The sequence below is a fragment of the Phodopus roborovskii genome, unplaced genomic scaffold (genome assembly GCF_943737965.1).
Source record: "Phodopus roborovskii unplaced genomic scaffold, PHOROB, whole genome shotgun sequence".
Classification (NCBI taxonomy): Eukaryota; Metazoa; Chordata; class Mammalia; order Rodentia; family Cricetidae; genus Phodopus; species Phodopus roborovskii.
This window is the reverse complement of record NW_026126460.1, coordinates 18733860-18793548: the sequence shown is the minus strand read 5'-3', so window position 1 is coordinate 18793548 and position 59689 is coordinate 18733860. Positions and strand designations below refer to the sequence as shown.

The 59689-nt window shown below is 44.1% G+C and overlaps 2 protein-coding genes across 2 annotated transcripts; both read right to left on the bottom strand.

The window, feature by feature from the left end:
• Nucleotides 1–1579: 1579 nt before the first annotated feature.
• Rpl37a (ribosomal protein L37a) lies at nucleotides 1580–4205 on the bottom strand. Its single transcript, XM_051190177.1, has 4 exons — nucleotides 4047–4205; nucleotides 3573–3701; nucleotides 3092–3174; nucleotides 1580–1691 (listed from the first exon to the last, which is right to left on the bottom strand). Exons 1-4 carry the CDS (start codon nucleotides 4047–4049, stop codon nucleotides 1628–1630), a joined length of 279 nt encoding a protein of 92 aa, XP_051046134.1. The 5' UTR covers nucleotides 4050–4205; the 3' UTR covers nucleotides 1580–1627.
• A 9233-nt stretch (nucleotides 4206–13438) lies between these two features.
• Smarcal1 (SWI/SNF related, matrix associated, actin dependent regulator of chromatin, subfamily a like 1) lies at nucleotides 13439–55035 on the bottom strand. Its single transcript, XM_051190439.1, has 17 exons — nucleotides 54903–55035; nucleotides 52595–53430; nucleotides 51875–51925; nucleotides 48700–48912; nucleotides 48129–48179; nucleotides 42689–42875; nucleotides 40913–41063; nucleotides 39509–39667; nucleotides 37160–37225; nucleotides 31264–31404; nucleotides 28609–28824; nucleotides 25078–25148; nucleotides 22386–22488; nucleotides 18405–18587; nucleotides 17440–17540; nucleotides 16105–16201; nucleotides 13439–13761 (listed from the first exon to the last, which is right to left on the bottom strand). Exons 2-17 carry the CDS (start codon nucleotides 53370–53372, stop codon nucleotides 13522–13524), a joined length of 2808 nt encoding a protein of 935 aa, XP_051046396.1. The 5' UTR covers nucleotides 53373–53430; nucleotides 54903–55035; the 3' UTR covers nucleotides 13439–13521.
• Between the last annotated feature and the right edge of the window lie 4654 nt (nucleotides 55036–59689).

The window sequence follows — 59689 nt, the reverse complement described above, 5'->3', positions numbered from 1 at the left end:
CAAGGTAAAAGGCAACCTAACATAATTTAGTAAGCAGAAACCTAACTTCCAGCTTTACCTCTACCACTTGCTAACTTGTGGCTTCTATTTCCTTAGCTACCAAACACTATGCTTTCAACCCTTAATTGGTTTCACTAGCAGTTTGGCCAACTGTCACAAAAGCAATACAAAATATGGGGCCAAGACCCAAATTCAAACCCAGCTTCCTCACTTACAAATTACATAGAATTTTGAGGGCTGGAGAAATGGCTCAACAGTTAAGAACATTGGGCATTCTTCCAGAGGATCCAGGTTTGATTCCCTGCACCCACATAGCAGCACACTTGTTGCAGAAAATCTGGTGTCCTCTTCAGGAACCAGGCACACAGTGGTGGCAGATACACATGCACAGAAATAAAAAATAAGTCTTAACAACCATATAATTTCTCATGCATACACATACATATTCACATAAGAGAATGTGTCAAAGTTGAACTTTTTAGGCTTAATGAAAAAAAATCATTCATTACTTCAGCAGAGATAATTAAGCTAACTGGGGATACTCTGGTGAGTAGAAAAACTTGAAATTTGAAGCTATTATTGCTATAGGTCTAGTAAGAGCTGAACCCACCTAAAAATTGATGAGGCTATACTTAGGCAGTACTGGAGTACAGGTAGCAGGAGACTATATAAACCACAGTGGTTCTCAAGCTTCTTGATGCTACAACCCTTTATTATAGTTTCTCGCATTATAGTGACCCGCAAACATAATATTTTGTTGCTACCTTATAAGTAATTCCACAGTTATGACCTGATCTGCAAACCCAAAGAACTGTCTTAGGTTAAGAAAACCAGGAGACAAGAGTACATGCTATAGAAGACAGGAGTGAGCCCCCCCAAGGCCAGTCTTCACCTTAAGGAAAATCACATCAGCAACTTTAGAATCACGGTTCAGGGTTAGGAATGTGAAAGATCAAAAGCAGTTTGGAGGCCAAGAGCCTAGAGAAGTTTAAAGATGGCTGATAAAAGCAACCAGCAAATTCAGCAGTAACCATAAAAATGATCCTAAGTAAATTCCTAAATTTGTCAGGATCCTCATTTTTGTATTTACCTATGTACTATCATTTGTTTCCTCTAAGTATGTGCAATACATTCAATCTTATGAATCCTTGTGCACAAATTGAAAATTTGCCAAATTGTAGTTGTTTCAGTTTGCTGATGTGTAGTTAAACACCCAAAGGAGCGAGCTTTGTACAAAATTGTCTAGTATGTTTTACAACTTTAGCAACATCTTGAGCAAAATGTAATAGCATATACACTCGCATGTAGGAGATGGGAGGAAGACCAGGCATTCAAAGCCAGCCTGACGGTGTTGGGAGCACACAATCCCAGCACTCAGGAGGCAGGCAGACCTCTTATGAGTTCAAGGCCAGCCTCCAGGACTACAGAGAAACCCTGTCTCAAAAAACCAAGAGAAAAGAACCCACAAAGCAGAGTCACACAGAATATCCCCTAACAGCAAAAATCTTTTTAAACTGGAAAAGCTGTAGCATATGCCAAAATGTTATAATTAACCACAAACAAGGAAAAGAGAGTTACGTAAATTAACCCATTTATTAGAGGCTGGGGGTCTCAAGCAATAGCATTTCTACTGGTCTTTCAGTTCCTTCAGTCTTCTGATGGCAGACTTCACTGTGACGGCAGAAGTAGTGCTGTTAAGAAAAAGTTCCCAACACAAACGTGTTAAAACATAAACATAAGTAAATCTGCCTCTCATGGTTCCCCTGCAATCCTGGAACGAATTATACTGTCTCCTTCAGCAATACCATGCTGCAAAGTATCTATCCTAAGACCTAAACTAATGCTCTGGAGTCTCACTGGCATGATGGCATCCCTTAAAAAAAAAAAAAAAAAAAAAAAAACACGACTCCATGCTCTAAGCTTCTTATACATGATTTCTAACACTTAAAAAGAAAGAAGCTGACCCAAACTCCACGAGACGGATAAATAAAAATATCTTAAGGTACTTTCCTTTGAAGGTAGGATAGCAAAGGCAGATGGCAAAGTTTCAGGATGCACACCCCAAAGTCAAGCAGCTAAACCAGATTATATGCACGAACATCACTTGTCAGGAGAGCCTCTCTTCTTTTTGCTATCCTAAAACTCAAAGTGCTTAAACACATCTGCACTGTCATTTCAGTAAAAACTGTAACCTTACATGCCATTTCTCAGCAACTAGTCACGCATCACAGGACCACACTACTCAGACTCTAAGGACCTCAGGGCCAGCAAAAACAGCTACAGGTCCTCAAGATGCCTTTGATTCTCAGATGCTAAGTTCTAAGGGCAAAGCAAACAGACAGGTTTCTTTCACTTCACCAACACCATGTGGCCCTGTCATGGTCATTGCACTAATTATGTCCAAAGCTTGTTTAAAATGACAACGTGTGGCAGCCCAAATAGTCACGGATTTTTCTGTACAACCCCAACTAACCTCATTTAAAAATTATTTTATAGAAATAATTTGTCCAGGTGTTGGTGGCACACCCCTTTAATCCCAATACCCGGGAGGCAGAGGCAGGTGGATCTCTGAGTTCCAGGCCTGCCTGGTCTACAGAGTGAGTCCCAAGGACAGGTTCCAAAACAATACAGAGAAACCCTGTCTCGAAGGAATACATTGTCAGTCAATATAGAGCATACACTCAGATGCCAATAATGGACCCAGAGAGACCATAATTTTCAGAAGATCCCATGACTGTACAATGCAGAGCAATACAATTCAAATCCCAACTTTTCCCCAGCACCTGGGAGACAAGAGACAGACGGACCTCTGTAGGTTCTAGGCCACCTTGGTCTACAGAGCTAGTTCCAAAACAGCCAGAGCTGTTACACAGAGAAACCCCATTTAAAAAAAAAAAAAAAAGCCAATGTTTATTTCAAAGAGTTTTCTCTTCCAATTTTAACCAAAAGAAAACCCTAGTTTTTAAGAAGCCCTAAAGCATATTTACTTTTCCAGCCATAAATATGAAAACTAGCCCAGTACATGCCAGACCTAGAAACATGGGCTGCGTGGTCCATGCACTTCCCCGCAGTAGTAGAGGCAAGCACTCACTTGTACGTCCAGGCCCCACCTGCCACGGTCTTCATGCAGGAACCACAGTGCCAGATGCCAACTGCTCGTCTCTTCATCTTGGTCTGTAAGTAGTATTTTTGTTTTTTTTTTTTAAAGTCTTGATGTGAAATATGTGAAAACATAAACTTGTAGAGTTTACAGAGTCTAAACTACGTTTTAAAAAGCCAGTGTATCTATCTGCTAAGAAGTCAAAGTCTAGTAATCCAAGCAGGACATTAGACCAAGACTAGACTGCACAGTATATACAGTAGCATGAGCAATCATTTCCCACAGAGTCGTTCGGGATTCCACCTTTTCCCTCTCCAAAACCAGTTATGCTTCATTTCCTCAGCTACTCCATCATATAAGGAAGGAATGCTTCCCCAAGATTAATCCCAAATCCTTCTTATCTAATACTGTCCCGCCGCTTACAAACCACCTTAGGTCAGAAGCCATCCTCCCAGACCCGAGGCCAACTTACCTTGCCACAGAAGGAGCAAGTGTACTTGGCGTGCTGGCTGATTTCAATTTTCTTCACCATTTTCCGGAGGGAGGCACCATAGCGGGTCCCGTATTTCCCAACGATCCCGACCTTCTTGGTGCGTTTAGCCTGTGGACAGAGTAAGTGACAGCGACATTTAGCGATGGGGAAGAAGCTCGTGCACGCAGCACACACACACCGCTGAGCATAAACTCAGCTGGGGCCGAGTTTCCCCCAAGCTCAACCCGCAAGACCAGCGTGCACTGGGCGAGCAGGGCTCCGCGGCGGCGGTTAACGCCGAGCGGGCCCAAGTCCCGCCGAGCCGCCTCCGGGGCTGCAAATGCGGCGAGGACCCCGACAACAGACAAGAAACGGGGCAGCACAGGCTGCTCGAGGCGGGTGAGGCAGGAAAACCAGACAGAACGGCAGATGCAGACGGATAGCGACTTCCAAAGCAGTAACGCCGACACTCACCATGTCGCCGGAACCTAAGCCCAAGCCCGGAGAGGAAGAGACGCAGTGCGCAGGCGCGGTTTTAGACAACCAGCGGAAGTGACGTCTGGCCGCTCTAGGATCTGAACTCGGTGTTCTAGAGGTTTACTTGCTGTCCCCTGGCGGTGCCTTGGGGAATGTTTAGGTGGGCTGGCGTTTTTTGTTCCCAAGCTGGAAGCACACCCTTCTTAACTTACACATCCCCGTGTGATAGACAAAACTCGTGTGATTTCTCTTCCGTTCTGATCGCGAAAAAGAAGGTGTTAGGTGACTTGCTTTTAAGTGTTTCAATCATAACGCTGTGACTGAGTCTCATTGCTTTCCCGGCTGTGTTATACTTTGGAAAATCCTCAGATGCTGACCACAGTAAGCTGACAATCCACTCCCAGGCCAAGCTGCAGTTCAGCTGGGAGACAGTCATATTCGTCACAATTAGGAGTTATGAAAGGTTGCTGATCAGAGCACTGGGGGTCAGGTAAGAAAGAGAGTACACCTCAACCCAAGACCTTAGAGCAGGGGTTCTCAACTTGTGGGTCAAGATCCCTTTGGATCTAATGATCCTTTCGTGAGAGTTGCCTAAGACCATTGGAAAACAGATATTTACGATTCAGAACAGTAGCAAAATTAGAGTTATGAAACAGCAACGAAAGTAATTTAAGGCTGGGGGGGGGGGTCACCACAATACTAGGACTGCCCTAGAGCCTGGAATTCTCCCAAGAAAAATGTGGCTGGGTTGGAGTCATGGCTCAGCGGTTAAGGAGCACGGGCTGCACTTCCAGAACATTATGGTTGGATTCTCAACCCCACATGGCAGTTCACCACTACTTGTACAGTTCAGACCCTCCAACGCCCTCTTGGGGCCTCTGGGCACCAGACACAGATGTGGTGCACACAGTTGTTACATGCAGGGAGAGCATTACACATAAAAATTGGTTAAAAGGAAGACGCCAAGCATTGGTGGTGCACGCCATTACTCCCAGCTCTCGGGAGGCAGAAGCAGGTGGATCTCTCAATTCGAAGCCGGCCTGGTCTACAGAGTGAGTTCCAGGACAGCCATGGCAGTTACACAGAGAAACCAAGTCTTGCTAAGCTATTTAAAAAAAAAAGGGGGGGTAGGGGAGTGGGTTGCTTAAAAGGAAGAAAAGTAACTGCTACGTTGGGACGAGTTAACAGTCACAGTCACTCCAATTTTGCCTACCGTTTGGACCCTCAGTTCCTGGCTGGGACTTTCTTCCCATTCGTTTCAGAAACCACTCCTCTGGCACCACAGGCATGTTCTTAGCCCAAGCCTAAAACCCTAAATCTCACTATCTTACTGTGATCTCCTTCTATCATCTTCCTCCCAGGTTCTTCCAAGGGTTGTGAGTACAGGTCTGCTCTCCCATTCAGACAGGAAGGAAGTAAACAGTATTGCTTCTTCATGTAGAACACACTTTAAAATTTTTGCTGCCTTTTTTGTAGGCATGGCCAGAATAAATAAAGCCTGAAAGAGAATCCTTGAGAACGCTTCTAGGCATTGTAGCATTACCTGACCATTTTACCAGTCAGAACTCTGGCAATAAATAGCTACACTTCACACAACTAAATATTAACTATCTCAAATGATTTCTTGTGTGTTTCTGTTTCTTCACAACAGCCTGCAGGCAAGCAGGCATTTCATATCTTCACTTTCTCAGGATCTAAGAACTGTGCTGGGATGGTCACAGGAACTCAAGAATAGCAGATACAGCAATAATGATGCCATTGTGATAATTTACAGTTGGAACCATTTTAATCTGCATTATTAAGATAAATTTCCCAGCACTCGGAAGGCAGAGGCAAGCTTGGTCTAGAGAGCTAGCTCCAGGACACCTAGGGCTGTTTAGAGAGAAACACTGTCCCAAAAAACAAAAACGATAACAAATTTCAGCCTGGGCTGTGGCGACACACACCTAGCACTTGGGAGGCAGAGGCAGGTAGATCTCTGACTCTGAGGCCAGCCTGGTCTACAGAGTGAGTTCCAGGACAGCCAAAGCAACACAGAGAAACCCTGTCTAGCTGTCTCAAAAAACAAAACAAAACTTTCCATGTGTTAGGAACACAGACTCTGTAATTGGGAAATCAGGACTTTTCTACTTACTAGTTACAATGCTTTTGACAAGTTCTTTCCTCTTTCTATATGTTGGTTTCTCAACTATGAAATCTGTATAACACCTACTTCATAAAGTTATAAAAAGTCAATGAGCTGAATGCATACAAAGTGCCTGGAACATAGCAAACACCATTCAGCTGTAAGTTATCAGTGTCTGGATGAAGAATCGAAGGCCCTATGGCTCACAGCAGTGTAGTGGTAGAACTCAAATGTAGTCTTGGGCTGATGTCAAAGTCATTTCTCTAAAATGTTAGCAGACACTAGCCCACATCATAATAACACTGAGAAAACGAAACATAAATCAGGCAAGGTACAGGCCAGATCCTGTAACTACCTCATGGTAGGACTTCAGGTTAGTCTCAGTCCCTTGTATAAAGTAGCACCTCCCAACCTCCCAGAAGTGAGGGCCTGGGCCAGATAACTGCTGAGGTCCCATCTTCGCCCTATCTTTTTGGTTCCAGGGAGTTTCCAGACTTTGAGTGCTGTGGGGACAATGGCTGACTGTCGTCATTGCTTTATAAAGTTTTATTTAACAAAAGCAGTTCTGTTTTTACCCTCTCCATGCATTACTTGAGCTCTGGTTGTATAAATTCAAGGAAAAGAAAGAGTCTACTTTTAGGGTAGTGGGTTGTAAATGGATTTTTTGGTATGTACATTTAATTTTTTTAACAAGAGCATGCATTTCTTTGATAATCTGAAGAAATTACTACTTAAAAATCATCCCAACAAAAGTGGATATGGTGGCACATACCTGCAACCCCAGCACTTGAGAAGTAGAGGCAGGAGAATCAGTAGTTCAAGGTCATCTTCAGCTATGTAGTGGGTTCAAGACCAGCCTGGGTTACTTCAGACCCTGTCTCAACTTTTTAAAGTTAACTCCAACAACCCCAATGGCAATAAGGACACCAACCACTCAGATCTTGGTTTCTGATATCATCCCCCAGTAGGAAAAAACAAAAAGCAAGCTAGAGTTCCCTATAGGAACAACTGACTCTAGCACTGTGGCAGAAAACATGCAAGATGAGCCTGGAGCCAGGAAATAAGGAAATGTCTTCAAACCCAGAAAATCCTGTAATGATGGAGGAAAATCAGAGACACAGGAACTAACCAAAAGAGCTTCCAGTAGACAGGGATAGAAAATTCTTAAGAAAACATAAAATAGTATTGATTTACAATCCAAAGAATAAAATTAATATCCATGAATGCATAGAAATAATTGGGTAAGTATGTGATAAAAAGAGAAAACTTCCTCTAGAGCAGTTTTAAGTAGTTTATGTGGACACTCCGCCTCCCATTAATCAGGAGCATAACTGCCAGTCTTCAAGTATGAGGTGTGCAGAACTTTTCAAAGAAGATGGCAAATCCAGAGAAAGGACTTTTCAGTAGAGAGGCCCCACAAGCACCATCTTGACCAGATGGTCTTGGTTCAAGATTAACAGTGATGTCATATTGGTGGTATTGTGATTACCATGTCTAAGTACAGCCTGCTTCTGGAAACCTGACCTTGATGACAAGAGAATAGAGAAAGGACAAACACACATATGGAAAAGCTGGGATCAAGTAAGCCACGCTTACTCTGATAGAGCAGAACCAATTACACAACAACCTGCAACCTCAGTGCACTGCGTACAGATAGGGAAGGACAGGAAAGCTAGCCAGTGTCAGGGGTCTCTGTAGGAAAGCAGTCTCAGGCTGCAAACATCCTGGAGGGGGATGCAGTGGTAGATACATTCTTTATGCTTTGCCAATATTCCCACATAGACCAGAGGAAGGCTTTGCCAGTTCTCTGATCCTGACCCAAGGAAGGTTTTGTAGGTTCCCATGGGTCTGGGGCAATGGTTCTGGTCAATAATACACATCCACTCAGGACTTGTCCACTCGTGATACATTCACTCAAGGCTTCCTCTGCTCGACATCACATATGTGATGTGTATGTGTATATATGCATGTTCACACATGAACATGCAAGTGAAAGCCTCAAGGACAGAAATCTTTCTTGATCCTTTTCTACTTTATTCATTAGGGCAGGATCCCTCTGTTGACCACAAAACTTGTTAACCCAGATATTCTGGTAACCGGTTTATCTCAGGGATCCTTTGTCTTCACCTTCCTAGCTCTGGAATTACAGGTTGTCTACCATGTCCACCCTGCATTTATGTGGGTTCTGTAGACCCCAACTCATGTCAGACTTGAATGGCAAATGCATTATCGTCTGAGTGATCCGTACAGCCCAATAGCTCTGTTCTAACCATGAGAAAAACATAAGACATTCTAATAGAGAGTCTCCTAAAAATGTTTTCCTGGTACTTTCTCAAAATTGTCAAGATCATCAGAAATCTTGAGAATCTGCCGATGCCAGGAAAAGCCTGAGGTAACATAATAAATAAATGTGTCATAGAACCATGGAACTGAACAAAGGACATTGTGAAAACCAAGATTTGAGTAAACCATGGAATTAAATTAATTAAACTATCAATATAGGTTCATTAATTGGGTGAAAAGATATACAAAAAACAGGCTGGGCGGTGCTGGGATTAAAGGCTGGTAGATTTCTATGAGTTTGAGGCTAGTCTACAGAGTGAGTTCCAGGACAGAATCCAAATGCTACACAGATACACAGAAAAGTCATGTCTCAGGAAAAAAAAAAAAAAGATATACAAAAATATCTGCACTGCTTCATCAGTTTTGTATAAATCCCAAACTGTTCTAGACATGAAGTCAAGGGCATGGTAACGAATGAGGTCATAGCTATGTTGATCTTTGCATCTCCGTGCACTAACACAAAGCCTTGCCATGCCAGGGTAAAAATATTTGCTGGTTGGGATTTGTTCTTTCACATCTCATGTGTTAGGTTTATGAAGAGTTTTTGCAAGTTTGGATTTCCTGGCCTTCCAAGGTTCAGAGAGATCACATGATTTGCCTGAAGTTACACAGCCAGTAATTGAATTCTAGACTTCCTACTGTATTTGAAAATTCAAGTCATTGGGTTTGTGTCCTCTGACATATAGACATCACACTCTGTAGAAGGGGGAAAATAAACAGTGTCCAGTAGCCATTAGCTCTCTGTGGTGGTGGTGATTACATTATGGAGAGGCTGCTGCCTGGTTCTTAGATCTCTCAATACCTTTCAATCTCATCTTCTCTCTGCCTTGTTTTTGGATCTGCCTTCTTTTCTGAAGTTCTCCTCACTTTCTTCTTCTTCTCCTTCATCTTCTCCTCCTTCTTCTCCCTCCTTCTCCTCTTCCTCCTCCTCCTCCTCCTTTTTTTAAATTTGGTTTTGGCTTTACTTTTTTGAGACAGGGATTCTCTTTAGCTTTGGTGCCTGTCCTGGAGCTTGCCCTGTGGACCAGGCTGGCCTTGAACTCACAGGGATCCTCCTGTCTCTGCCTCCCAAGTACTGGGATAAAAGGCATGCGCCACCACTACCCCGCCCTCCTTAATTTCTTTAGCCTGGCCACAAAGGCAACCCCAGTCACAGAAACTGTATCTGAGGCCTGTACAGGAGTAGGAACGTGCTTAAAGCATCTCTGTTCGCTGCCAGGCTCAGCATCCCTTTTGTCCCCTTAGAGTAGAAGAACAGCAGAGGCCACAGGAGCAGACACTTCTTTCCACAAGGGGACCAGAGTAACACTGGAAAACTCTTCGTGTAAACTGGTAAACTGGCTGCTTGCAGAAACTGCACAACAAAACTTATTTGTGTTAACGCAAACCAACGGGATCTGAAGGCGAGGAATTATAATCTGTTCACCAAACCCAAGATGAATGATAAATAGGTATTTATTGGGAATGGATTTAACACAGGAAACAGGTAACTGTCGCAGCGTTTCTGCTCTAAGGATGCAGACCCTGCCTCTCTGCCGCTCTCCAGGACCCAAGGGGCTTTTGTTCCCTGCTCCTCAACCTTAAACGGGTCAAGTCCGTACCTGTAACCGCGCCCAAAGGGCGTGGCCACTGTTATGGGTTCGCAGGCAAGTTGCTGCTACAGGGATCGATGTTTGGTGGCTGCAATGTGTAGTAACAAGTATTTGTGGTGACCTTCCTGACCAGTCTGGGCTTCCCAACTAGGCGTAACTGGTGCCCAGTGGTGGCTTGATGGGCATGTACTGAGGCAGTCTAGGTCATACTGAGCGACCTCTTTATCTTGGCTCTAGCCTAATCTCGATCACCATTCAGCAAAGTCACTGCCTCCCCTGGCACAGCCTCAGGCCTGCTGGAGTCAGGGAGGGGATGAGAAAAGACAGCATGAGTAAGACTACAAAAGGAGACACTTCACAATAGGAGGAAATTGTTCATGCTCAGAGTGATTTCATCTAACTGAACAATTCTCTCTAAATAGCAAGCTGGAGGATAGACATACAAATAGCTGTCATAAAATCAGCTCTAAGTGACTGTAGAAAATTGTGCCTCTCATAAAGTCTCAATTCGTCTTATTTATAGGCGAATTCCCATCCCATTAGAGGACCATGGGTTATAGATGCTCACCACATCGTGCTCCCATACAAGTCTCAATAATCTTGTCTGAATCAATCCCATTATTCTTCGGAAGCACTCCAAGTGTGCCTTTCACCTCTAAAATAATTAACTTCTTGCTTCTAGAGAGGGCTCCTCTTAGCTGCTGAGCCAACCGCTTCTGGGGCCTATGCAACAGTTTATTCTTTAAGAAATTTGAAACACAGGTTCATCTTATGAAAGAGGGCTTATCCCAGAGTCATGGGACTGTCCAGAGTCCTATAAGGGTTCCATAGCTAGTTCTGGACACTGAGAATCAACAAGTCCAAAGTAGATTCACACACATACACTCTTTCCTTCCTTTTGTACTTCTTGAATTCATTTAAAAATCACCCAGTTTTTGTTAAAGGGCCAAGACCAAGGCATCTGGCAGGATCACAGGCTACTTTTAAAGAGAGAGAGGGTACACCAACCTCAAACAGTGGACAAATGCATCATATGAAACAGACCATTTTGGTAGGACAAATTTGGCACAATTTTATTTAAAAAAAATCAAGTTTTAGTTATATAGGGAATAAATTATAAATGCCACCATCTCAAATTATATTAGTTATAAACTCTTAGTAGTAGCATAGGGGTGAATGGGGGAATATAGGACTTTCATTTTTTCATTTTTCATGTACATTTCTAGATTAATTTTATATCAGATATGTAGTAGTGAATAAATGTCCCCAGAGTCACAGCTGCAAGGACAGTCTTTTAGTATGTGGTGCTGAGAAAAACTGCATCATCATCATCATCTGTGAAAGATTAGCCTTTACCTATCTCACCCCAGGTGGATAAATCTAAACATTAAAGGCAAAGTTACTGCTTCTAGATAGTCTAACACTGGGCTTTTCTCTGTTAAGCTGCATATTGTCTTAAGAACTTTTTGTATATTTCACCCTCAGAATGAGCCGGTTGAAAAGTGACTGATGATAAAGTCCATTGGACGTAAGGAAGGAAACATGGACAGAGAAAGCTGCAAAATCAAGCAACTGCCAGCTGCCACAGTGGCCCAGAGACCGACTCACAGGCTTCGTTGTGCCATTCGCCGAGGTTAGTTCCCTCACTGAGACTGAGATTTGAAAACAAAATGGAATCAGGCATTTTAGACTGTTCCAATTAGCTCTTCCGAAGCCACTTATGGTGATATTCCTGGACTGACTTGGGGGTAAGTGGAAGGAAGGGTAAATGTATGATCAGACTTGATGTATCCATTTTGCAAAATAAGGAGTTTTCCTGTGCCCTGGAGACAGCCTCAGGTCATGGGGCACTGATCCCTCAGGTATCTTAAAGCATATGACATCAAACACACACAGCACAGACTGAAAATGAATATAGGAAGTGCATGACAAAGAAATGGTTCCTTTCCCAGTTTTCTCAAAACAAAACAAAAAGCCCCCCCCAAAAAAACCTTAACTCATTCCAAAGACTTTCCCTAACAGTGATTGCTGTCTCCATTAATGAGCTGGGTGGGTAAAGAAAGGGCCCACTACCAGCAACAGAGGTAAAAACAGGAGGGTCAGAAAGTTCAAGGTCATAGTTGGCTAAATAGGAAGTTTGAGACAGGCTTGGGATACATGAAACCCTGTCTCAAAAATGGAAAAATATGGTTTATTTTGCTTCTAAAGCTAAATCTGTTAGAAAAGTTAAAGTCACAGTATGTGACTGGCAAACTATAAACCATGCGCAGTATCCACCCGCTGCCCATTTCTGTTATATTAGTGACCTCGGAATGTCTTTCACAATTACGATGGTTTAAAAAATCAAAACAAGTTTATGATAGGAAAATCAAAGTTTGCACTTAAGTGTCTATAAATAGAACGTATTAGGAAAGATGACTGCTTCTCCTGTCCAGTAAACCCCACAAAGGCATGTGCTTTTTCTTAGGTTTAGCAGGTTACTAACTTGGACAGTGCCTGGCGCTATGAGGTGCTTAATATTTGTAGTTGTTGAAATGTTTATGTATTTATATTTTATGTTCAGGTGCTCTGCATGTACATATACAAGACAGAAGAAAGCAGCAGATCCTATTATAGGTGGTTGTGAGCCACCATGTGGTTGCTGGGAATTGAACTCAGGACCTCTGGAAAAGCAGCCAGTGCTCTTAACCCCCGAGCCATCTTTCCAGCCCAAGCTGTTGGAATTCTTAACAAGGTAAAGGGGGTTGTAATAAGAAGCACCTCATTATTTAAGAATGTAAACTATGACTACTATTGTAACAGGGCCAAGACCTTAGTAGGCCATCAGACCTTAGCACAGTTGACTCCATGATGGAAACGCCATACAGACTGTAAAACAAAGCACATAGACAACACCACCTGCCAAAACTAAAAGCCTAATCCATCCATCCATGTAGTTCTGGGAAAGTCTCCAAATGTACTAACCTTGGTTTTTATCTTCTATAGTTCCACTTATGGCTTACTGTTCTTGCTAACTGAAGTTTATCAACCCAGAATATGGATTTTGTGCTTAAAAAATCTCATCCCCAGAAAGGCTCAGGGCCACACTGGGAGCACCCAGTGTCATTGCTGGCTGGCAATAAGGACTTCCTATTGGCCACGTTCAAGCAGTCTTCTCTGGTGAATACCCCACAACACTATAAGCCACGGTCTCCTTTTTTGATTCAGAATTAATTAAGGCAATTAAAGAAACTAAGCCTCCAAGAAGGCCTGTCTAGGAATATAGAAAGGCAAATGCTGGTATCTACTGGCTTTGGACTCTTCTACCGCACGACAAAAGAAATACAGGCTTTTAAACAAAATACTTTATTTCAATGAGTCTCATGATTTTTGAATGCTTCCTTTCCTTTTTTTTTTCTTCCCCTTGACCTTTTTAAAAGGGAAAAGTAAAGCTGTCCCAATTATCAAAAAATTCAAATCTCCTTTTCTGTGGAGGACTGTCTGTCAAAGTGTTATCATCCAAGAGGTCTCCCAGATCCTGGGAACTACTTCCAGAGGTTCCTGAAGTACTTCCTGGGTCAAAGGACTCTGCTGCTTCCAGGAATTCCATATCATTTCCGTCTTCTTCAAAGGACTGCTGGACTAGGTCATAGATTGTCTTCTGCTTTGGGTCCTTTATTAGAAAAAGAGCAGAAAATGTAAAAGGAAGAAGCCAGTCCTAGTGTTGACCCTTATGGCCACACTGAGCTGGTGCATTTTATTTAACCAGGGAACTACAGGTGCTCATCAGTAAACCAACAACCTGAAGAGAGGCCCACCTTCCCCATGTCTTCTCTGCTGCTCACTGGCTGGAGACAAACAGAAAAGGCGGGTGCAGGAAAGAGGCTGTTCTCACAGTAAGATTTATGTTGGGAATGTTTTTCCTTTCCTTTCTAATTTTCCATATCCACACTTCAATATTACAGTAGCTCCAGTACTCTGACTTCTTCTTTCTAAATGAAAGTTAAACTATAATTTATCTTTCATGATGTATTATTCCTCATTTTCAGAGAGGAGACTGGCCCTGGTGTCTGACGTTAAAGCTACAGATGATCAGCCAGGTGCTGGTGGCACACACCTTTGATTGCAGCACTCGGGAGGCAGAGGCAGGTGAATCTTTGTGAGTTCAAAGCCAGCCTGGTCTACAGAGCTAGTTCCAGGACAGGCTCCAAAGCAACAGAGAAACCCTGTCTCAAAAAAACAAAACAAAATGAAAAACAAAAAACAAACAACAACAACAACAAAAAAAACCCAAACAAACTAAAGCTACAGATGAACAGATGATCAAAATGCATGCCAACTATATCTGTCCATTGTTGGCAATGCTGAATGTTGAGGCCAGGCCCAGACATGTAACAGGCTGATCATCTCCCTTTACTCAGCTCTCCTGAGTCTAAACTCTTAATTCTGACCATCTCAGGATCCGGGAGTACATTTCTAACACTATCATGTAAATCCACAGATCCATAAAACTATTTAAAATCAAATGCTGAGCCAGGGAGATAGAAGGCTCCATGTGTAAAAATGCTTGTAAAAAGGCCTGTTATGTGGAAACTATACATGATGGAAGGCGAGATCCAATTCCTGTGATTTGTTCTCTGATGTCAACAGGTGTGCCATGGCCCATGCACATGGATGGGGACAGACAGACACAGTGACGAATAAATGTAACAATATATGCTCAGCTTATTCCTATATCCCCAATATAGCCTCTCACCCCACTTTACAAATCTACCAGTATTTTCATAATCTCTGCTTGAAAGTGCCAGAGTGCCTGTCTTTAGCTCAACAGGTTTATACCTGCCATCACTTTTTCTTAGCTGGAGTTATAAGCAGTTGTGAGATATTCAGTGTAATGCTGGGAACTGAACTCTGGTCTTCTGGAAGAGCAGTAAGCCGTCTTAATCACTGAGCTGTCTCTCCAGCCCTTCAAGTTACTCATAACTTGAGCCACAGCACAGCTCTTGGTATATTTGAAGACTTCAACAGCTCAACTGCATTTCTGTCTCAACCTGAGTTTTATTCCCAGGATTCCTTCAACAATTCCCTTTGTTATGTCATGAGCTCTCCCAAGCCCACCTCAAGTCTAATGTTGCTTTCCTGGCTTTCTAGCTCTCTGCAATTAGGTTTCAACCTAACTAGTACTTACAAACAACGACCACTGGGTGCAAAAACTAACAGCTGCAGCTCCCTCCTTCAGGCTCAGTGTAGTCTGGGACTGTTCCTCACATAAGCCTTCTGCCGATACTAGCTAACCCTCTTCTCACGATGTGTACAATACACACCATGAGGTTCTGCCTTGTTTTGTAGCAGGTACTGCTTCTGGTGGAGTGAGCACGACCCACCTGACCCAGCTTTTCTGTATGTGGTCTATGTATCTGTCCTTTCTCCATTCCCTAGTCACCCCAGTTAAGATTTTCCAGGACCAAGCCATGAGACCACAGCAAGGCATGATGGTTCCATCTTCTCCAGGGCCAAGAAGCCTCCTTTTGGCACCTTTGATAGAGTCATGGGAGGATGTTCTCTGGTCTCTAGCCAGCTTTTTACGAGAGCTGATGCTGCAGAAGGAATAGTGGGTTGAGGTGGAAAGACTTCTATATCATGGGCTGACTTCACATGCCCTAAGACTATGCTCGGACAGTTCTGTGGTGACCCTGTTGTATGGCTGGTATTGCTATCATACTTACGGAAACAACTTAGCAGTTGCCATGAGTTTTCCCTTTTTCTCATGGCCTGATGAAAGAGATGGCAGCTCGGCCTTGGACTTGGAGAAGCAGCAGGGGTTACTACCAGCACTTCCTCATAAGGGACAGACGCAGATGAACAGAATGACTAAAGGCCTGCCCTTCCTTTCCAGCTCCAGGGCTGAAGGACACCCCAGAAGTGTCTGACACCTCCCCCTTGTGAACCCAAGAGCTCAGCAGCCAGCTCACTGCCTCGTTGTATATAGTGATGAGGAGTTGTGCGCTAGTGTTACCTTGTAGAGATAATCAGTAGCTTCCGTCATTTCTGAGAAATTGGTCTCAGAAAGCCCTGCTTCCCCCAGAACTTTAATCTTCTCTTGAATCAGAGGCCTGTGGGGGAGAAATGAGATGCAGTGAAAACAACCTATCCAGAACCGGAAGACTGGTTACATGAGGCCCCTTCATTCTTACAGAACTGTGATGTGGTAACTATTACACATTTTTGCATCTCACAGTCTTTCCTGAAATACTTGCCCTGTCTCAACAGTCTAATCTGTGTTCATAACACCAGGTTCAAAATTCTCTCTAGCGCAAGATGTCTAGGAAGTAAATCCTGCTTCATTGAATTAATACTGTGGGTTTGCTGCCCAGTGGCCAATCCCTTACCAACACAGTAGACTGATAGGTCTGCATGGCAGGGTCAGGCACCGCAGGCGCAGGGCTGAACACACAGACACAGAGGGTGGACGCTAATGGGGTAATTGAGGAACTTCACATTAGGAAGAGGGGAAGGGATTGAGAAAGAACCTGGGGAATTTACTCAGATGATAGACACAACTCCCAGGGTTGAAATGTGACCTGTGAGCCTGGTAGTGCAGACCTGTTATCTGAGCCCTGCAAGAATCAGACGCTAAGCTGGGCAGTGGTAGTGCACGCCTTTAAGCAATGCACTCAGAGGCAGAGGCAGGCAGATCTCTGTGAGTTTGAGGTCAGCCTAGTCTACAAAACGAGTTCCAAGACAGGCTCCAAAACTACACAGAAAAGAGTACAAGGCTAAAGAATCAAAAGTTCAAGACTTTCCTGGGCAAAAGAGAACTTCAAGGCTAGCTTGGGCAATTTAGTGAGACCCTGTCTCAAAATGAAAACTAAAAAAGGGATTGGGTGATCAAGCTTAGAGGTAAAGAACTTGCTCCTATGCTCAATCCTCCATACCATAACAAACAAACATGGGACTGCAGTTCTGCCATGGAGCACTACAGGGTTCAGAATAAGCCACTTTCTCCAAGTCCAGCCTTGAAAGAGGTGACCATTAAATCACATATCACAAAAGAGGAAAGAACACTGTCCCAATCCTAACAGGATTGTTTCTTACACTGAACATCTAAAGTCTAGGTTCCTCTCCTTCTTGGACCAGTGAGAAGCATCACCACCCTTTATTCTTACTGGTTTTTCCCTATACCCTGCAAGTCTCCAAAGAATGCTAGTGATGAAGGCTAAACGTGGGCATGGGAAGCAGGAAGCATCACTAATTGGTCTCAGCAGAAGTGTAAGTACTAAAGGAGCAGAGAAGCCACAGACTCTGAGTCTCTCAGTTCATCTCCTCATCCAGGCCACCCACCCAGGCCTACCAAAGGTAGTCATCTGCTGTGCCTTTTGCCACCAGGTAGTGAATGCCCACAGAGTTTGTCTGTCCAATGCGGTGCACGCGGTCCTCAGCCTGGATCAGCACCTGTGCCCAGGGAACAAAACAGTTACGGAAAGGCCTTAGGAAGCCCATCCCATCACAGCAAGGGCATTGCGCCATCGAGCCCCATTACTTCCTCTCTAAAGCATTTCCCTATCTCTTGAAAAACTGAGAGGGACTCAAGCAAACCTCAGGACCTGGTTTCTGTGTGAGGAGGGGAAATGACAGAAACATGGCCCGTCCCATTTCTTATCTCTGGGCAATTATCTTCCAGGGGCTGCAGAGATGGTTCAGCGGTTAAGAGCATTTGCTCTTACAGAGGACCTGGTGGCTCACAGCCATCTAAACCTCAGTTCCAGGGGGACAGGGGGGTGCGATGCCCCCCTCTGACCTCCAAAGGTACCAGGCACGCATGTGGTGCACTGACATACATGTAAGCAAAATCATCAGACACATAAAAATTAATCTAAATTATCTTCCAAATATCTAGATCTATCACATCCAAGAAAAGGGTCCTGCGTGGTGACTAGGGGTGGATGTGTTCATATGCTGGTAAGCCCCATTACACCTCAAACCAGGACCCTGATTTACAGATAGGACCCGGCGACAGGAAACACTTACTGAGCACATCATGTTTTTAAAAAGTGTATCTTTATGTGCATGAATTATTTGCCTGCATGCGTGTGCACTGCATGTATACCTGGCCAGGATAGTCAGCTTCGGACTGGAGTTACAGATGGTTATGAGCCACCATTTGGGTGTAGGGAATTGAACCCAAGTCCTCTGGAAGTGTTCTTAACCACTATCTCCCCAACCCCAAGAACATGTCTTCTACATTCATTTATGGACCTTGTATTTTTCAGCAGTGAATACAGCCAGGAGGATTCCAGTCAAGGGCAGACTCCTTACCCCTGGGTTCCAAAAGAGCTCAGCAAACACCACCAGATCAGCTGAGGAGAAGGTGAGGCCCATATTGGCGGCAGTGATGGACAGCACTGCCACTGTGTGCCCTTTGGACAGCTGGAACTGCTGGCACAGATCCTCACGGTCTGCTGACGGGGTGGAGCCGTCAATTCGGATGTTCTGAACTTTCTGTGAGACAATGGGGGAAACTAAGGTGAGCCGCAACCGTATTCAGGGGCTGCACAGACAGCAGCTCTAGGTAGGGCCCACAGACAGAACCACTACCCTACTCAACCCTCTGCCTTCAAGGTTGTCTCTCCTTTTATAAAATTGAAGGTTGGACTGATATAATCGTATAATCACATACTGTTATAAGAAACGGTACAGACAGACCTTCTGTACATGGGACTGAGTTTCCCATGCAGTGGCCTCTTGTAAAAGTGTTAAGAGTATCATTACCACCAGGATACCACCTGATTTCTTGGTTCTTTCCAGAAAGGGTTTCTCTATGTAGCCTTGGCTGTCCTAGAACTAGCTCTGTAGACCAGGCTGACCTGGAACTCATAAAATACAAAGCACGAGCTTGTCTCAAGAAAATAAAAGAAAAGCATACATCCTCTGTTTTACTAACTCAATTACTGTTGGAATTCAATTTTATTAAATAGCCTTTGCTGTTACTTTTACATTTCCACTAGGAACCAGGGTCGTTTTTGTAGATAACTTCTTTTTATGTCATACAGCATGCTGCTAGCATATTCCCTTATACTGGATTTTCTTCTTATTCCCATTTTTATTTTGTATATAGAAGTATTTTAGTTTTCATGATTAGATAGTTCAGTGGGTAAAGCTGCTTGCTGCTTGATCCCAGGACCACACACGAAAGGAAAAAGCCAACACCCACAAGTTTAATACAGTAAAAATTCATTTAATTCCTCTCCTTGTCTCAATTTCACAGAAGAGAGTTACCCAAAGGTTATTTACTGAATAAACTAAATGACTCCTTGATTGTATGTTTTCCAACTGTTGGATTATAAGATTCAGAGTTAAGGACTTGTACATTATATATTGTGACAACCAATATTCAGGGTCAAGTCTTCCAATAGTGCTGTCCATTTTCAGAGTTGCCTTCCATACTGCTGCTTATTCTCTGAGATGTCCTTAGGATACCAGCTAAGGCTCCCTTTAAAAACAAAATTCAGTTGAGTTGCACCTAGTTGTGCACATCTGTAACCCAGCTGTTTGGAAGGCTGAGACACAAGATCAAGGCTTGATCACAAGATCAAGACCTATCTGGTAAACTCAGACTGACACTGTACAAATTTTTAAAAAGTGCAGAGGGGGACTAGGGCTAGGAATGTGGCTCAGGGGTCGAGCATTTTCAATAGCAGAGCAAGCACTTTCAGCCCTGGCCCGTGTATTTTTAAAAATTATGTATTTTCATTTACTTATTTGAAATCTAAGTACTATACTAAACTGTTATACATGCTAATAGTTTTGCAATCAATTATTTTGGGTTTCCTGAAAACCTAAGAGGCTCCTCTAGAAAGTACAGATTTAGCTATTTCAACCTACTCCTAACCAGTTTTGTATGCAAGGATCAAACCCAAGAAGGTTCAAGGTCTACTTTTGCAACTTCCAGATTAAAAACTCCAAGAGAAAAACATTGGTAGCCTTATTTAATGAAAAATTTCTTAAGTTAGTCACACACACACACACACACACACACACACACACACACACACACACACACAAGCATAAACCATAGCCAGGTAGTGGTGGCACATGCATTTGATCCCAGAACTTGGGAGGCAGGTGGCAATTTGAGGCCAGCCTGGTTTACAGATTTCCAAGTGAGTTCCAAGATAGTCAGGGCTACACAGAGAAGCCCTATGCCAAAAACAAACAAAAAACTCCAACAGCACCCCCAAAACTAAACACAAATAAACTTGACATGAACCTAAAAAGATAAGTTAAATCTTTTATTCAAAATAAAGTTAATACAGTGAAAAGAAAAGGTAACTGGTAAATGATTAATATGCAGAATTTATAAAGAATTTTCTCAGGTTGGGCAGTGGTGGCACGCCCCTTTAATCCCAGCACTTGGGAGGCAGAGACAAGAAGACATATGTGAGTTGGAGGCCAGCTTGGTCTATCAAATGAGTACCAGGACAGGCTCCAAAGCAGCAGAGAATCCTTGACCCCCACCTCCCAAACAAAAACAAAGAATTTTCTCAGTCGATAAGAAAAAGACATCCAACAGAGAAGTAGGCCAAAATGAGTGCAAATAGAATCCTCCCAGACTGAGCCAAACTAACTCCTACACACCAGGAAGGAGACCTATTTTCCTGGTAGTCAGAGGAATGCAACTGGAATCAAGAACAAAACCAGAGTTCATTTACTGGGCTGGCAAAAGTAAAAACATAAGCATCTAATGGATGGATATGTATGAAGTATGTATGAAGACTGCAGGGCAGCAAGGGTTCCTCAGCGGGATTATAAAACTGAGCAGCTATCTCAAACAGCAATCCAGCTGAATTGCAGACAAGCTTATCCTATGACTGTGGAAGACCATGTTCAGTCACACAAAAGGCACGTACACACACTGTACACACAGGGACACATCTTCAAAGTGCAGTGTGCATCAGCAGCAGGCGGAGAGCCATGCAGTCCAACACTACTCTGCAGTAGGGAATGCACTATGCACCAAACTACATGTCACACCATATGGAGAAATCTCAGAAGCAATGCTGAGCAACACAGGAACGCTAGATACGTACACTGGGCTACTACTGATGCGAATTCATTAAATATAAAGAAACCAAATTTAAGAGAAGTACATTGTGCTGGCTATTCTTAGTTGTCAACTTGAGTACATCTGGTATTAAAACCCAAATGTGGCTTTGGAAGCTGCCCTGGAACTAGCTCTTGTATACAGGCTGGCCTTGAACTCACAGAGATCCGCTTGCCTCTGCCCTCCGAGTGCTGGGATCAAAAGGCATGCACCACCACCACCTGGCCGGGGGATATTTTTTCTTAATTAAATCATTTAAGATGGAAAGACCCACTTTTAATCTGGATCTCTGAGGTGGGAAGATACACCTTTAATCAAGATCTCATTCTCTAAGTTCTGTTACTCCAGAGAGCCCTGATGAATAGAGACATGCACTAAATTCAAGACAGGGCCTCTGAGGAGGAGAGGAACAGAATCTGATTACAAGAGGCTGGAGGGATGGCACAATGGTTAAGACCATGTTACTGCTCTTGCAGAGGAGCAGAGTTCAGTTCCCAGCTCCCACGTTGTGCTGTTCACAACTGCCAGCAACTCCAGGCTCCAGGGACTATTTTAACTTCCACCAGCACCCACAAATTTTTAAACAAATTTTAAAAATAAAACAAAAAAATCCCCAAGTCTTGAAATAAATATAGTGAAACTTCCCTTCTTCAGCTTGAGTGGGAGATCCACAGGTGTTGTGTTTTATTCTCTATCCGTTAAACATCGGAAGTGCAGGTAAGGAAGGAAGGTAAAGAAATTTATGATCCTAAACTAAAGCAAACGTGAACGGGGTGAGATTGCAGTGTGTTTCATTTTAATGAACATCCTTGGGACTCCCTCCGACAGCTTTTGTTCACTTTATCAAGATCCAACAAACGGTACTGAAAAGCCTGGCACTGCCTGGATAGCAATAAGGACACTCACACAAACACTTTGCCGTTCCCTTGCAGGTTAGTTGTTTTTACGGATGCAGAGCATGGAAAAGTGTCCCTGGAGACACTCTTTAATTAAAACAAGACTCCTGCTTACCTCAGGGAGGGTGTCAGAATGCCACATGTGGGAATTCTGTGGTTCCCCAAGTGACAACTCCTCAAAAGGCATTCACAATGTTCTAGAAACCATGGCCTCACTTCCTTTGCTTAGTCCTGACCCAGAGCTGTGCAGAACACATAGCAGAAGTCAAGACCCCACCCTAAACTTCAGAGGGGACTTACCTTCCTCTCAAGCTCCTTTACAACAGCATCCAGAACCACCTTATGGTGTGCAAACACTAGAAACTTCTCTCGTCCACTCTCCAAAAGGTCCAGGATATATTCACTGTATTTGGCAATGATAACAAAGTAGATTGAACATACGACTGCAGTTAGTACCAAAAAGTGACTTCAAGAGCCTACAAGGTACCTGCCCGCTCCTTCCCATTCTCTCCCTTTTCTGAGAGCCAGCCTTTCCCCCCTTTACTCATACCATGTCATGAACAGAGCAAAAGGAGAAAAACCATCCTCTGACACACATAAAAAGTTTTACACACTTTAGCCATCCTACATACACAAACTGAATTGTCTGTAAGTAAGAGCTCTATGTGACTCTTGTATGTTACCATGTGGGATTCCTGTCATGTAAATTACTAATTTAATCAACTTTCATGTTAGTTGCTACTATCAATTTCATCTGTTTTCAGTACAAACTGAAGTAGGTAAAGGATTCTTGACACAAACCCCTGTAAGGGATAAAACAGAGATGACACTTAAGGGGGACTCTCCACCTCCCTTCTACAGAGGCCACAGATGAAAGAGCCACGATTCTATCAGTGCTGATGGAGGTCTTTTCCCAGATGAGGGAGCGCACGGTGGGGAGGATCCCACTTGCTTTGCTTGGTCTCCCATTCATTTACCTTTATCCACTGTGTGCTTTTAAAATTTAATTTTAAATAATTGTTTATTTATTTAATGTGTGTGAGTGTTTGCCTACATGTATATATGTTCACTGTGTGTGCAGGGCCCACAGAGGCCAGAGGATGGAATCAGATCCCCCTGGAAACAGAGTTACAGACAACTGTGAGGAGTCTTATGGGTGCTCTTAATCACTGGGCCATCTTTCCAGCCCCAACTGTGTGTATGTGAGAATGTGTAAGCGTGTGTGCATGTGTGCGTGTGTGTGTGTGTGTGTGTGTGTGTGTGTGTGTGTATGTGTGTGTTTAACTTAACTTCCAATTTTTATCTACAAGCCTTGGGTCTTAAAGGCAGAGGTGAGCTGTACAGATAAGTATTGCTTACTTCTTGGGACATAAGAGCCCTCACCCAGCCTGTGATCATCCCTAGATAGAGGCTTGTCTAGGCAGAGTAGATAATGCCTTCTTTGGGATGGACAGATCTCAACATCTTCTATGATACAGGCAGGTCTAGAAAGGTAAGTGGATTTTTCCTGTAAACATCTAAGAATTATTTTAAACAAAATTACAACTGACCAAAGTATCAAATTAGACTTCAATCTGTAACCACTGAATTAACAGAATCTAATTATTCTGAGAGACATAAAATTTGCCATGATAAGTTAAAGTTTATTTCCACAGCTCTAAAAAACCACAGGGTTACAAAATCAACTTGGTCAGCTCATAAAAACCTCTGGCCCCAATTTTTCTAACGGCATTTCCCTTCCACATCTGACACAGCTTAGCTGCCCTGCTCATTTCAAGTTTCTCCTTTCATTACCAGAATGGACACATTTGCCTGCTACAACACTGCTGTCTGTTCACTGAAAGATGCCTATTAAAAAGAAAACAAGCAGCAGCAAAAAGGGGGGAGAAGCAGCCAGCAGGGGAAACTGTTTTTACAATTTACAATCTAATTTCTACTCATTAGACGTGTGTGACTGGGGGTCTAGACTCCCATGAGATGTGCTCAGTATCAACACTTTAAAAACAGGGCCAGATCCCACAAAAAGGCTGTAAGTGAGAAATACATTGAGGTAAAAATTGTTTAGAAACAATAAAGCACTACACATTGTGGGTAGGATCTTGACAAGGCATGGGCCAAGTTTATGAGGTAGCAAGATGGCTGGACTTAAGCTTGGGGTGCATGTCCATGTAGTGTGCTTGCCTACTCTGTATAGGGCTCTGAGTTTGAGCTCTGGCATTTCAAAAAACAAAGCAAAACCAATAGCAACCAACAAATAAATGTGGATCTGTTTCATGGTATGTGTCAGATTCTAGGGGAAATGAATGGTTGTGGGCCTAATAACTGAAGAAAACCACACAACCTGGGTGTGTAGGGACAGGGGCAAAGAAGTGTCCCCTTGTCATCCATCACTCGGCAGCATATAAGACAATCTGGGGACAGATGGGTTGGCCAGAGGACCTGGGGGATAAGAGAAAAGACCAAACAGGTTCCTCTCTCTCTTTATATACAGATCTCAGTCTCATAGCCAGTGTGGCATGACGTGGTTCACTTGAAATTTGCTTTCACTATGAATGAATCACATGGGCCATTATCCCACCAACACCACGTGAATGTCAAGCAATTAAAAAAAAAAAAAAATCAGGCAAAGTGCACATTGTTAGGCCTCAAGTTCCAACTGCAGTGATGCACACCTGTGTGCCTGGAGGTCAGAGGGCAACATCAGGCATCTTTCTTAGTCTCCCTAGTGACCTCAGTCTAAAAGTCTCCTACTGAACCTGGAGATCACTGAATGGGCTATGCTGGCTGGACAGCAAAATCTGTCTATCTTTGTTGCCCCACAGCTGGGGTTACAGCTGTGTGACATGGCCCTGGCTTTCTATGTGGCTGCTGGGGATCCAAACTCAGGTTCTCATGCTTGTGTGGCAAGCACTATACTCACTGAGCCATCCACCTATCCCATCCCATAACCATTGCTGTTAAGCATGAAAGCTATCAAAAGGTGATTACTTACATGACGCAGGGGATTTTAGCTTCTGCTGTTCTGTTGAAGAAGACAATGAGGGCTTCTTTCTGCTGCTGTTTCTATAGAGAGAGAAGACGAGGCTTTAAAAGCCTACTGTCAGTGCTCAGGAATTAACTGACCCAACTGGAAATACTCTGAACTTGTCCCATTTTAGCAACCACTCTATTCTAGAATATTTCAAAACTATTACTCAACTGTTTGTACAAGTCCTCCAATTCTTCTTTTTAAAATACATGTTAGGCTGGAGAGATGGCTCAGTGGTTAAGAGTGCTGGCTCCTCTCCCGTATGACCCGGGTTCAATTCCCAGCACTCACATGAATCTGAACTCCAGTCCCAGGGAATCTGACACCCCTTCTAGCCTCTACAGGCACAAGGCTCACACGTACTACAAAATCATAATGTAGACAAATCATCCACACATATAGAATGAAGTAATAAGCGGTGGTGGCAAGGATGGAGCACTGGCTCCACAGTTCAGAGCACTTGTTGCTCATGCAGAGGACCCAGCACCCACATGATGGCTCACAACCATCTGTAACTCCAGTTCCAGTGCATCCAATGTTCTCTTCTGATCCCTTTGGGCATCAAATACACATACGCTACACAGATACAGGCATACACTGTATGCATACAGATACATACAGGCAAAACACTCATATATATGAGAAGAATAAATAAATCTAATAAATTAAAAAAACAAAACATTGCTTATTACATATACATTTATATCTAGTTATATACAAATATATTTTATACAGAATGTTATGTGTAGGCATATAAAATATATTTTATATAGAATGTCCATGTACAGGCATAAAGAAATGTGTGTGTGTGTGTATGTGTTTTTAAAGTATATGTATATGTATGGGAATATATACACATACATTAAATATATTTTAGATATTCTACCAAATAGCAGAAGTAGAAATTATAGTGATTCTAGGGAGCTCAAATATCTAGGCTTGGAATTCAGTAGCCAATACATATAAAGCACCATGCCCAGAAAGTCACAAGTATTCAATAGATGTCACATCTATTATTGACATCTACTGTATTTTCTTTTTCTTTTTTGTAAAACTTGAGATCAAACCCAGAGACATGTACATGCTAGGCAAGTACTCCATCACTGACCTACATTCCCAGCCTTGATATATTTTAATGTGGGAGAAGTCAATCGTTTTATCTTTAAAAAGGAAAAATTTTCCAAACTGAGTAGGCATGACACTATCCATTAACGGTCTTGCCTCTCTTCTAGCTGTGGGCAAGGGGTTTTTAAACAACTTGTACCCTATGTTCCTTGACTCCTAGACTCTTATTAAAATAGATGCACTGGGGTCCTCAGATTTCTTTCCTATGCTGGAAATATGAATGGCAAGGAAGGATGCTGTCACGGGGACTCTGCATGGACCTGTTTAATTTTCTTGCTTTGCTGATCAGAAACCAGCTTTAGACAAAGGCCGTTACGGCCAGTTTCCCTCAGTCTTTGAGGAAACATTTCCAGCTGAAAAATGAGAAAGGCTTTCATGATAACAGAGTTTATAAATTGGCTGCTTGGCCTTCACTTTTATACTCAAAGGTTACAATAATGTCTTCTAGATGGAGAGATGGGAAAGAACTAAAACCAGCCCTTGGCAGACAAGCCGGCAGGGCCTGCTGGCACAGAGAGGTACCTGGGCCGAGAACAGAGGTAACAGCGGTGCTTCTGCAGAGCCACCAGCCTCCTTATTTGACTGAAACCATGAAAACTTGGTTCTGTGTACCCTAATTGACTCAGGGTTTCACAGCTGGTTCTGCTTCCCGAATGAAGTAAGCATTTCATTTGCATCGGACTGCAGGGAAGTGGACAGCAGTTCTCAGGTGCTAGACTGAAAAAGTTCTGGGCTCTGGGGTGGATGTTGGAAGAACTTTATTGAGCTCCGACCTCATTTTCATAATCTCCGAAAGGGAATGAGAACTCCACAGTATCTACTTACTGAAACATTAAAATAACCCCTCAAAGGTAAGGGATTTGTATGGCTACTGAAAGTTATGAAATACCCAACATTCCTAATTGTCATGGCTTATCTTAAATTTTACTCATACAATATTATTTTATTTGATATAAAGTCAAACTTTCAGTCTCTCTCTCTCTCTCTCTGTTTCTTTACCAGTTGCTCTCAAGCTAGTTACAAAGGCAGACCAGATAGATACTAGCAAGAACACTAACAGCCTTACACCATTCACACATACAACAAAACACCACCATACTAGCAAAACCAAAACCATAACTATATCTTTGAATCTAAAACCACTGCATGCCTGTCTCCCCATTAACATTGTATTTGCTGCCCTTGTTCAGGCAGTATGAGGAACACCTACGAGGCAGAAGCAGATGGATCTCTGAGTTCCACCTACAGAGTGAGATCCTGTCTAGAAAGCAAGTTTTGGGCTGGGGTCAGCTCAGTGGTAAAGCACACACTGAGCACGAGCAAGGCTCTGGGTGAAATCCACTGCACAGCCCCCATCCCGCTATAAAACAATGCTTAAAATTTATAAAGTTTCTATTCACTGAATTTTATTTGTAGAAACCAGCAAAAGACCACCAAGATTGATTTTCAATAACAGAGCCTCTTGTGCTACCAACACATAACTTAAGAGCACTGCAGGTGTAGGGTGGCATACACCTGCAATCTCAGCTGTCAGGACACAGAGGCAGGAGGATTCTAAGTTGGAGACTAGCCTGGGCTACAAGTAAGACCCTGTCTCTAGAGAAAAACCAAAACCAGTAGCATCGCAATAAAATGAACATGATCCATGTCCACGTCAATGGAAACGACCACAGGGTATACCCCCCTTTCTCAGGGTACTCAGTTATTACATGTAGTTAAGCACACATTAAAAACAGTATGACAACTTGCCAGGGCCGCCTCTATCCTAGCCAATTTCTTAAGTTACTGATCAGTCTTGCTCCTCCCACCATCACACTGAAAATACTGTACATTTTATCTTGTTGTTTTTGCGTATTCTGTCACTTCTTAGAGGCTGATATAGCAGCGGTGACTCACTGCCTTTGTTTGGGGGTGTATGGGGTCCAGACAAAGCTTTGTGATGATATCAAAATTGCCAATGGTTGTTTATTTTCTTGCTACTGAAAAGTAAAAGGCTATATCCCAAAAGACAGACAGAGCCGGTGTAGAGATCTTCATATACTTCCTACAGTATGACACTGAAGGAGAGCATGAAGTAAGAGTCAGCCAGCAGACCATTGTGTATGCAGCTCTAAGTTACAGGGCAGGAGAGCTGCATGGTGAGCCTCTTTCCACTCTCTATAAATACAAATTCCACACACACACACACACACACACACACACACACACACACACACCCCTAGGTCAAGCGAGGAGTGAAATGGGTTGGGTCTTCTTGCTCAGGGAGGTAGAAAAGACGATGGAAAGTCATATTCGGAGACCTAGGACCACATGCACAGAGCAGCTTTGAGAAGGACACTGTGGAGGCACCCATTTCCTGGTCCCACTCACAGTTTTGTTCTTGGTCATTTCTTTGGCTGCTGCATCCAGGGCCGCTTTGGCCCTGGTGCTGATCCGACCAGGGTTGACCAACACCATCTTGCGCTGCTTGGCTGGAAGCTGGGAAAGGACATCAGATTTGAGTCGCCTCAGCATGATTGCCTCCTCCAGCAGCAGTTTCAGCTCGCCCAGGTTGGAGGAGCCTGAGTAGTCCCAGCCCCAAGGGAGCTGCAGAAAGACAGGATGTCTGTTAGCCTCGGAGCTCCAGCATAGTTTTCCTATTACCCCACTGTGTTTGCACAGCTCCAAGCAGCTTTACAAGACTGAATGAACACCAACGGAGAGAGATGAGGATAGAAAGGATGTGGGAAAAGCCAGGCATGAGATAAACCAAACACCCATGTCACAGCAGCCCACAGTTTGAAATTAACATTTCCATCAACTTAAGTGACTGATGTATGGGTTCAAAGCCCAGAACATAGGTTTGTGCTGGTCTGGCTGAAACCAGATCAAAGCTTTGGGATCCAAGGTCCTCTGGAGCTGCTGGTAGGCTGAGAGCTCAGATTCTACTCCCTCTTCTATAGCTATAGAAGGTGTTAGAGACTAAAATAAAAATCTGGTAAATGAATGGGAGTAGAGCATTTCCTGGCATATGTAAGGCCTTGGGTTTGAACCCACCACAGCACTCAACTGATCACATATCAATCAACCAATCATCAGTTATATCCTACCCTTCCCAGGTACTCTTACAGGAAATAGGACTGATTTCTATGCAGAACACCAGAGAACACAGGGCCTCTGCCTCGGCATATTCACAACTCAGTTACTACTTTCCTGCCTCACCTTCCCCTGAACCATGAGCCGCCTGAGGTGGGAGCTGGGCTTGCTAACTTTAGAAGTCAAAATACCTAGCATAATGCTGGAGACAGAGTAAGTGTCTGCTAAATTGAGAGGAGAAAGAAATGATCAAAGCTGGAGAGAGAAATTGGTCTGGTGTTATTTTTTTCTTTAAAAAAAAAAAAAAAAAGCAAATTCGGGGGAAGTTCTTAGCAAATGCCTCTAGATAGTCACTGGGTGTCAAATGAGCTCGGCACAGGGTGCTTTCTCTAGGGAGGTCCTAGTGCAGAGGGGAAACAGCAGAGGGGGAAACAGCTTGCCTCTGGGTTACGCTTTAGAACAATCGTAGGAAGATGTGAATTCCATAATTAATTTGGATAACTTGCCCCAAGTTTAATATTTTTAGCTCTTAACCTTGTAGGTTAAAATTGAATAATGCCAAAGATTTTAAACTGAAATAACCACATTCTCACAAGGTCCCATGCACTGGGCTCGGTGGAACAAAGGTCAAGAGGAAGAACCCGACACTGCCTACACCCATGTTTTGTTGAGGTGAGGAAAGTGATGGAGAAGGAGAATAAACGGAACTTGAGGATGATTGCCTCATGGTGTCAGAGACTGAGGAGTAGCCAGACACTGGGAACAGAGGAAGGGACAGTTGGAGATGGAAGGATGAGCTCCACCTTTAGTCCTTCCACTGAGTGTTATCTACAGACTCAGCTAGTCCAGGGGGGAAGTCCTCTTCAGAAAGCAGATCATTTGCAAATAAGACCAAAGTGAAAACCACACGGGAAATGTACAATCTACTCTTGAGACAATCATGGAGAAAGTGAGTCGCAGACTGTGTTAATGAAATACATTACTTTTAAAGACATTCAACAACCAAGAAGCTATATTACCAACAACCTAACAAAAGTCTGCCATTAACTCTGCAGAGCACTGTAGTTTACGCTATATGCACTTTGTGAGTAAATGGAAATATTTTAATATATCTTATTTTTATAGCAGTCTTAAAATAGGGGAAACAATCATAAATTCACATAGCAGAGATTTTTCACTCACAGATTGTAACTGCAGCCATTTCTCCAAAGTATCAGTGTCTGATGCAAATAGGGGCTATGGTATATGGTATATTTGTGATTTGATCACAAAACACATTACTACGGTCTGAACTGGTGAGGATTTACAAACAGTGATACTGATTGCATCACACTTGTGTTTGCAGTACTCTCTTCCCCCATCCTCGGGGAACCGGAGCTGTGCAGACGGCAGGTTTGGAGTCATCTTCAGAGGGGTGACTTGTGGGTCAGGAGCCACTATCCCCTGGGAATCACCACTTAGGAGCACAGGTTCACAGAGAAGCCCTCTCAAGACAACGTGAAATTCTGCTCTAATCTACCTGCTCCAAAGTTCTCCATGGTCTTTTTGTAGAGATGAATTCCTCCCAGGCCAGAAACCCTCATTCACCTGCTTTCTTGGCTCTGCCTGGTCCCTTCCCTCTAACTTGCCTCAGTGCCTTTTCTGGACCCGTTTTTGGCATGGATTTCCCTTCTGCAGCCCCAGCTACCAGCCTTGAACAGGAGCTCAAGTTAAAGGCAGGCAGCCCTACACATCTATGCAGTAACTACTGGACCCTTTCCTAGAGGACACAACTAGCAATCACAAGTGTTAAAACTTGGAAGGACGGATTTCATCTCGCTTTTGAAAGTACTCTAATGAAATTTTCATGTGATTTTCTGGCCCGCCTCTCAAGGAGCAGAAAGAAAAGTGTTAACGTGAAAGTAAAAGAATGGGTGGGGGGGCTGTGGAAACAAGAGACTGAATGAATACCCGCTTGGCATCACAGTAGCGAAGTCCAAAGGCGTGAAACTGAGGGAAGAATGTTGGCTTGACAGCAATGATCTGTGTGTAGAGCTCTGCAGGCCGGGACATGGCTGGCGTGCCTGACAGCAGGATCACCCTCTTGGCAACCTAAAGGCAAAATAATCAAAGATGCTCTCAACACAGTGAGGAGAAAATGATGGGGGCTGCTACCCCTATGGGAGATTCCTCAATACAAAATAGCAAAAAGGCCACAATGAGGCAGGGACCCTAGGAACAGCAAAATCCCCCAGGCTACAATAGCTTCATTTTTCACTTCCTGGGCTCTCACTGCTGGCTGTTCTCAACTTTTAAGTATATACATCTTAACAGTGTGTATGTGCATGTGTGTGTGAAGGTCACTGGATTCATTGCAGCTGGAGTTATAGGTAGTTGGAAACAGCACAATTCTGGAAAAGCAGCAAGCACTCTTCACCACTGAGCCTTCTCTCCAGCCCATTCTTAATTTTGAACATCTCAGAATCTTTCCTTTACCAAAGATGGCAAAGACAGGCCTCACTCCAGAACTGTGTGATTTCTAAGTTAGGGCACTCTAGCCAGAGAAAAAGCCCACAGGTGTGGCAAAACCCAAACGGCACTGCTGATGCAAGCAGCTAGATGTCAGCTGTCATTCCTAGCTCCGGTCACTGCACTTACACCTCCCAATCTATCTTTACTGTGGCCCTCACTTGACTGCGATTCTCTTGAGATTGTGATGGCTATCCGTGGCTGTCAACGTGACTACATCTGGGATTAACTAAAACCCAAATGATCAGGCACACCTGTGAGGGATTTTATCTTAATTAAACCATGTGCTGTGGGAAAACCCACTTCTAATCCAGATCTCTGAGGTGGAAAGACACCTTAATCTGGGTCATACCTTCGGCTGGCAGCCTATAAAAAGGATGAAGAAGAGAGCTTGCTCTCTCTCCCTGCTTGCTGCCACTCTCTCGCAAATCCATTCTGTCACTACCATTAGAGCCTACTTGTTCAGGACTCTGGTATATACTGAGAACCAGCTGAGACATCCAGCCTCATAGACAGAACAACTACTGGATTCCTGGAGCTTCCATTGGTAGACAATCAACCAATACTGGAATAGCTGGGCCACAGCCTGTAAGCCATTCTAATAAATCACACCCACACCCATTCTCTACGTCCTATTCCCTGAGAGAAGCCTGAGATCAAGGACTGGTTTGTTCCTACTTACTTTCTGTAGCACTTTGTGCCTGGCACAAAGTAGAGAAAACAATCAATGTACACTACATGGTGAGAAAAATTCAGAAGAAAGCTAGTTAGTGTTGCAGGGAACATGAAGTAAACATAAGGGATCTAGCACTGGAACAAAGCAGGAGAGAAACCAATAGGCCTGAATTCCCTGCAGATTTCGGATATTCAAGTTAAATTTACCATAATGGCCCTGCTAGTATCAAGAGTAAATGAAAAAGATAGCTTGTATAGCCTCTAGATCGGTGGTTCTCAACCTTCTTAATGCTGCAACCCTTTAATACAGTTCCTTACATTGTGATGACCCACAACCGTAAAATCATTTTTGTTGCTACTTCCTAACTGTAACATTTTGCTACTGTTATGAATCATAATGAAAATGTCTGAAATGTAGGCTATCTGATAAGCCACACCTGAGAAAGGGTCATTTACTGCTCAGCCCCCAGGGGTTTCGACCCACAGGTTGAGAACCACTGCTCTAGCCGATGTCTTAAAATGTTTTTGTATGTGTTATATTATGTTATATGTATATATTGATGTGGGTGTGTGTTATGGATGTGTGCACGGAGGTCAATGGTCCATGCCATGTGTCTTCTTCAATCACTGTTCACTTTATTTTCTGGCTCAGGATCTCTATCTCTCTCTCTCTCTCTCTCTCTCTCTCTCTCTCTCTCTCTCTCTCTCTCTCTTTCTCTCTCTCATTTGTTTTGTTTTTTGAGACAGGGTTTCTCTGTGTTAAAAGCCCTGGCTGTCCTGGAACTTGCCCTGTAGACCAGGTTGGCCTCGAACTCACTCACTGAGATCTGCTTGCCTTTGCCTTCCAAGCGCTGGGATTAAAGGCTTGTACCACCACCACCAGGCTGCACAGACTCTCTTATCCATTTGGCTGAACTGTGGGGCAGATGAGCTCTAAGGATCTGCCTGACTCTGCTCAAAACCCAGAGCTGGGATCCAAACTCTGCTCTCCACGACGGTGCAGCAGGCAACTACTCGCTGATTTTTTTCTTTTAAGGGTGAAATGCCTTTTTTAACTTCACTCTATTTCAAGACTCAAGCTCATTTTGTAATTACTAAGAATTTTAAGTGGTGAGACCCAGATGCACTGACCATGCTCAGCCTGGGTCTGCAGCAGCCTGCTCAGCAGTGAGCAGGAGAGAAAAATACAACTGGCTGATCCAACTCCAGGGAACTCAGGTTCTTCATTTCCCTGACTCACATCTGACCCAGACAGATCACACCCAGAATCACACCTTAGTGAGATGGGAAACAACAAACATCAAGTCCTCACAGCTGTTACAGGTAAAATTCCCTCAGCTTTGGAAGAGACCCCACTGTGGAGCTCAGCACCTAGAAACTGCTTGTTAACCATGGCAACCTTGAGCTAAAGGCAGTAATACAAGGCAATCACTTGAAGTACATGTCCAAAGGGAGGAAGGGAGGTTTCCAAATGGATATGCTGGTCATAAAAATAAATAAAAGTATAGCCATGGGAAGAAAGAGGATTCTTCATAAACATGCAATACATATACTTCTTAAAGTGCACTTTTGCCCTCTCAGCCACTGCCAATACCTAATCCCATTCTGATGGCAGAGCCATGATCTTCTCTAGATTCCCTACACAGTTTAATGCAGGCTCATTAAAATAACAATGGGCTTCTTGAATGATGTCTGAGCATCTCTGTTTGTGGCATTAGTCTATTTTAAGGAAAGTGGCAAGAGAACATTAAAAAAAAAAAAGAAAGTGGAAACAGTTTCGATAGGAGACATCTGTCTATCATCCAGATTGCACTCCCAACAACTGTGTTTGCCTGGGGGTGGGGCCTGGGCCAAACCAGGCCAGGTGGCAGACTCACCCAGGGAAGTGTCAATGGTTCTCTCAAACACTTCCCAGACTGAAGTGACAGGAGAAGGACTAAGGGAGGGTGGGTGCTGAAAAGCAGAGGAAAAGAAAAGCTGCTGAAAAGAAGAAGGCTGGCTTTGAGAGGAGTCCAAACAACATCTCATCTGTGACAGAGTGATGTAACCTGCTCCCTGTTCAAGACCCAAGACTGTGATCAATCATCCACAAGGCCTTTGAAATGCACCCACCAGAAAATAATTGCTCTGCTCGGTTTATCTCTGAGAAACCCACACCCAGGAACATAAAGATGTATAAAATGATCTAAATCAATGATAAATTAAACACTGTGTAGTCAACTCCCCCAGCTAAGGAAAGACAGTGGAATCTGAGAACACAGAGGGATGATGTAAAAGAATTCTGTTTGGTGTGAGGAAGATAAGGCAGTTAGTTCATAAGCAGACACCGTGAAGGCAGCTCTGACGTTTCCTCAGAGCTGACCACCAGACGCCCTGCAGAACACTCAAATGCAGGACAACACCGAGTTTCCATGCTAACACAAGTATCAATGCTCTCTGCTATTACAACTTGATGCCACTGGTTCAGATCACTCAAGACTGTGACTACAGGTATATGGATTAAAAACACCAAGATGCTATAATGAAAATACAACACACAGTATAATTGTAGTATAATAGTATAAAGTTATACTGTTCTGAGTTTCAAGGCTTGTGTGTAAATATTAAGACACCATACATACTAAAATTAAATGCTACAATGGATATTTTTTTTCTTGGAAGAACAGTCTATTTCCCCCAAAATATTAGAATCCAATAATTTCCCTTTGAAGCCTGATTCTGTAACGAACTTGAAAATACAAGAATGGCTGGAGAGATGGCTCAGAGGTTAAGACCACTGATTGCATAGCAATAGTTTAAATTATCCAGATGCTTATTTTTTTGCCAGTGTCATATTTGCAATATTACATAGTTTAGGCCTTTATTTAAAAAAAAGAAAGAAAGAAAGAAAGATGACTTGGAACACTGCCTGTGAGTAAGTCCTTGAATAAAAATACTGAAAAAAAAAAAAAAAAAAGAGTACTGACTGCTCTTCCAAAGATCTTGACTGAGTTTAATTCCCAGAAACCACATGGTGGCTCACAACCATCTATAGTGAGATCTGGTGCCCTCTTCTGGCCTGTAGACATACATGCAGTTGGAACACTGTATACATGATAAGTCTAAAAACAAAAAACTACAGGGCTCTACACAAAAGCTTCAGTTTTGGTACAAATCCAAACACAACAGAGGATACACATCTTGACAGACTTATACAACAGAATACTATATGTAAGAATCAGGTAGTCATTTGGAATGACATAGAATGATTCTCAGGATACATGATACAGGGGGAAATAATAGGTATAAAGCAGTGGTTGTTATAAAACTAGGTGTGGAGAATGGATGAAGTCCTGAATGAATGTGTTTTGTTGACATGAGCACAGCCATGTCAAGGACCCTAGTGCCACACACCTGTGGAAATGGCAAACCCGCTTCCTCATTCTGTGGTATATAATAAATACATAGAGTTCTCAAGCTGCTAGTGTGCCTCTGTCAGTGTGCATAGCCCAACCAACCCCAGCTTTTCAGTAGGTATGTCTATTGCCTGCTCTCTCATCACCCCAGGAAGGTCAACTCCAAAGCTATACAGGTTGGAGCAGTTAGGTATGGTGGCACACACCTGTGATCTCTGCAATAGAGAGGCAGAGGCACAAAGATCAGGAGTTCAAGACCAGCCTGGGCTACACAAAGCACTGTGTCGAAAAAGAAGAAAAAGAAACAGTGACAAATGGGCTGTAGAATGCCCTGCAGGGCAGGAGAAAACACACATTTAGAATTAGGCTCTTACAGAAGTAAAACATTGATCTGATAGCTATGGCTATCTCTGAAGGACAGCAAAGTCCAGGGATCCAAAGATGGGAGGAAGACAAGTTTTTTTTTTGTTTATTTTACTGTGGTGTCATTTTTGTAAATTTAAACATGTATTTATTTTAAAAAGCAAAAAATAAACAAAAACCTCAGCTTTTTGGCTGGCATCTCATTTAGCCAATTATCAGAGCTGGGGCCTCCAGAACTCATCATGGTGTCACATACTTGACAAGTGGGGCCTAGGACATAGAAGAGAGACAAGAGCAGAACTGCATCAGAGTGTGTATAGAGGATTTGATTCTGCTCTACGTGCCCACTGCTACCCACCCTGGAGCCAGAATACACTCCAGCACATGTGCTCAGGGACAGGTGTAGATCTGAGAACACAGGGGGAAAAAATGTACATAGCAGACCTTCCAGTTAACCACAGGCCTCAGATAGTGTGAAGTGGATTAATCCGCTTACCTGCGCCAACCAGGTAAGCCTCAGCTTTGCTAGAGATTCTCTCTGATGCCCACAGCCCTGGCCTGGTTTTACATTTAAACAACACATCACACCTTGGCAGCTGTGCCTATGAGTGATGCAGTTTCTCCTGAGCTGTTTGGTGACATGTTGTTACAGGTCTTCTTGTGCTGGGGGGAAGCCAGAGGACAGTCTCTCCTCATCTGAGTCTGTGACCCTCAACAGGACTTCATGTGGAATGGGTTCTTGGCAGGATGTAAGCAAGCACAGAACCCAACAAGAGATGCCTAATGCCAGCACTGAGACCCACCCCTAGCTCATCAGCCTGGGCTGCCATCTGGTTGGCCAGGATGCTCTGCATGCCTGAGCAAATGCTCTATTAAGGCCCTAAGTCTCTCTCAGCCATACTTACCTTTAGGATAGGCACAGCTGCTCGGCAACGGGCAGTCTTAATGTTTTTGAGGAAGTGTGATTCGTCCTGAAAGAAACAGCCACATAAGCAAATCAGGGCAGTCCTTGACACACAGACAGTTCATCTGACCTTGAGTCTGGCTTGGCATTTGCCATGAGGATGCCTCCCTTAACCTGTTGCTGTTCAAGAGATGGAGCAGTAGGCTAGGGAAGGACTCAGGCCTGGGACAGCTTCTTTATTATGCTCTGGATAAATTACTGTCTCTTTAGGGCAGTTTTCCACCTAAAGAGGGGGCTAGTAAATACTTGCCCCAATCTTCCACTAGCTATGTGAGTGGACAAAACCCTGAGAGGTGGCTTGTCACCTTGTGAGAAACACCTCACATCTGCATGTTCTCAGTCTGGAACCTGCCCTCAGGCTTGGCAAAGCAGCAAGGATGGCAGATGCCCTGGAAGCAGGCCAGACAGTTACGTCACCACAGCCACGTATGCAGAGCACTGTGGAAACACAGAAACGGATGGATTCCTGTCCTCTGGGGACACTTATGTTGAAAACATGGCTTTTGAAAATTTTATAGTTGTGCATATAAGCAAACACGAAATTTGCTATATTTTCTAAAAAAAAAAAAAAAAAAAAAAAAGTTTTTAGGTTGGCATATTCCAGTTGCTTGCCAAATGGCTCAGAGCTATGGTACCGAGTTTCTCTACCCATAAAATGGATCTAATGCTAGCTCCTAGAGTATCAGATTGCTATGTCTGAAATAAGCTAATGCAGGGGCAGCCCACAAAGCAGGTCTAATGAGTATTTCATGTACCAGGGGCTGCTAGCAATCCTACCTCTGTCCCTGAAAGAATCTATGTTTCCCCCAAATTGCTCCATTTCAGCTGTGATAAACAAAAAAAGGCCTCAAGAGGACAATGGACTGCGAAACTTCTCAAATGTCCAGAAAGCATCTCCCAGATGTCTGGGCTACTACATGAATGACAATGAGTCATGTTAAGTTCTCATGAAAGTCATAAGAGAGCTATTTATAAAGAGAAGTTGCAGAAAATGTGTGAGGCACAAAAGGGAATTGGTCCTTTCAACCATGGGTAAAAAAGGTACCATTGCCATAATAAACCACAAGCAGCAGCTGGAGACAAGAAGTCTTATCTACAATATGTGAATCTGAGAACTGCCACTCGGTCCCTTGCTACATTGAAGCCACAGAATGACAGGCTGTTTGCTTCATTTGAGGAGAAACCAACATTGGTGGCAAATAGTTTGCCCAGAATCTCAAGGCTGGTTAAGTGATGAGCCAGGAACAGAAACACATGAATTCTGAAGCCACATGCCACAAAGCTCCAGTCAATGGGTCTCCAGCATGCTAGCTCTGCAACTAAGGGGAAAGGATGGATCTGCCTGGATTGTCAGCTCAAGTGAGTTACAGGCAGGACTGCTTGGGAACACAGGGGAGAGTAGTGGTTATATATGAAACATCTAATACAAGATCACGGACAAGAAAGGTGGCCATCATTGTCCCTACATCCTGGAGCCACAGTGACCATCCTGGAATATTTCTTTCAATACTCCATTTCATCAGAATGCTGCAATCCATTCAAAGCCACACTTGAGTGTGTGCCAAGCCCAACATGACTCCCACAAAGACTCATTACCCAAATGGCTTTGATAAAATACATGTTCTTGTTTGTACACATGTCCAGAACACACTGAATATCCCCTGGGGTCCACAACCACGTCTTCTTCCCTGCTCTGAGTTCCAGAGTATTTTTATTTGGGAACCTTGTCCACATATTCTATGCTGACAGCTGGCTGGACACCAAGTCTGCCCAGGTGTTCATGAAATGTATGAAGAGTGAAAAGGCAAGCCAGTTGCCGAAGGCAGTACTTGGAAGGAGGTAAAGATGTCTTTAAAGACAAGTAAAAAACGCTTTTCTCTTAGCAAGGACAGGATGTGTCTTTATACCAGGTGGAAGACAATTATTGACTGCTGGACATATGTCTGAGCCACCACATTCACAAAGTGGTACCAATGCACACACACCCTTGCTGACAAGGATGCAGTCCTTGGGACCCAGAATGGTCTGGTGCGCACATGCTGGCCTCCATCCCTGGCCTCCCAATGCAGGAGGGATAGACTAGAAACCCTCTAATGGACTTGTTCCACCCATTGAAAACACTCCTCCTGCTTCAAGAATAGGTCATTCCCTACCAAAGATAGGTGGTGATTTCTATTGCCACCTCCACCCAAAACCCAGAGAGGCTCAATGAGGGCAAATTCCCAAATTGGAGGAGCCCTTCAGAGTGTCTCAAGAGACAAAGTACCCAGGACCCTGCCAAGTCACTTACAATAATGACGACTTTGAAAGGGGTTTTTAGCTGCTTTTCCAACTTGCTAAGAAGATCAAAACTAACAATGTTGACCAAGCCAGCTGTTAGGCGGCCCTTCCCGGTTACCACCACGTTGATGTTCTCTGGGTTCAGAGATGGCAGCCACCGAAGAAAGGCCTGCAGGTGACAGGGGACAGCAAAACAAAGTGATGACCCAGCCAACAGCATTCTCATTGGGGATCAAGTTTAACGTTCTCTGAAGATACACTCCTCTCCATATCCTGCATCTGCCGAACCCTGGTTATCTCTACCTGCCTCTAGTCCACTCCTCCCCTCACTATTTACCGGCAGGACTCTCTCCTGTGAGCAGGCGCCTCACGTGCCTACAGTTTCTTCTCTGTGACGTCTAGATGGTCAGTGCAGCAAGCAGCTCCCGCTGGGGAAGATGATTCTAAGAATTTTACGAGGGGGCCTGCAAGAGCCTCCCTGCACACTAAAGGCAAACTGTCTTTACTGAGGTCGATGAAAACACTTATGTCAGGCTTCTTCAAAGCCACCTGCTGTCGCCCACAGCCCATCACTAGATAAATCAGGAAGGACACTGGGTGTCTCCAGCCTGGGCATTTCTGAGCCCTTGGCCTTTCCTGGGCCTGCTATTTCCTGACGTGAGTTCTCTAGTCTTGGTTCTGCTTATAAGCAGCCTCCTGAGTCTTTCTGGACTTTTTAAGGGAACTCTAACAGATATACAATGCCAACTTTCTGGAGGCAATGGCAAGATGCAGAACTCACCAGTGGCAGGCTGAGATGCATCCTCTACAGTCTGACTCTGGGGCCTCAGAGAGAGGTCAGTCTGTGACAACCCACATCAGCATAAAAGCCATAAAGCTTGGGAAATAAGCTAATTTGCTTACCTTTTTTTAAAAAAATAATTATTCAATGTTTACATCAAGCTTCCATTTATTAGGTCATCTGGGGAACATGCACCCTATAGCAAGGAAAACACTGAGCATGGGCGTTAAGAAAATGCCTCCTTAGGAGGTAACACAGCTCTTGACCTCCTTGAGACCTAGTTTATCTGTAAAGTGGGTCACTGAGTGCTGTGTCATAGGATTTGGAGAGACAAAGAAAGTAGACATTCCAGAAATCAGGTGCAGTGCAGAAAGACAGTCTTATTTACAAGGGCACAGAGGTACAGTATCTGCTGAGGGACTCAGTATCTGCTTAGGTCCCTAAGCTAGCAACTGCTTTGCTTTCTTCCCTTTGGGGATAACATGACTCCCGGTTCTCAGGGACCAACTCATTTTTCTGCTGGTCTTTGACCCACACAGACCTTTCAAGATCCCAGGCCCTGCCCCTACACTATAATTGTACTGTCCTAGCCCTAAAGAAGCCCTTCCAATGGTTCTAACACGAAGATCTAACCTGCTCCCAGGTGAAGCGCACAGAGGAAGGCACGACCACCAGGAGTGGCCATTCCTTTCTGTAAAAGGCTGCTATACAGATGGCCTGGATGGTCTTCCCCAGGCCCATGTCATCAGCAAGTAGTAGGCGGCCTCTTTTGGATATGGCAAAGCTGCAAGGAGACAGACAGGGTAAGGTAATGTCACAGTGCATGGGACCATTCTGCTAATTACCCTGCCACCACACAGGGTCCAAAGGCCCCCTCTATGCAGCCTGCGACACTGACGAGAATGGGCCCTGCTCTCAGCAAGATTCTTTCCAGAAAGGGCAGGGTGGGAACCTTTTAGGAAGCAGAACAGGAAGAGGGAACGGACAGTGAAGATGCGGAATGAATGGTACGGACACTGGAGGAGGATACAGAAGACATCAGGCCACAGGGTCAAGAGTGGAACACAGGATGTAGAAGACGACAGGCCATGGAATCAAGAGTGAAGCCATAGTGAGAAAACTCGGCCTGAACCAAGCACAGGATCACAGGGGACCATGGGAGACCATGACGCAACATCCACGTCCAGGGGTTTGATCTCCCTTGAGAAACGTGCCCAGAAAGGACAGAAAGAAGTAAGAGTCGGTGGAGTTAGAAAGACGGCATTCTGGGGATCAAGGCTCAGTCTGCACGCTCAGGAGCAGAGTGAAGCTCAAAGTGACTAAAGCTACTGGCAAAGAGGACGGATGGAGAGGGTGAGAACTTGGCTTTAGCAAAGGGTTTTCCCAGACCAGCAGCTTCCAGGCACCTGAAACAGCCCTGGACTGGAATCTCTACTCTACCACTCAGTAGCTGTGCCTCTGGCTACACCTCCAACTGCAACAGTAAGACCGGTTAAGTAGTGCCCGACCCACAGTTGGGAGGAACAGTAAAAAAGCGCTTAGGACTGATGCTTGGCACCTTCCCAACACTGAGGAACAGTGTCTGTCATAACCACCATCCCACAGAAGGGAGGACGTCATGAGAGCACAAACAGTGAAATGACTCGCTGGTGTTGCAGATGAATCACTGAGAAACTACAAAGAGTCTATGCCTCAGACATCTGGTCCCCTGCTCCAAACTCTAGTCCTCTTTCACCTAATTTGTGAAAAACTGATTGCTGGCTCAGAAACCCAGTAACGAGCTGGTGGATAGCTCTTTTCTTTCCTTCTTACGCAGGAAAAACAGAGTCATCTCTTCTCATCGGCTTGCGGGCACTACAAGACTTTTCAGCTGCCCTTGGCCTTCTGCTAAGCTTCCCAGGATGCAGCTCTCTGGGGACCTGAGGCCAGCACACATGGGCCAGTGAGCATCCTGTCGGGGTACTCCCTTGCCCTCTCAGCAGCCCCAAGAAGCAGCCTCCCTTTCTGCAACACGGAAACAGCACTTAGTCTGTGCTGCCAAACTATGGAACACCAGCCACAAGCCCCTGAAAAGAGCACCTGGCTGAGCAGGGTGCAAGCTAAGAAGGCGGCTGAACTAAAGCAGAGAATTCTGGGGAGAAATCGCTTTCCTTCAGCTGATGAGAACTGGGTTGCTGTACACCTGCAATCCAAAGTCCTGGTTAACTCATAGAACTGGAAACCAATGGTAACAATAAGCTTTGCTAATAGCACACCTGGCTGTTTAATGCTTAATGTTTAATCTAGATGCTTCCAGACACGTACCCATATGAATACATGTAAGTATTCATAAAAGAAGCACTTGAACCCCACCTGTGCTAAGTGATGAAATTCAAGTGAAAGACAGCAAGAGGAGGGCCAGGAATCTACCTAACGCCCTCTCTCTGAAAGGGCATGAGATTAGACACAAGCTTGGCATCCACTCCGGAAAGGTCAGCTTCAGGCACATGGGCTCTGGCATTGAGAGACGTCTTCTCCAGCTGAGATGCAAATGCCAGGGTCACTGTCTTGGGCAGAGGTTCCAGCTGAACTTGTCGGAGATCACGTGACTTTGCAACTGGAAAGAGAAAACACAGGTGTGTGAGCCAGAATGCACAAGTCCAAAAGACCCGGAAAAAGAGAAATGGTGTTAGCTACATGCCTTTTTCTTAAGAGGGCTAACTGCAGAACACACCACTATCTGGGCACTGGATCAAATAACAGCCAGCATTCCCTCCCTCTAGACCTTAATACCTATAGATAAGAGGGTATTCAGCAACACAAAAGTGGTTTGGCTGATTATACAATACTAGAAAGAACTGTCTGATGTTTAAGATTTTTTTTCTCAATCTAAAGTAATTTTCTTTCTTTATAGTTCTATTGCGGTAAATAAGGATCAGGATAAACAAATAGGCCGAATAGATGTTTATTCAGGGAGAAATAACTTACAACCTAGACAGATGAACACCAGGAAATTCAACCCGATCCTCTCCTGTCCGAGTCACGCCAGAAAGAGAGAGCGCCTTCCTGGCCCCCTCCGACCTCCTTCCTCAGGTCACCTCCGCCCATCGCTCCACCCCCCAATGGGCGTGGTCAGTGCTACAGAAGGACTACCTCACTACATAGTTCCATTCAAATACATAAAGACCCATAGCTATTAAAATAGCCATTCAAGCCATCCCAGAACAATCCTAAAAAATCAAGTCTTCAAAAGAATGATTCTAGGCTTGTTTTCATTCTGATGGCTTCAGAGTTTGGGGTAAGAGAGAGAACCCTTAAATCACCTTCTGTCAACAGGCAGAAGAAACACTGCTCTTCAGAGTGAACACTAGAGGTTCCCAAGTTAGACTGGAAAGACAGTAGTGCTATTAACAAACAATATCAAAAAGCCAAGTCCACGCACAGGCCCCAAACCAAGAAAAACACATATTCAATCTCGTTTCATATAAGAATAACTTTCTCCTCTTGAGAGGGTTTTATAGTTGTCATTTCTATAGTGAAGCAGCTAAAGTATCTGTCATGGAGAGTGCAAGTGTGTAAAGAAGGCTCAGTGAGCAAAAGAGCTTGCTATGCAAATGTGGGAACCAGAGTTTGGATGCCCAGGACTCATGTAAAAGCCAGATGTATAACATGAGTCTGTAATTCCAGGAACCTCCAGGGAGACAATAGGAAAACTCAGGAGAATCCCCAGGAGTTAGTTACTGGACCAGCCAGCCACCTTCATGTCTACAGCAGAGAAGCAACAAAGAGCCCAGTGTCAAAGATAGAAAATGAAGACTCCAGAGGTTTCCTCCTGATTTTCACATACATGTTACGGCACATGCATGCCTATACACACCTACACACACAGAGAGAGAGAGAGAGAGAAAGGGAGAGGGGGAGAGGGAGAGAGAGAGAGAGAGAGAGAGAGAGAGAGAGAAAGGGAAGGAGGGAGGGAGGGAGGGAAGGAGAGGTGGAGGGGGGGAGAGAGAGAGCCAGACACTCCAAAATCCATTACTCTGAAGGTAACTTGCTCATGACCTAGTCTCTGAAGCAGGGGTCAGTTGAGCAAAGGCCTGTGGCCTGACAAGTCTGCTCCCTGTTTTTGTTTTTTTAAATAAGATAATTTTTTATACAAACATGCCCATGTCATTGGATTATGGGTTATCCACTACTACTCTCCTACTAGAGTGGCAGAGTAGAGTGGCTGGGATTGAGACTGCATGGTCCAAAGGCCTAAAGTATTATCTAGGCCAGTATAAAATGTTTGTATAGTCAGCCTGCTTCTGCCTCCCTTAAAGGTGTGCACTACCACCTGGCTAAAACAATTTTTTTTTTTTTTTGCTGCTAAAATTATGGTTCTCTTTAACAACAACAACAATCATGATCAGTGGTTTCTTTTTTCTTAAGATTTATTTACTTAGAGTACATACATTGGGGTTTTTGCCTGCATGTATGCTTGTATGAGGGTGTCAGATTTCCTGGAACTGGAGTTACAGTCAGCTGTGAGCTACCATGTGGGTGCTGGGAATTGACCCGGATCCTTTGGAAGCCATCTCTAGCCCGATCATCTGTTTCTTAATACTTAAGAGAGTCTTCCAGAAGTTCTTGACCTTAACCACCAGTTCATTACTGGGACTAACACAAATGTGAACATGGACAGTTGTGCCATCTGCTTCTAGCTTCAGCTGCTTGATTATTTTCAGTTTTTTAAAATTCAATCTTTGACATTTACTAAATATAAGTATCAGGTGTTAGTGAGTTGGATCAGCAGGTAAAGGTGCATGCCACCAAGGCTAGAACTCTATATTCAATCCCAAGAACCCACATGATAAAAGACACACAATTTGCCCTCTGATCACATGTGCCACATGCTATGACACACATAGATATACATCCCCTCTCTCCTCAAACACAATATATAGTATGTATGTATGTACGTACATAGGTACACACACACACACACACACACACACACACCCACACACACACACACACACACACACATACACACACACACACACACACACCATTTCTGGAAAATTTCCATGAACAGAAAACAGAATTAACGATAGATTAGGTAAGGCTGATGGCTTTAGTATCAAGTGGGCTGTTCCATACTTTTTAATCTCTTAAATTAAATCTGAATGTGCTAACTTATACACACTTCAGGAGCATTTCCTCAAGTATACTGAGCATTCAATGTACTTGGCAGAAGCCATTTGCATCATAATTCTAGCAATCTTCAGAATTCAAATACCTGGAGAAAGAAAGCTAGGAGCTGCCCAGCTGCTGGTTGCAAGGCCTCTCTGTAAGCACCCAGTTCTTTCAACCATTCCAAGGGGAAGAACCCAATGCTACAGCTCTGCTTCCAAAGTCCTGTGTTACTAGTGCAGCTCACTGGATGCTCCTGAGAACTCCGCCCCTGCCAACGCTGTCTACTGTCCTTTCATTGGTGCTGGTGGATGACAGGCACATGCTGTCTGGCTTCATGAGTCATACAGAAGTCATTTCTACAAAAAGCTCTTTGGCAGGATGCGCTAGCCACACAGCTGAGAGATGCTAGTGTTTCCAAACAGCAGCTGACAAGACAGGATCATGGAGAACCCTTCTGGACTGTGACAGCCAGGGAAAACAAAAGGCCTCATGCCAATTTCACTGCGGGCGGAAGGCGTCCACTCTCTTGGAAAGAAGAGAAACCTCTGAGAGTCACTTTCCTGGAGGAAATGACTCTCACCACGTCTTTGATGACACACTCAGGCTTCACTGCTATTTCTTAATTAGCTTCTCACGCATGTGCTCAACTAGCTTGGCGCCAATAATTTGATTTCGCACACGAGGAAGGGGACCTCCAGGTGAGAAGAAAGGTGCAAATTCCTCAGGACTGCAGCACCATGGCAACTGAACCCAGGTGGGAACCAGGCTCTCTTCAGAGTAGCCATTCTGGCCTCTCAGTGCTTAGAGCTGGCTTCCGAAATACTTAATGGGTCAGGTTACAAATGCAGTAGGAGTTTCAAGCTTATTTCTGCCACCACTGACTTCACTGTGACTCCAAAATGTTCCCAGTACGGCAAACAAAGGTTTCCTTACTGAGACAATGTAGCCAGGAAAAAAGCATATAAAAATTATAAATCTAGACTGGCCGACTTAGGGCCCAGAAAATTACTAATGTCTAATACAAACTCATGTGCATCTTTCTGCGTGAAGAACTCAGAGTTCATTAGGCATTTTAAGGTCTATTAGGAGCCACCGTGGAAGGCTGGGCCTTGCTGCACCGTTTCCCAGCACTGCACTCACCTGCCAATACCACGTACCCTGCGTCGTTGCCCAAAAGAGGCAGAGAATTTTATTGCTCACATATTTGTCTTTCTTGGTCAAGGAAACAATGAATCGACAGAAAAGAACTAACTCCTGCCTCTCATCAGAAATTCAGGTTAGGCCAATAGTTCCCTGGAGTCAAAGCTCCAAACAGCAGTCAGAGCGCTTCAGATCTGCAGTGACCAGTCTTCCTGTTTCAGCCAGTTTTTATGATATTAAAACAGCCCCACGTCCTATTCAACCTAACCTTGAGGTTTATAGCAAGGCCTTCTTCAAGTTACAAAAAGTTTTTCCTTTGTATTTATTGATTCCTTTGTATTTGTCTGCCAGTGAGACAGATACGGATTTTAAAAAACAAGAAAATTATTTTTCAGATAGGGTTTTATGCAGCCCAGGCTGACCTCAAACTTGCTAGGTAGCCAAGGATGACCTTGAACTTCTGATCCTGTCTCTACCTCCTGAGTATTGGGGTAACAGGCATGGGACGCCACACACATTGGATCAAACACAGGCCTCAGGTATGCCAGGCAAACTTTATGATCTCCAGCCCAAAGACGCCCTTTCTTAATAAAAGAACAAGTGGGGCACAAAACAGTGACCCATCTTCCTGCTATCTGAAACTACGAAGTCAGTCAGGAGACAGGGGGCACAGAAAGCAACCCAGCTCTGCCCTCTTCTTCAAAGCCCTAGCCTGACTGATGGACAGGTAGCTTATGCCTCCTCACTCCCAGTACTGGCCAGCTCACTGCTATGACCAGCACCAACACACTGCTCCTCCCACCAACTGGGAGGCCCCATAAGTCCACAGGGACCCAGGAAGGGGGAACACAATTGTGACAACTCACTACTGCTTTAACCTAGAGAAGACTAGTGTTCCAGAACAGGCTATGACCACAACCACCCTTCTCTGGCATATTAGAATTTTCGTCCATCTGAGAAGGGTACAAGGAAGAAAGCAGTAAGCCGACCAGGCAGCTCTCTTTGGTGGTGATGGTAGCTGTGCACACATCCTTGCTCTCGGTCAGTCTCTAAGTCCTGTTCAAATTCTTCACATCAGGTCCAGACCTCTGCATCTGACAGAATGCAACCCATGATGCAGCCTCAAACCACAACACTCTTTTACCTTCTGGTCGTTGGGTTCTGGAGGTGAACCGAGAGGTTGTCTAAAGTAACTTCCATCCCCAGCTCTGTAAGCCTGGCACACTCCTCTGATTTCCCAAGTCTACATCCTTCACTTTAACTGTCTATGATGGCAGGAAGGATTCAAGGACCTGGGCATTTCAACAGCACCGCCTTGCCTCATGGATCAAGAGCCCTGTGTCTGAATGGTTGTCACAAAACTGCTGGTGCCAGTAGGCTTGAACAAGACAAGCCCAACATATCCTTCATCCAGCTACTCTGCCCTTAAGCATACGGAGCTACCACTATTAGGACAGCAGGGAGGAGAAACCTCTCTTCAGAGCCGTTTTAAATAAAGCTAAGGCTGCTACTAAGGTTAACAGCGTGATAAAAAACAGAGAGGTGGATTTCTCACTCAGTTTGTTGTGCTCCTCCAGAAGAAAGCTCCACTTCCTGGTCTTGGCATCTGCAACAAGGAGAGAGAAAGCAGAACACACTCATTCGCTGTCCAATTTCATGAACCTCCAGCAAGCTCTCATGATGGACGTGGTGGTGGTCCTGCGGTTGGTACCACATCTACCCTGCCCCACCCCATCCCGCAGCTACAGTGTTAGCAATCAGCCTCCTAGGTGTTTCCTATACACACCTAAGTCTGACACCGTTTTAGGGTATGGAAAGGTATTTCTTTGTTGTAGGGCAACTACTGATTTTCTGTTCTTCTAAGGCTAAAATAAATGGGTTTTAAAGTCAAAGTCGCAATGCACCTGCATTTGTGAAGACACCACTGACAAGGCAAGTAAGACAGCAGGTGGGGTGTTGTTTTTGGATAGCTTAGAGATAAAGCAGCTGCCATCATGTGCTCACTCTGTGACAACCAAGCTGTCACTGTCCTGTAGATATAGCTGTATCTCTATCAGGAAAGTCAGTCTGACCAAAGACGGAGACGAACAGTGCCATCACAGACCTCAAAGAGATCAATCACTTACCGTAATTCCTGGAGTCCATCTGTTTAAAGAGTGCGATCAACTCCTCCGAATAGCCAATGTCAACCTCAAAGCGGGCCCGGGAGATGAGCATGCACCTCCCTGTGACAAAGGCAAGGGAAGGAGCTGAGGGAAGGCTGGTCTGTCCCCTGACACTGCCATCAACCCCTTCCAATGGCTGTAGGGAGACCGTGGAGAGTTGCTTGGCTGCATTCACTGTGAAGAGGAGGAAAGGACCAAATTGATCAGGTGGATGACACTGGATGACTTTCCCCTTATCCAGGACACTCAGAAAGGCGGGGTGGGGCGGGGCAAACAATTCTTCTATTCCTTAAAATTTTGAAATTAAAAAAAGACAACAAGGTATCAGATATTAACAAAAGGGTGTAGCTTGTGATGGTGTTAAATGTTGTAAGTAACTCGGTTGTACTTGAGAATCTGCTGTAGTTAACACACCACAAAGCACCCTTGGGACCCCATGCATAACTACTCTACCAATTGCTTAAAGAACAAGGGGTTGAGAAACAGGACTGACGGGCCACAAATACATGGCTTTCCACATTATTTTATTACCTATCACTGATGCTTTGTGGTAAAAAAGAAAGAAACAAACAAAATCCGACGTTTATTTGAAAGGCAAAATTGCTAAGACATTTGCAGAAAACTTAAAAAATAGGAAGGCCAATCAGAAAATAGAAGGGAAAGTGCCTAGAAAATTGAAGTGTTCTCTTTACAGATGACCACAGAAAGAAAGTCAGTCACATTACTAGAAAAAGCCTTCAGGGAAAATCGGCTAGACAGGAATGAGTTTTAAGAGGTGACCATCATGATTCTACTTCTGGGGACAAAAAAACAGACATAAACTTGCCCACACAGGGCTTCCTTATGGATGCCAAACCAGGAAACAGGAAGCAAATTAAACTGCAAGAAAATGATTTAGGCAACTCTGCTGTAGCCATACAACAAAACATTATGCAGTCATGTTTTGTTTTGTTTATCTGTCAGTAAGAAATTTGGGAAAAGACAAAGTACAAATTTACCATGTTCAATAATGCAAACTATTTTGAGGTTCATAGTGGTCCATTATAATGATGATACCCAAATACTCATCACACAAAACCAACTGCTGGCTTTCATTGAAATAAAAAACATCTATGAGAAAGGCAGAGTACAAATTATATACAAATGTAACATTGTTTTACTTAAATGACAGAAAAAAATGAACAGGGTCAAAGTGCCAGCAATGGCTGAGTTCAGAGATTGTGGGCCTAGTGAATTCTCCTTCTTTGGGCATTAATACACTCTGTGTATTGTGTAGTGAGTGTGGGTAGGGTTAGAAAAGCAAAATCCAGGTTAGGGATATAGCTCAATACTGCAGTGCTGACCTAGCTCATCTGAGGTCCTGGATTCAATACCTAGTACTATAGGGAAAAAAAAGGGTATGTGTGTGTGTGTGTGTGTGTGTGTGCGCACAATCTATAGACACATTTAAATCAGTAACTGTTGGGGATAATATTTACTGATATTGACAATGCTAACAAGAATAACTGGGCCAACGGTGTACAGTCAGTGATTGAGTAGTTGTTTACTATGCACAAGGCTTCGAGTTTAATCCTCAGTATTTAAAAAAGAAAACAAAAGCTGGGAGTGGTGGTGTAGCAGGGGCCAGCAGATCTCTGTGAGTTCGAGGCCAGCCTGGTCTACAGAGGGAGTTCCAGGTCAGGCTCCAAAGCTGCAGAGAAACCCTGTCTCGAAAAACCAAAAAAAGTGTAAAAAAGACACAAAAGTGGTAAACCTATATGAAACTTAAAAATGGAAATGCAATTTGTAAATCCAAAGCTGGAACAGGGGACTTCAGGATACCCGGAGGACCCATATACTCCAGTCAACTTCATCTAAAAAGTAATCATACTAAAGAAAAAGTCAAGGAGAAAGGCCTCAGGAGAGACCAAGGCTGCCTACACCTTGATCACGGATTCCTTCCTTTCAGAACTGAGCAAACAGGTTTGTTGTTCAAGGTCCAGTCCACAGCAGCCCTATCAGAGAGCAGGATGCCACTTTTGTAAACAAGTATTACAAAGAAGAGATCAAGGAGATAAAGAGAAAATTCTGTAGAAATTGGCCCATCGCTCCCCAGAAAATGTCCTAGTGAAGCAAAGAATTCTCTCATATGCCACATCCTCAGAGAAGTGACCTGAGCATGGGCCCTCAGCTTCTGAAATGGGCAGGGGAGAGTGGGTACAGACATGGCTGCTGAGAACCAGGGGAGAATGGGGAACAAAAGTCACAGCAATTTCTTTGACAGAAACAACGGGACAAGGGATCAGTATACCAGGCTTTCTTTTAGGCCACCAACCAGCTCCCAGATAACATAAGACATGGAAACTTGTAAGTTATGAATGCTTGGCTTTATCTAAGCTCTTGTTTTAATCTGTTTCTTTTTTCTTTTTTCATTCTGTATATTTTACTTTCCTGTTTCCTCCATGTCTGGCTGGCTGATGGCTGCCTGGCTTCTGACCCTGAGCATCTCCCTCATTCTCTCCTCTCTTTTTCTCATTCTCTCCTATTTTTGTCTCTGCCCACAAACGCCACCTACTCTTCTTCTGCCCAGATATTGGCGTTCAGGTCCCTTAGGCAGGCAAGGTGAAACAGCAACACATTTTTATGTAATTAAACAAATGAAGCACAAATAAATGTAACACATCTTTACATCAAGGCAGCAGAAACAAATGTAACACCCCTTCACAACGTTAAAAACAATACTCTGCAACATAAATGTAACACATCTTTGCCTAGCTAAATATTCAACAAGATAGAAACACTGGCATAAGAGTAAGTCTTACTTACTCAGAAGACAATGATGCACCCAGGGCTGCCAATGACTGGACACCACAGGATGGACCTGCCTGAGCTTCTGAACTTTGGGGTTCACTAACCAGTGTCAGAGGCTAAGCAATCTTCTCCCGGGGAGCAAGGCCTGACACTGCTATCTGTCACTGCTGGAGCTGCCGCCGTCCAGGGGAACAGGTGTGTGTCTGCATTAGTTACTCATTAGAGACTTCATCTGCCCATTTGTAAAGTGGTTGTTAGGAGAGATAGGAGATCATGTGACTTTGGGCTGAGAAGAGACCAGAGCATAGAACCATTTGGTGCAAGCCCTTGCTGACTTCTCACTTACTCAAGGCTCTGTAGTCAGTCATGCTGAAGTCCCATGTCTTGGTAACAGGATCTGAAATAGACGGAAGGCTGATCATTTTCCCTTATTTGTTCTTTGACACTCTGTAAGAGTGAACACACAGGTAGAGGCCAAAGTCAAGGTTGTTGATTGGCAGGCTCTTACAGACTTAAAAAAAAAAATCTCTACATGAGACAGACAGCAGCAGACACAGGTACTTCTGTTTCATGGAGATAGCAGTTTGGGCCCAGGAAAGTCATTTAACTTAGTGGGCTGAGACAGTTAGGACTAGAACCCAAATCCTCTGAATGGCCACGTAGTGGGGCAATGGTATGAGCAGCAGCTCTGAGGGATAGCAGAGCTAGTCACACCCCAGCTCTCCCCACAGATCAACTAGCCCCAGCACGCTACTGAACATCACCGAGCTAGTTTATCACTTTAAAACCTGAAAGGAAAAAGAAAACTATGGATTTCAAACTACTGCTTTTAGGCTTCAACGCTACAGTTACGTATGGCACACCTGGCAGAGGAGCTGGCTCCTCCGCAAGGGAAGTTTTCTCTATGGCCATGCACTAGCTCAGTTTGACAGCTGCTTCAGACAATGTCTATTACAGAGGAGGGAAACGCTGGCTAAAATAGAAAAGTGTAATGTGCCAATGTGCCCTCTTAATATTTATGAGAAACTGTTAGAAGAGAGTCCAAAAATAGAAAAAGCCTTATTACCATAGTGTCTGCTGGGCAGAGATTTAAACACCGCAATGAGCTCTTCACTGTAGCCAATCTTTACCCGAAAACGATCTCCAGTCCTTATGCAAGTTCCTTGCAGACAGCTTGCTTTTTGGGTTGAGGTTTGCAGTTTCTTTGGGGGTCTCCCCACCTCTGTTCTAGGTGTTTCCCCCCCTAAGGCATAAAAAGTGTCTAAACCACTCTGCCCAGAGGTAGAGGGCTTCACTGTCTTGGCCTCTAACTCCGGATCCCTGGGAAATGGTCCAGAGGAGGAAGCTGCTGTGTCTTGGGAACTCGGTCCTTTAGCCATCAGCTCCTGCATTGTGGTAGCAATGGGTGTCAACTTGATCTTATGAGAAGCCTGGGGATGACCCTGATCTGACTTATAACCCAAAAGCTGTCGGTGAGAGATGTTCGCAGGACTTGGGGCAGGGTTAGAGCATGCTGTAGATCTCTCTCCTTGAATCTTCCACATCCCCATTGCGGGTTCTGGTATGCTGGGCTGAAAATGGTCGGAACTGTGAGGTCTCTGGTCAGTAGGGAATGAATTATTGAGATTCTGTTGCTTGAAAGGGACACCATGGCCTACTGGCTGAGAAGACCCTGCTGGGAGAGTCACAAAACGGCCCTGCTGGGGTTGGGAAGGGCCAGAAACAGTGGAGCCTGAAGCTGCGCTTGGGGGCTGTTCTGATAACTTCTCAGCTCGACGGGCCAGAGCCTTTTGTCGATTCTCTTCAATCTTTTTCTTCTGCTCCTCTGTAAGTGGCAAGGACATTTTAATACATACAGGCTCATGCAGGAATGTCACCTTTTAATTGGGAAGCTGGCAAAAGCTGTGGAAGGCAGAAAGACTGAAATAAAAATGATGTTCACTATGAGTCTACTTTGATTTGACAAGCTTTTGTTCCAGATAATGTATTAGAAAAAGCTAAAAGGACAAGCTGAGTTTTATAATTAAAATGAAAGCACATGCGTGCATACACAGACACAGACACACACAGAGTAAGTAGTATATGCTAAAATAATGATCCTGATGAAAAGCAAACAGTAAATCCAAAACTGATTATATTTCAGCTGAAGTATTTTTCTCCTTCCCATTCCCTAGCCATGTGAGTTAGTTGGCAGATCCCAAGGAAGTTTTACAGTGAAACCTAACTTCATCAGAAAGGACAAAGACTACATTTTAAACTAGAAAGGAGAATGGATTTGATAGAAAGAGACCAACCAACTACATACCATGTCGTGACACTTGCTAAAATAGCCTGTTTCCAACCTGGAAGAAGGAAAAAGAACATTAGGCCTCCTAGAGACTGCACACTAAATTCTTCCCATGTACTCAATACTCATTTCATTTCTGTTAACCAATCTGCAGGTGGACCAATGCAAGCTAGAGCAGCTGCCCTTAAAATCTGATTTCCAAAATGCAACAGCAAAGGGAAGATGTGGGGGAGAGGAAGGCAATGGTCAACTATACCAAATCCAGATACAACGATATAAAGGGTCGAATTCAACTGTCAACTCACCTGCTACGCATTACCAGGTGAATTCAGAGCATAGTTCTAAACTTTTCTTGCCACATACTTGGAAAATCAGATATCCATTGCAAAGTAATGGCCATCTTATACACTTTATGTTGTGCTGTGATTTAATTTACCCCAGCTATTTTCCTATAGGCTGTACCAGTTTTACAATGCTCTAGAAGCAGGGGTCAGAACACCAAATTCTCTGGCTGGGTTTGCGCTAAGCCTTATATAAATGGCAAGCCTTATGTTTATAATACAGGAAATACTCCAGTAGCACTGGTTAGTCGTCAAAGGAGGGTCTAGACTCTAAACTTTTAATGGGTTTAAGATTTTCTTCTTTGCTAATACTCCCTTTTATTAAACACCCTAAAACACCTTCTCACAAATGGTACACTTCAGTCAGCCAGCAGCTGTTACAATTCCCGAGTCTTGTTTGTGCTCAAGTAGGGTGATCTACCTAACAGGCAAGGCCTGGTATGCTGACCGACCACCCCAGTCGGGGAGGTGAGACTAAGGGATGAGGGTCCCAACAATAAGCCACAAACCACAAATGCACCCCTCCTACCATCCCCACCCCATACAGACGACCCTTTTTTTCTGGGACCTGGACTTAACTTCCTTTCTGGGCCAATTCCCGAGCCCCTGGGTAGAGTGGAAGCCCCGCCCCACTTTGCCTCCAGTACTTATTTCCACTTGGATGCTTCCTTCCCCTCCCTCCTCTAGCTTCATTTGGTCTCGGCCACCTCCAACGCCGCTGCCTCCTTCCCAGCCCACTTTCTTACCTAGCGAGGCCCGTAAAGCCAGTCACCTTCGCAGAAAAACCCTCACCCAGGAGCGTCTCCTAAGCCTTGCCTAGGCAGTTTATACTTTTAGCCGGACTGTTAAAGGAACTGGAACTCAAAGCCCCCATCTTGGGGCGTACCGCGGCCATGAGTGACACGGCCACCGTCGAACTACACTTCCCAGCATGCAATACGGCCAGAAAGCCTGGTCATAAGCTGGAATGATAAGACATTTGATGTAGGGCCTTCTGGGGTTTGTAGTTTGAGTTGGAAAGCCTACCAATTGGGGGCTAGTGAACGGGAGGTGTGACGTTATGGGTGGGGCGAGATATGGTGCACCCTGGGAGTTGTAGGTCTCGGTCTCTCCAAATGCTCAGTCTGGCGTAGTTAGCCTGTGATGCTGAGCGTTCAGTGTCAGTGGTGTTTCTTGTAAACATCTCAGACAGCAGGACTGATTAATAAAGATTTCCTTGACACACCCCTTTCTAATATCTTTGTCCTTGTAATTTAAGGCCCAGCCGCTGCTCAAGTTCACATTTCCCTGGGCATTGGTAGGGCATCATCAGTGTGATGATCATTAAGATGAACCTCATATAATCCTTGCTTCAACCTTGTCTGGAATTCACCCCGTAGCCAAGAATGACTTCTCTGACTCCTCCCACAGACCCTCACCATAAGATTATTAATACTCCCTCCCTTTATCCCTCTCCTCTCTCCCTCTCTTCCCTTTTTTTCTTAACACAGGATCTCACCCTGTAACCCTGGCTAGCCTAGAGCTAACAGACCCTTCTCTGGAGTACTGTGATTAAAGGTGTACACCACCACACCTAACTCTGTTATCCTCCTTTTTTGTTTGTTTGTTTGTTTTTGTTTTTCGAGGCAGGATTTCTCTGTGGAGCTTTGGAGAATGTCCTGGCCAGAGTGCTTTGTAGACCAGGCTGGCCTCGAACTCACATTGAGCCACCTACCTCTGCCTCCCAAATCCTGGGATTAAAGGAGTGTGCCACTACCACCCAGCTGTTATCCTCATTTTATAGGTAAGAAAACTGAACCAGAACTGGCCCATAATTTTCTTAAGGCTGTATTCAGCTAGTTTGTTATTCTGATTCATAGTTAGTTGTCCCCATTTCTGAACACCAGCACTTTTCACCCCTATGACGATTGAATATAATATTCTTCTATCTTCAGTGAATTTATGAAGGTTACTATGATTCTGTTTTCAAACATAGCTCATTACAAATTCAGATTCCTGAATGCGGTGTTAGTCGGGAAAACAGCCAGACATTTAAAGAAAAAGAAACACAGTTGTGGGTGGGTTCTTTGATAGGGAAAGAAGATGATGGGGTGGGGAAGAGAGAAGAAAAGAAATTTCTTTACAGGAAAATCCAAAAACCCCACCAAGCCGCTGACAAGTTAGGTAGGGTGGGTTACATCCCATATTCAAAGCTACATTTCTATGCATTGTTTTAATTTTATTACAATAATCATATATTTTGTGTCACTTGAAACAATATCTATATCTTAATAACGGGGCCTGACAATTTAAGTAAAACTTAATAGAGAAAGTGTTCAAATCTACTGTGAATGTTGCTAGGTATGTCCACCAGAGAACGCTATAAAAGCTGGAAAGAAAGTCTTTATCACAGGTTGGCAGCTATATGGGGAACTCACCTAAATCATGCAGCCTTTATCTTTTATGCACAAACCACATCCCGGGTGGCACACTTCAGTTAGCCAGAACAGTTAGCAAGAAGCAGAACGACAGAAGCCAAAAAGCAAGGTTAGTACATTAAGGGGCTTTCCTGGATCCTGGAACTGTGGACCAGGTCTGTGATGGATTAGGCCTTGCTCCCATTTTGGAAGGTGGGGCCTACGTCCTAGGTTTTCAGATCAGAATGGTACCTCTCACATGGCATCAGCTGTGCTAAGGTCTAGAGACCTGTAACATAGATGTTGCCACTATGCCCTCATTTTTCATTTCTTTTCAATTTCATGTCTCTTCATGTGGTTTGCCCTCTGTGTGCCTGTGCTTTTGTTTTCTCTGTAAAGACAAAAGATGTTGAGGTAAGACATCACCTAGTTACATCTCTTCATTGTTTGAGTTGAAACAATAATGAGTGAGATGCTTAGTGACCTGTGAAATCCTACAACAGGCAGAAGAGGAATGTTGCTAGTACTTGAGGTAAATCCAAGATATTTGGTTTCCCTATACTCAGCATCCAGTTCCTGCTACCCAGTGTGAATAGCTGTCTTGCTCTTCCCTGTCTCCACCAGAGTCAGTTAATTTGTTAAGACAAAGTGCTGTGCCTTCATCATGCCTGTCATGGATTCCCACGACAGTCACTTTACTCTCCTGGCCCAGCTGACTCACAAATAGGACAATATACTGTCCTTTGATACAGTTCAGAAGACATGTGGATCTGTGGAGCCTGGTCTTGGAACCCAGGATTCCTATACATTCATAGATCTTACGCCCAGAGATTCCAATGTAGAAAGTCTGGAATTGAACTAAAAATGTGTGCTCCTTTAGAGCTCTAACATACTGAATTGAAATAAGTGTTTAGTCTAAAACTCATCTTCAAAAAGCAGACTAATCAGATCCCAGTCATATTCCTAGCATTGGCTTGTCAGCAACACAATCTATTGCAGTCTTGCTATAATCAGCCTTGTTTTGGGAGGGAGGAGGGGAGGTGTCTAAGTGCTGCCTTACTGCATAGGGCTGCCTAGCCTCAAACCCAACACAAACTTCTTACCTCAGCCTCCCAAGTGCTGGGATTACAGGCAGGCACCAACACACTCACTTTTTAAACACTTTATATACTTTTGAAGTCCTTAAGATCACAATGGAAATCCATTCATTAAAATGGTTAAAGTCCTGGAAGGCAGCAGAGTTCCAGCTTAACACTGAGTTCCCAGCAACCAATGCAAAAAGTTAGGAAATCATGCAAAGCATTCCACTGAAGTTCCCAAACACCAGGCATCTAAATAGTCCAAAAATGGTTTGAAACTCTACCTGGTTCTCTTACAAACCTGGAGGACAAAATGAAGATTGTTTTTTTGTTTGTTTGTTTTGTTTTAGTTTTTGAGATAGGGTTTCTCTGTGTAGCTCTGTATGTCCTGAAACTCAATCTGTAAACTAGGCTGGCCTCGAACTCAGAGATCTCTCTGCCTCTGCCTCCCACTACCAACCACCACCCAGTGCTAGGATTAAAGGCATGCACCACCACAGTCCAGCTCCTGAGGCCATTTCTTATATAGACTCTGGTACTCTTAAATCGTCACCCCACAGTTATGACCTCACTCAACCTTCACGACCTCCTTCTAGGTCTAATCTCCAAGTAGCGTCATATTGAGGGTCAGGTGAATTTTGGAGGGACACAGCTCATTCCATAATATCTACCTACCTGTGTGTGGCACACACCTCCACCACCAACCCATAAGGAGCCTTGTTCCAAGGCTTAAAGCAGAGCATGGATTTTCCAGTTTGTGTTTGCTAGCCCCCAGCAGCCTGACTTTGTAGAGGGCACACATAGTAGACTGTTGATGCAGTCTCATTGCCACCAAAGAGCAAAAACATGATTTTGTGTCAATGAGGGTGTGGGCCACCCAGTGGGTGTCGGGAATCCAAACTGGATCCTCTGCAATAGCAGCAGCGTGCATGCATGTGTGTGTGTGTGGGGGGGGTACGTGAATTCTGGGAACTGAATTTGTGTTCTCTGCAAGAGCAAGCGTGCAGTCTGGATTACTGTGCCAGCTCTCTCCAGCCCAAGAGGTTTTTTTTTTTTTTCTATTTTTTTTCCTTTTTTAATTTCAATTTGAAACAAGGTTGTTTTACATGTCAACCCCAGTTCCCTCATCCTCCCATCCTCCCCTATCACCCCCACCAAACCCCAGCCCATCCCCTTTCTGCTCCCCAGGGAGGGTGAGGCCTTCCATGGGGAGTCTCCAAAGTCTGTCATATCATTTGAGGCAGGGCCTAGGCCCTCCCTCATGTATCTAGGTTGAGAAAGTATCCCTCTATGTGGGATGGTCCAACCCAAAAGTTTAATTTAGAGGGATGCATACAAGGGAAGAGGATATAGGGGGTGGGACAACTGTGCTGCCTAGTGCCATCTTTAATAGTAAGCTATTACTTAGCTTCTGCCACACAACTTTTGTATTTTTGAAATGTCCCCCACAGGCTGATGTTCTGAGGGCTCATTCCTTACTGATGAGAAGCCGCGGAACTTTTAGGAGGCGTGGCCTGGGTCACTAAGGGAGGGATTTGAAGATTATAGGAGGCTGTCAGTGGTTCCTGTCACACTCTGTTTGCTTCCTGGTCTACTGTGATATGAGCACCCTCTATCACATGTTCTTGCCATCATGAACTGAGCTGTTGTGCCACACCCTCCCCACCCACCACGATGGATTGAACCCTCTGAAACTGTGATCCAAGATACATCTTTCCTCGCTGAGTTGTTCCTGTTGGGTATTGTGTTCCCCATGACATAAGAGTATTGCACCCATTTGGAGCAGTATGGGAATCAAACCCAGGGCCTCATTCGTGCTAGGTAAGTACTCTACCACTGAGCTATAGCCCCAGTCTTGTTATTCTCAAGTCTTGATTCTGTTATCCCTATGAATTGCACTTAGCTTTCCTGTGTGTTGTTTTAGAACCAAAGTTTATTAGTTACTTTCTTCATCATTGTGACAAGATGCCTAACAAAAGCCACCTAAGGAAAGCATGGTTTATTTTGTCTCCTGGTTGAGGGTGGAGTCCACCAAGGTGGGAAAGTGTGCTTGCAAGA

Excerpts from the sequence above, each read along its gene's own strand:
- Rpl37a (XM_051190177.1), bottom strand. Across the intron at positions 3,175-3,572 it reads CTTGCTCCTTCTGTGGCAAG|ACCAAGATGAAGAGACGAGC; the intron begins GTAAGTTGGCCT and ends TACTACTTACAG. Across the intron at positions 1,692-3,091 it reads GGTGGGGCCTGGACGTACAA|CACTACTTCTGCCGTCACAG; the intron begins GTGAGTGCTTGC and ends TTTTCTTAACAG.
- Smarcal1 (XM_051190439.1), bottom strand. The coding sequence starts at position 53,372 with ATGTCCTTGCCACTTACAGAGGAGCAGAAGAAAAAGATTGAAGAGAAT. Across the intron at positions 51,926-52,594 it reads TCTGCCCAGCAGACACTATG|ATCCTGTTACCAAGACATGG; the intron begins GTAATAAGGCTT and ends CGTCTATTTCAG. Across the intron at positions 17,541-18,404 it reads AGCTCTTTTGGAACCCAGGG|GTGCTGATCCAGGCTGAGGA; the intron begins GTAAGGAGTCTG and ends CCCTGGGCACAG.